The following is a 72089-nucleotide window of genomic DNA, read 5'->3' as shown; positions in this document are numbered from 1 at the left end:
CTCTCTGTGTTTCTCTGATTTCTGTGGGAGTTGAGACACTTAGCTCTACACACACGTTTAGATGTCTGCCTCTGGAGCTGCATCTTATTTCTGCATGTTACATTTCCCTGAGTATAGATAAGGACAGTAATTGCTGCAGTTTATCAGTGGCACTGGGGAATACGCTCATTACAACGTGAGAAATATTGGTGTCACAGTACCATGAGTGCTATGAGCATCTGAAGAACACAATTTAGGCACCCTGTATTCAGTAAGATCACTGTTCAAGAGAGCTCATATCTTTCATAGGATGAGATAATCAGCAAGCGTCCGTGACACACACAGATCTCTGAAATTCCTTTTTTCTGAATGAATTAGATTAGGGATGGATCAGATAGTCTGTCAGAGAGTCAAGTCTTCCAGTTCTTCTCCAGTTTCCTGCATCTCCAGGTCTCAGCCACTCGCACTGTGTCATATTCATTTGTGACACCACTATAAGTTGTGCTCGGTTGGATGACGCTTCCCATACAATCAGAGCACACAGCTTGGGAGAACTTACCCTGATTTTCACAGATGTGAAGTATAATTTATTTTGTTTTCATTCAGGACATATGAATAAAAAATTCAGTATGATTCTTTGTTGAGAGATTCTCTACTTTTATCCCCATATCATAGTTCAGTCCCTTATACTAAAGGAGGAGATAGAACATAAAAATTTGATATAACGATGGGATTAAGCATTTTCCATCCTAATTGTGCTTCAATCATCTTCTATCGAAACTCTTGTTATTTCCTCATATTATTAAAATAACATGATAATTTTGGTAGACCAGTTATCAGGCAATCTACTTCTGATTTTCATAGCTCTTCCTGTGCCTGGGTAGGATAAGAGAAAAATAACAGAAAGAATGATACAATCTAAAATTTTTAAATTATTATTCAATGGGGTCAAAACTTTTCCCTGTGTACTATGTCCAGATGTGGAGCCCTCAGTACAGGGGAGACATGGAACTGTTCAGCGTGGCCAAAGGAGGACTACAAAAGTGCTGCAAGGAATGGAACACCTCTCCTATGAGGACAGACAGAGAGCCTGGCACAAGTTGCCCAGAGAGGTGGTGGATGCCCCATCCTTGTAGACATTCAAGGTCAGGCTGGATGCGGCTCTGAGCACCTGATTGAATTGTAGATGTCCCTAGATAACCTTTAGAGGTCCCTTCCAGCCCCAGTGATTACATGATTCCTAGTTAGATTGCAGTCATATTGCTTCTTACTACTTGTTCTTTTCAGATTTAAGCTTGCTGGCTTGCAATAAGAATATTGCAGTTGGCAGAAATTTTATGTGAAATGGAGTCCACTTAAGAAAGTGGAAGAATGAAATCCAATGAAAAATGAAACAGGTCAAGAACAAGGAGATCTGAAAATTTCTACCCATCTCCTTTATAATTGTAGGCAGGGAGATAGCAAAAGAAAATCCAGAGACCATAGACATGACCAAGTATTTCCTTATCTGAGAGGATTACTGACCCAGTGTTTTCAGCATTAAAATAAAATGAATCTCCCCTGGATTGTGTAATGCTGACAAATAATGTCTAATACTAATTAATGACTCAGAGGTCCTGATTCCAGATCTGACCCCGCACAACATCTAATTGCCTTCGCAGAAATCCCTCCCAGCTAGATACCCACATCTCAGCTGGACAATGGAGAGATATGCATTTTTCCAGGAAACAATTCATGCAACCTGCTTAAGAGATGAAACCAGAATGAGGTGAATCATGATCTTGATGGAACTCAGCGTTGACTGTGGGGTAAAGTCACAGTCGTGACTATCTACTCTTGCAGATAGTCAGAAGAATCCTGCCTCCGATGACCAAGAGTGTGCAATCTAAGCACACAGGCAAAAGAGAATACAAAAAAGTGCTGAAATGTAATTAGTCATCCTTTTATATAGAAGTATAATGGAAAATTGATCAATCCTTAATTACCCCCACCCTTCAGTTATGGAATTGAATTTCCTAGACTTTGGAGACTCCTAGACTCGTGCATTGTTTTCTTGTCAAGTTGTATCAATCAGAGGTATAATTTTCCATGGAATTAGTGGGGCCTAGACCGCCCTATCAAAATTTTGGTAATAGTAGCCACAAACCTAAGCATTTTGTCTCATAAAAAATTGGGTACTGACTCCAGTCATCTTGAGTATCCTAAGATGAGAGTAGAATTAGAACAAAGACAAAAAGCTAGGGAAAAAAAATTCATATCAATAGTAAAATTTTAAAGGCAGCTATCTTATAGCCTATCAGGACATATTAATTAAGCACATCAATTAATTCAGAAACAAAAACAGGGATTCTTACTCATTTCCATTGGACCAAGTGCATTTTTTTACTTATGCATAAACTTTGGATGTCAGTAATGGATTCTTCATGCTCAGAATTTACTAGACAAAAATAAGATGTCTCAAGCAGTGTTTTCTTTCCTCAGACTCAACAGAAACTTTGTGGGACTTCTGTTTTGTTTCAGAGGGTACGTGGAAGACACTTGATGGTCACCATGGATGACACCACATGCTTCGGTCCATGCTCCAGTCAGTGAAAGGAAGGTGCAGAAGGGAGATTTTACCTTCCATATTCCTGGGAAGCATCACACTGCAACAGAGAAGAGATGTATTGCTTTTCTAATGCAAGATTGACCTAACAGTTTTGCAGTCCACAGTTCACTCCATGTGGGCCTACAGCAGGACTCAGACTGTACTGAGAGCATGACAAGAGTTGAAAGGATGCCTGAGCCCTGGGATGACTGCATGCAGTCTGAGAAGGAGCCTGCCAAATAGGGAAGGTAGGAAGTAGGCCATTGTGGAAGGGCAAAAAACAACGGATCTTTGCCACTGAGTGCATGATCCCTAGGCTGGAATGGAAAGGGACTCACAGAATTACAGGGATTGAAAAGGACCTCAAGAGACCACCAAGTCCAACCCCCTGATAAAGCAGGTTCCCTATAATAGCTGACACAGGTAGGTGCTCATCAGGTCCTGATTATCTCCGTAGAAGAGACTCCACAACCTCTCTGGGCAGCCTGTTCTAACAGCGTCACCCTTATCATAAAGAAGTTCTTCCGCATGATAGTCAGGAACTTCCTATGTTGAAGTTTTAGGCCATTACTTCTTGTTCTGTTGCTACACACCACCAAGAGGCTGGCCTCATCCACTTGCCACCCACCTCTATTCAGATATTTATGAACATTTACCAGGTGCCCTCTCAGTCTTCTTTTCTCAAGGCTGAGCAGACCCAGGTCTCTCAGCCTTTCCTCATACAGGAGATGCTGCAGGCTCTATCATCTTTGTGGCTCTCCACTGGACTCCTTCTAGGAGATCCCAGTATTTTTTGAACTGGGGAGCCCAGAACTGGACATAGTAGCCTAGAAGTGGCCTCAATAGTGCAGAATAGAGGGGGAAAAATCACCCCCTCAGCCTACTGGCCATGCTCTTTTCAATGCACCCCAGGATACTATTGACGTTCTTGGCCACAAGGGCACACTGCTGGCTCATGGCCAACCTGTTGTCAGCTTTGTATTTCTCTCCCCCATTATTACAAGCACTCCATGTTTAATTCCTAAGACTTGCTAGATAGGGTGTTCTATTCCATTCCAAAATGCAGGTTCTGTTTATAGAAGTTTGCTCTGAGGTCATTTCTCCTAAAATCCTGCTTCCTACTGCAGCATGTGTATTCCTAGCTCATGCTGCAGGGTTGTCTATGAGGACTGACTGCTCCAAGAAGGTACTCAATGTTGATTTTAATATGACTACAGACCAATAGCTGTACAGAAATTTTTTTCCCCCTGCTTCCCATTCTGAACAATCTGGTACAAAGACAGGAAAAATAACTCTCCCATTCTCCTGTCTCTATTTTCCTCTTTCAACACAGAAAGCTGGGCATGTGTTTCAAATGAAAGCCCTGGAAGACAACCACAGAAGTGGCAGATAATGTTTATGCACACCTGTTAATGAATAATAGAGTACATTTTCTATTGCAATAGAGTATTTCAAGGTATAAAAAAAAGAAAATGCACAATTCATGTTCTGGAAAAATAAGTTCATCATCATTATTGATGGACTGCTATAGTGAAATGGTTGACCTAATTAAGATCAATGTCTTAAATTTTATGTGGCACACACTGCAATACTACACTGCTTTTGTACTTGGGAAGCTCACGTCATTTACTCATGGAAAACATGAAACCATAGAAGAATAACTTTACTAAAATAGCCACATGTCCTTCAAGTATTTCTTCTTCCTGCATTATCTAAAATACTGAAACTTGGAGAAATTTTTTGTTCTGTGCCTTAAGTGATATTCATACTGTTAATGATTGATTTCCTCCAAAAGCAATTATTTGTGTGTGTACACGTGATTTTTATTTTTCTTTGTAGGCTGAAGAGTATGCTGGGCACTTTACAGTGACAGTTCTTTTGAATTTTCAGCTGTAACCATATTACTAAAAATCACACAAGTCTGCAGCTCTTTTGCACGTGTGACACATCATTAATAGAATATCTGTAAGTATATTACTTCCTTCCATGTTCTCCAATGTGTTATTCTATATATATTCATTGCTTGCCTTCATACAAGATGCTTAATCTTTTATAGATGACATCTATACAATCAGTGAATATACAGATACTATAATTTAGAAATATACAGGAAAGTTAGGCTAACCAAGTCATCACGCTAAAGAAGAATGGATGGATGGAAAACTTACCCTTGTCCTGGGTTGCTGAGAAGACTCCAAGAGGAACAATCTCCAAAAGAGATCCTTCCCTAGTGGTACTCAGCTCTTAAATGGGGTCTAGGAGAGATGGAGCAAGGCTCCACCCTTTCCGATACCACAGGAGAATTGCCTTCACCTGTGCTCCCAGGACTGACTCATTGCTCACCTCAGGTGATCAATCAGAGGATCAGGCAGTGATTCAGCAGTTCCCATACAACATCAAACAGCAGTTATCTGGTATGTTTAGTATTTTAACTCATAACAACTTAATAAATCCATTCACATTAATCATATAATAAAAATGATGGTTTTATCTTAGCAAAGCTAAAAATGCTCAGACCATTTCTAGTGGCATTTTTCCTAGGAGGTCATAGATACAACAACATTCTTTAAAATTAATCACACAAACTGATTTCTTGGCCTTTTAACATGCTAGTGACTCTCCTGCATCCTGGATAGTGATTCCCATAAGAAAAAGGCGAAAGCCCCAGATTGATTTGCCATCTTCCCCCTCAAGGACTGTATTTGGTGAAGGACTGTTAAGGAACACAAAGTGGGTCACATTCCAGTGGTTTCCTAATAGACTCAGGGATCTCAATAATGTGATACTGAGGAAAACCATTAACAAAATACTAACTTCAGACATAAAGGATCTTAAGTGTTTGGTCACCAAGTTAACAGCATTGGTCATGTTTTCACACTAACTGAAGTATGAAAGTTGTGCCCTATATGTAAATAAGATTAGTCCACGTTTTGGCAGTATGCATGCTTTCATACAAGCATTTAATGTTGATTGTTTCACCTTTTGCATTTTCTTGGCATAGTTTCCTACATCAGCATCTCAAGAGAATCATAAAGATTGCTGTCCAGCTCTTCATTGTCATGTTCCTCTTCGACGGTGCTGTAATAATACTGAACTATAGCAAATCAAGATAAAAGAGAAAGTCACAATGAAATTTGTGTGCCAACTTGGATGAACTGTCTTTTCCAGTATTCAGTAGGTTCTCATCTATTCTGACACTGTCTCTTTGGAGTATATAATTGTTAATGAAGTCTAGGGGATTATTTGTTTTGTTGCGTCAGCTGATCATGTCCTGTGACTCCATAAGAAGAAATGAAACCCACAGACAGTTCTGTCCTACACACTCTGACCTCTCAAAGGACACAGATGAGTCACAAGCTTATGATGTCTTGCTTCTGAACTGTCTGTTGTTCTAGCAATTGCATGGTGGAATTTGGATATTTTCCATAAGAATCAATATGTACTGGCATTCATTTCTCTGAAACCTTTTTTTCTGACAAGATAATTACTGTTGTTAGCTATTCTTCTGGAACATGTAATATTTCCACTGGTAATATATGGAACTTTAAGAGAACTATTTATTTTAATTGTAGAAAGGCCAAGATAGGCTAAGATCCTCATTGATCCTGTAATTAATACCCACACATTGTGAAGCTATATTTATTGACTTTGGAGTACACATATCAGTTCTCATCTCTGGTTTCACTGGGCCTCATGAATGTCCTGTCCTATATCTTCTTTGAGGGGACAACTATAATTTATTTTATTCCTTATCAAGTATTGGACATGTCCCAGATCCAGTACTTTGCAACTCTAAGACAAATAACTATGCATATAATGCGAGGTGACTTTTCTAAAGTGTTCTATGGATTTTCTTGTACACCCTTATGTTCTGTATATGCCTTTATTTTTGGGAAGTATCTTCATTATATAGAATGTCTATCCTATTGTTAATTCTCTTGGAGCAGAGTCAGACTTGTTTTCACTATATCCATTCACTCAATAGAGTAGCTCACAGAGCTCCTTTTACATCATGTTGTGTCCATCATAATGTAGGTGTCATAGACGAAGTTCCTTGTCCAAAAATAACAAGGGAGGGAATAACAAAAGGAAAACAAAATGCAAGGGTAGTGTGCTCTCTTTTTTACTTCTCCAAATAATCAATTACTGGACAATACTGTAGGTAGATCTAAGATAAAGAATAAGCACTATTTCATAAACATAATAAACACACAGAGGAAGCTAATATACATTATAAAACTTTACACAAATGAATTTTATAGTCAAATGGATAATATCTTGAAACTATTATTTATTGGTTCTAAACTTTATAGGTAATGAATGAGCATTTATCTGTCATTTTCTATTATGTCTTTTAATAAGGTTAAGATAATACAAAAATAATACTTGGTGATGTTCTTCATGTATTTGCCATCCTCCCACAACACCCTGAGGCTGCGATGAAAAGAACTCTGAATTGCCTACAATATCCAGAGAACAAGGAAACAGTGGAAAAGTCCAGAGCAGATATCATGCAGATGCCATCCTGAGCAGCAATACACGTACCTCAGTGTTTTGCTTAGGACATTCAGCAGCAGATCATTTTTCACTTCTTTTAGCTACAACCCTACTTTGATAAAGACTTTGTGAATGTCAAATGTGCTACAGTTGTTTCTCCCAGGGCTGCCAAACGTTCCATCAACAAATACTGGAAACGGAGTGGCTCTGCTAGGGATAAAATATAGAATCAAATGCTGCAGAAATCTGGCAGTCCTTTTCTGAATAGAGTCCTTCATCTTTTGACAGAACTGATGACTTGGCACTGCACTAGACAATGTGCCATATCCCATGTGATGAAAGGACGCCAAGGTTCATCCATCTCGGTGACACCAGACCTCATCCCACTGCTTCTACCCAGCTCACAGAAACTGGAGAGCCAACCAATGGCTATATTTTGATGGAAGTAAACGTGAGAATATTACATATAATTTGGACAACTGCAGGGTACGTGCTTACGTAAGAGAAATAAAAAGATTTGCACAACCGAATGTCTCAATAATCTCAGAGTTAATTTATAATCAGTTATTGCTTCTCAAAATAATTTACATGCAAACCTGTCTGACGTCAGATGTAACAGAGCATAGAGGTCACCCTGGGGTACTTCTGTGGGTGGGTTCCGCTGGAGCAGGACCTGCATGTTCTGCAGAATGGTCCTGCCTTTGCTTTCAGGACCCTATTATGAAATAAGTCTGTAGAGTTCAACACCAAAATTGGTCTGTTTTGGGAGACTTGGAAAAGTCATCAGCTAAGCAGACTGGTATTAACATGTCTTTCACACATTTGTAACTTCTTAAATATTATGCAGTATTAATGGCATTTTATCTGTTATAGCTGGAACAGAAAAGAGAGATCAAAAGATCAGACTCCTGATTACAACAGAGGCTTCAGAATCACGTCTGCTATGTATCTGTCCCTCTATTTATGTATTTTTTGATCTAGATAAACAAAAATTCATTCCACTTACATCAGAGTAAGACATTTTGGGTATTGTAACAAGAGTCACAGTAGGAATTGCCTAAGTAAGTCTTTTAGAATTGCCCATTCTTGAAGGAATCTCTTATAAAGTACGCTAAGGCAAATTCTACACCATAAAACCAAAGACTACGTGATTCTGCAACAGAGACAGGAAGATGAGAATCCAAGAAATTAATGACTAATGGCTTATCCATACAGCATGACAGACTGAAGGGCAGCAGATTATATCATGTCCACTTACATCTGCCTTATACATGTCAAGGGAGCATTACTCACCCTAATTCTGATAGATGCAGTATATGCTATCATTTTCTGAGAGCAAACAGAAGCAAAATACCAAATGTATGAATACTGTAAAATAAAACACTTATAGACACTCCCATTTATTTTCTTTGTTTGGTTTACATGGAATTAATGATTACTACCTGTGCTTGAATGATTTATTATCTAGATTTATAAAGGCTGTAACCTAAGATGCTCTCACTCTTCTGATAAGGCACTACTACTTGTGGCTACTGCTGCAGTGAGTTCTGCCGTCATCAGGTGCCAGTAAGGAGGTTAACTGTAAGAAACTTTAAGTTTCTCTAAGAAATTACATTGTTTAGCTTCTTAGACTTTTTCATCAATAATTTTGCAGAGCTCTGTAAAACCCATTTCCTCTTTCTTCTACCAAAAAATCACAGAATCACAGAATGAACATGTCTAAAAGAACGTCTATAATGTCAATTCATTCCAACACACCAATGAAGCCCTGTAATCTTAATCTCAAACCTTTAAATTACATGTAAAAGTGATGGGTTACCAAAATTACTACATGTAAGAGTAATAATCTTTTTTTTTTTTTTTCCCCTGCTAATATTACTGTACGTCAAAACTCAGCAGAAGTCATTACTTCTGCTTTGGTGAAAATGCCACTAAATGATTTAGAGTGTCTTCTTGCTTGCCAGAGGGTCTATGTTCATGGAAGAATTTACTGAATGCTTCCGCATCTCAAACAGATTTGAGACTTCACAGAATCACAGGATAACAGAGGTTGGAAAGGACCTCAAGAGATCATCAAGTCCAGACCTGCTAAAGCAGGTTCCCTACAGCAGGTCACACAGGTAGGCATCCAGACAGGTTTTGAATATTTCCATAGAAGGAGACTCCACAACTTCTCTGGGCAACCTGTTCCTGTGATCTGTCACCCTTGCTATTGCCCCAATGCACTGCAACTGCACAAATGTGTTTCCCGTTGCAAGAAGGGAGTGGGCATATCTGCAGGGGTAATGCAGGAAGAAGGTGAGATCTGTCTCCTTCAGCAGCAGATTCTAAACTTACTTTTTGGATAATGCACTTAACAATATGCTCTAATCTCTGCTTACCCTGAAGCAGTCCAGTGGTTGGACTCAAGTGATTGTAGGTCCCTTCCAACTGAAACATTCTATTCTAATATAATTAAAACATTCGTCTAAGTTTGTTTGCTTTGTTTTTCAATTTCTTCTTTGATATTGGAGCAGTATAAAAGTGCCTTGGGGAGCCATACAGCATCCAAACCCAGAGCCTTCTACCTGGGTGCCTCTGTACAGCTCTGATTTAAATATGCAGATATAAACATTTATTGTGTGTACCAATGTAGATGGTGCTTATATACATAAATGCAGATGCAGAAATATAAGGAGATAAGGCCAATAAGGAAAACTCCCCAAAGGTTCCCAATAAAGATGGCACAAGATGGAAGAAACAGCCAAAGATCTAAGGAAAAATAAACTTTATTTTGAAGGGTTATTTATTTATTTCTTTATTTTACTTCTGCGATGAGTTTCAAGCACAGCTACAAGGCAAATGGTGTGCAGCTGTTTTTGTCTGTTGACAACCTCCAGCTGCCTGTAGGTCCGCAGTGGGGTACGTAGATGGTAGGTGACGGGAGCTCCCTTCATCCATGGTCCTTGGGCTGCCTGCAGCATCACAGTGCAGTACAGACTGGGTGGTTTCCTCATCCTTAGCTCAGTGCCTTGTACAAGTTCAGACACTGGCTGGTTAGTGGAGGCTGTGGTGTTCTGGTTCCATGTGTGCCTGTGTGTCCAGCTGCGAGGCAGGGGGGAAGCAACAAAGCAGCAGCCACCTGCCCTACTTCCCTGTCCTGCCCTACCTGTGTGGTTCTGCTCACTGGGTTGCTTTTCTGACAGCTCTAAACTCTGTGAAGTGGAGGAAAAACTGGAATAATATAAGTATTGTGTTTTAGTGCCTGTTCTAAGATGTTAAACTTCATCAGGATTGCCTGGTAACTTAAACTTCACAACATTAGTGTCTGCATTGATTAAATAAGGCATGTTGTTTATATCCTGTCACAACACTGAAGGCAGGAAAGGGTATTGCTCTGCTGTGTTTATATGTTCCAGCAATTACACATGACCAAGTTCTAGGAAAAAATATTTTTTATATATGTTCAAAATTAGTCTGACTTGAAACTACATGTCAGATGTAGACACCCAGATTTAAGAATGCTTGCTAATGTAGATCTGTTTACTGCAGTGTATGTGAAGTACACAGCTCCCAGACTGTGTTTATTCATTTGGGAACCTCAAAATGGAAGTTTCATCATTGGTTTCAAAAGCTACACTATCTTCATTTTTCTTATAAACTCTCTCCCATTATCTCCCCAAAATTTTATATTCTCAGTGAGAGGGATATGTGAGCAAATGTAAGAAAATGTATACATCCCAGTTCTACCTTCACATTCCTTATTCACAGAGCTGCTTTCTTCCCAACATCCCTTAGTGAATACTATACCTGATTGTTTTCTCAATCTTCCTATTATTCTCCCAACGATGTGTCTTCTAGCATCAGCTACACAAAGGGAACTGGAGACACTCAAGGTCAGGCTGGATGGGGTTCTGAACACCTGATGGAGCTGTATGTGTCCCTGTTCATTGCAGAGGAGTTTGATTAGATGACTTTTAAGAATCCCTTCCAACTCAAACCATTCTATGATTCTACATATTATGCAAGAATCTATAGAGCTGTTTTAAAGTCCCACACAGTGTGGTTTGACTTAGGAGAAATGGGGTCTTTTGGGGCCTAAACTTGATTTCTATCCATTACAGTGCATCCCAGCAGTCTGCATTAAGGTTTGTTTCATTTTTAATTCTTGCTTCTTCAGCCTTTAATGGCTCTGTCCATCAATTAAACCTTGCTGGAAATCGTCTCCATTTTTGGCGTGTCTAAGTCTTACATCTAAAGCAGCTGTAAAAGAAGGAACATCAGAGATTACACAAGATGCCTTTCTAGTTTCCATCCCTCCCATCCTGGATGTATCTGGATTGCAATAATATAGTTCTTATAGCTATTTTTGAAAAGTGATGTTTGTGGTGTGGACATGACTCCATCAGGCAACAGATCACCTTAAATCCTTGGTGGCTTTTCAGTGCTGTTCTCCTGAAGCTCCCAGATATACTCTTTCAGTACGGGGCTCAATATATTTTTATGCTGAAAATTTACACTATCTGAAGGTTGCATAATTTCCCAGGCTTCAGTAGGTAGGTGTCCATCTAGAACTGTTTATGAAGCTGCATCTGGGTGTGCCACTATCTTTCAAGTCTTTCCTACCATTCCTGTATTCTTTTCCTACTTTTTGCAGTATCTGCAGCTTTCCTGTGAAGCTTTTGCTTCTGACTTGCTTGGGAGCTACTCCCTCTTTTGCTCTCATGCTGCAGTGTATTTCCTCCTCTGTTAAATATTTGGATTTTTTTTTTCCCTTTATTTCAGCTTCTGATAAAGGAATTTGAGTCAGTGAGATCTGATGGAGTTCACACCAGAAATTTTAAGGAGCACATCGACTCTGAACCGATTTTTCCTAAGGAATGGAGAGCAAAGAACATTGTACATATGTTACAAAAAGGAAAACATTATTCACATAAATAAAAGATCCACTGTCTAGAAAATCATTCTGAAAATGCTGAGAGCCTCAACCACAGTTACATAAATTGACAGTGTCTGACTTTGACAGAACCACAGAAGTAAAGAATCTGCTGTGCGGTATTACTCATAATTTCAGGCTTGATTAAAAGCAATCTTTGGGGAAAAAAAATCATTGAATTCACCTTTCTAATAAGCCAGTCCAATTTCCTTTAAATTTAAATCGAAAGGCGGTTTATGAAAATATATTAAATTGTCAATTATGAAAGCTAGTTAATGTATTTTTTTTATTGAACCGCAGGTTCAATATACTTCAGATATACTTCAGTTTTAAGAAGAATGAGCTAAAATGAAGTATCTGTATTTTTCTATCCCTCAAGTTCAGAAAAGTTCTGCATCAGGTGCATAGGGTTTACATGGCATGGTATGGCAGTGGATGGGGCTGATAGAAGCACAGCCCATGGATACCCCAGCAGGAGCAGCCCAGGCTGGAGCTGCAGCACGTGGAGAGGAGCCCACGGTGGAGTAGGAGGGCTGGGGGAGCTGCCACCCGTGGGGCTGTGCTGGAGCAGCGCCTGAAGGTGGGCCACACAATGCAGAGTTGTGTTGGAGCAGTGCTGGGAGAGCTGCAGCTTGTGGGAAGTCCATGCAGGTTCACTTCAGGAAGGTTTGCATCCCATGGGAAGGAGCCACATGGAGCAGAGCGACCGTGGAGGAGAGAGGATTCATTATGGACTGAGAGCAGCCCCCATTGCCTATTCCTCTGAGTTCCATGGTGGGAGGAGGTAAGAAGCAGTGGGTGGGATAAGGATGTTTGTACTTTGCCTTTAGTTCTCACTGCTCTATCTCTTAGTGATAGGCAGTAAATTACATTCATATCTAAGTGCTGAGTCTGTTTTGCCCATGGTGGTAATAGATGAGTGATTTCCTAATCATTATCTCAACCCATGAGCTTTATCATCAATTCTCTTTATCATCATTCTCTTCCCCTGTTCGTCTGAGGAGGGGTAATTAAAGACCAGCACAGTGACTATTAGCTGCCCAACAATGCTAAACCACAATGGAGGTTCATTTACAAAAAAAAAAAAAAAATCAAGTTCTATTTCATAGAATCACAGAATGGTCCAGGTTGGAAGGGACCTCAAAGATCTTCAAGTTCCACCCCCTTGCCATAGGCAGGACCACCAACCTTCTGATCTGGTACACTAGACTAGGTTGGCTGGGGCCCCATACAACCCGGTCTTGAACACCGCCAGGGATGGAGCAGCCTCTCTGGGCAGCCCGTTCCAGCACCTCACCACTCTCTCTGTAAAGAACTTCTCCCCAGCATCCAATCTAAACCTTCCCTTTTTAAGCCTAAAACCATTCCCCCTTGTCCTATCACTGCCTACCCTTGTAAAAAGTTGATTCCCCTCCTTTTTATAATCCCCTTTTAAATACTGGAAGGTTGCAATGAGATCTCCTCACAGCCTCTTCTCCAGGCTGAACAAGACCAGCTCCCTCAAACTATTTCAAACCTGATCTCATACATGCTAATCTTTTCCTGTAGAGCCTAGGTTAAAGATTCTATTAACTTGTATGCATTCTACTCCCAGCTGATTTTGCATGGCCCAGAGAACACTGCTGTGGGGAATGAGCATTTAATGATCTCATAACTGGTTACGTGATGGGACTGAAAGGCCAACCTGCTCTTTCCTTTAGAACAGTCAAGAGCACAGGGCACCTGGTCGCCCTCTGGTGCTTAGGCATGCTAGTGATGTCACTGAATCCCTCAAGTCATTCACACATTCAGCTTCCTTGATAAATTATTGAGTTAAAGGAAAGATTTTGGTATAATCTAGTATAGAAAGGACACCTAGAATACAAAACTGCTTTTTTAAACACTGGGGCTTGAATCCAGACATTTTTTATTTCATTTTCACTGCAATTTCATTCTAGAATTAATCTTTTAAGTCCTTCAAGGCTAAGCTGTTTCCTCTAGTTCTAGAAAAATAAGCAGAATTTGTAAGGTTATGCTATAATTCTTGTTACTTCAAGTTGTCCAGGACAGCAACATAGAATCATAGAATTACTCAGGTTGGAAAAGACCTTAAAGATCATCAAGTTCAACCTCAACCTAAGCACTACCAAACCAAAAATCAGGTGAATCACCAGCTGGTACATAAGTCAATTAGGCTGTGACAGTTTGTGCCAGCAGAGAATCTAGCCTTCCTCCTAACAAAAATTGAGTGGGATCATTTCATAGCTCTAAATATGATACTGAGATTACAGCAGCTCCTGTTGTTTCATGCCTTTTAAAATCCCCACAAAACTGTGGATTTTCTTAATGCCAAGAAGTCTAGAGACATGCACTGGCTGTGTACCAAGACATAGTTTGTCAGATAAGTATTATTTACCTGTTAAATGGTAATTGCCATTTTAGGTGATTGTTGGTGGATTCAATGCTAGGTCTCCTCTTTATTCAATCATATTTCCACACTTTATTTTGGGGAAAAGTGTCCATTGTGATTTATTACATTTTAAACTTCATGGACAAATCATTTAGTTGTAGCTACAAATAAACATAATGAATTTCAAGCAGGACTGAAATATTTGGCAACCTATGAAGATTCTATATGGCTTACTGCCGTTTTCAGTTTCTGGAGTTTTAATCACTTTTTGTGTTACAGGAAACAATAACAAAAATGTCATTATGACGTCAAAGCTCTTAGAAAGCCTAATTAAATCAACATTAAAAACAATTCCAGTGACTAATTCTGGTAAGCATCCAATGAGTTTCATTGATTTTAACTGGCACCAGAATATTTTAAAAGTTAGGAGTTTCAAAAGTAAGGCAGTATTTTTAACTCATTTATCTTACCAACCTTTGAACAGTGCATTATTAGACAATCATTAGACACATTAGAGAAAAAAAAATAATAAAAGACTGCACTGAAAAAGATAAAATTCTGTTTTATTTTCCTTGTATGAACGGATCTAATGATTAGCCAAACGTCCAACACTGCTGTGTTGGAGAGGGAAGACTGAAGGTATGTTAGACCAGGCAAAGCTGATGAACGGCATTCCTGTGTGGAGTGGGGCTGAATTCCCAATGATGTGGGAGATAGAAGAGGGTATTCAAAGCTGGTATGCAATGCTCAGAGCTCACAAACCAATCCAGCAGTTTTATCACTGCCTTGAGAGATGTGAGGCATGTTTCCAGCTAGCTGGCTGGCTGGCCGGTCTCTCTGTGCCCCGGCATGGGAGTTCCACACAGCCCCCATTCTCCTCTTGATACCACTGAGGGATTCCAGGACTGACAAATGCTGAGGCTGTCTCCAGGATCTGGTTTGAGACTCCTGGTGTGCCCAGGAGCTGCACCAAGACCTGTCCTCCATTGTCAACTCTTAGAAGAGCCTGCATTTGGCTGCCTCAGCTGGGTGGGGTTCATCCTTAGGATAATGGGCTGGTCATGCTCTCTCAACCATCCCGTGGTAATAGCCTGTTTGGAGGAGTCCCTTTCTCTGGGTAGGCTGCTAGGTTTCCTCTGCCTATCATAGATCCTCCTAGGAGGCTCATGTCTGTTGTGATAGGACAAGGGGAAATGGTTTCCAGCTAAAACAGGGGAGGTTTAGATTGGATATAAGGAAACAGTTTTTCACAATAAGCATGGTGAGGCACTGGCACAGGTTACCCAGAGAGGTGGTGACTGCCCCATACTTGGAGACACTCAAGGTCAGACTGGACAGGGCTCTGAGCACCTGACAGAACTGTAGGTGTCCCTGTCCACTGCAGGGGAGTTGGGCTAGATGGACTTTAAGGGTACCTTCCAACTCAGACAATTCTGTGCTTTTATATTCACTCTTGACTGCTCTATCATCACGTAACCTAAACATAGGGGAACCCGCACTCATAGAAAAGGAACTTTTGCTTGTAACTCAGGCTGCCTGTCAACGTGTGTTTCTGGAGGAGTTTACAGCTTTTTAGGATTAATTCTGGAAGTGCATTTAGAAATGGAAGTCATCAACTGGTTAAAACAGCAACAGATCGGAGATTTTGAAGATGAATAATAAAGTGGATAAACTTTCTATTGCCACTTGAGATTTCCATGTGTATCCTGCCTGCTCTTCTGTTGTAATATTTTCCAGTCCCAGGTACATCTATTGCCTCTCAAATGACACTCAATGCTTATATTTACAGACTCCCTAAGTGCTGAATTTTGTTTCTTAATAGAAAACTCAGTATTTGAGGGTTTAGTTGAGTGAGAGCAATTACAAACTGACTTCTAGTCTTAGACACTTCTGTGCATGTGTCTGCATACCTTTGGACTCCAGCTAAAGTTGTTTTTCTAAACGTAAAGCTCTAGCACTGCTGTAGAACACCTTGGATACCCAATGCAGGTGAGCAGTCTTCCAGCAATCAAATTTCCATGCTTGTCAATGCCATTGGTAGAGCCTGAATGACCACTGGGTGACTGCCTCAGGATGAAATGCCCTGCTCAGGTTCCCTTGACTATAGTGAAACGGGGCTTTGAACAGGTGTTTGATGTCATTTATGTGCTATAAGTGTGCTATTTGGAGGTGCAAACCCAAGGGAGTTTGCTGTAGAACCACTGTCAAATCTGCCAGCCCTGATCCGAGATTTTGGACATCCTCAAGAATTTCAAATAATTCTGTGTTCTGAAACACAAGAGCTGCAGACCTCTGCAAACAATAACTGAAGTATAGACACACAGTTCATATGTATATACATCTGTATCAAAACACTATAATTTATTACATGCAGACAACATGAATTTAAAGATCACTTTAAAGATTTTACTTTCAAACTGAATCCTTCTCAGTTTTACTGTAACTCTGGTGTGTAGCTTTGTGAACTCTAATGCAACAGATGAGATCAGCTGACTTTAGAAAACTGTAGAACCTAAAACAGTTCATGATGCTTAAAGTAAAAGAAAGTATTAACAGTATGGAGGATACAATGAGATTAAATTTGTGTCCATTATATTGGTATAATGAGAAGTAATGACAGCCAGTGTAATGAGCGGTGGTGACTGCACTTCATGATCACACTCTTACTAAGAGTCTGAGCAAGACAGTGAGGAATAAACCCAGTGAACTAGTGATCTTGCTTTAAGAGTCATGTCTCACTCATTATTAACACCTGTATGATTCATTAGACCTTAGTGAAGACAGTTTGTGAGCTTTTATTCACTGTATGAGGCAAATTGTATTGTTTAGCTGTTGTTCTGTCTAGAAAACTCATTTCTACTAAAAAATATGAAAATGGTAAGGAAAAAAAAAAAGAGGAAGAAGTGAAAAACATTTCTATTTGACAAAAATAAACTGCGAGTCAGACACCCTCTTCACTATGGTACATATCTGTCAGCTTAGTTAATTAGTAAGTCATGAAAGAAACTGTGCCACTCACACAAAACTTGAATTATAATTAGCATTTGACAGGATGGACTTCAGTTCATGCACGTTTCTGATAAAGCAACTTAACGTTGTGTGAGAAGTTTTTCTCATTACGTTTTCCAGTAGTAGATGTTACTGAAGCTCTAGTTGCCAAATCACATGGACAGCAGTGAAAAAGCCTACTGACTTGTGTCAGGTGTGTATTGACAAACTTCTGCTCTGATGAACCATCCTGGACATGCAGTATTCATTGTGGGCATTTTATCTACTGTAGGATTTTTGCACAGAGAGAGAGGAATGCACAGAGAGAGGGGAATGCTGTGGACTAAATGGATGTTGTGGTTTCTTTTGTGTTTGACTTACTGTGTTTGACATACTGCCCTAAGTTACAGAGAACAGGATTTGATGACCTTATTTCTGTGCTCCTAAATGATGGCAGAGCCTGAGCATAGGTACTGATCAATGTTTGGGCACTAGCCATAATCTCTTTTAAAGCTTCTGCTCTGTATCTATAATGTAGAGCACAAAAAAAGAGAGTTGGAAAATATAAGCAGCCCCTGTGTGAGCATTCGTGATGGCAAGAGCACACACCATCAGTCTGACTAAAATACTTCGGGTTGAGAAATAGCTACCTCCAGAGCATGGCTGTAGCCTTTAAAGAAAGATTAACTATGCAGAGTTGTGTGTGTTGAGATGCATTTCTCTTGAGCTATTTAAAAATCAGTTTCATGGAATCACATGGAAAAGACCTCCAAGTCCAACTGTCTGCTTGTCACCAATATTTCCCACTAAACAATGTCCCTTAGTACAACATCTCAAAGTTTCTTGAACACCTCCAGGGACGGTGAATCCACCACCTCCCTGGACATCCCAATCGAGCGCCTCAGCACTTATTCAGAGAATAAATTTTTGCTAATACCCAACCTGAACCTCCCCTGAATCAACTTGAAGCCATTTCCTCTAGTCCTATTGCTAATAACAAGGGAGAAAAGGCAGATCCCCACCTTGCCACAACCACCTGTGAAAAATGGTAGTTGAATCCTTTTTTTTCCCGTTGGGTCACTTTGGCAGGGGGCAGAAGGAGGAAAGCTAATCCAAACTGGCCAAAGGAATATTCCATACCATATGGCATCAAGCTGAATAATAAAAACTATGAGGAGTTGACAAGCAGGGTGCCACTGTTTGGCATCAGTCAGTGGGTGGTGATCTACTGAGTTGTGCATTGCTTGTTTTGTATACTCCTTTATCATTATTACTATTATTTTTCCATTTCTTTTCTGCCCTATTAAACTGTCTTTATCTCAGGGCACAAGTTTTACCTTTTTTCTGACTCTCTCCCCTATCCCACTGGAGCAAAGTGAATGAGTGAACAGCTGTGTGTGCTAAGTTGCCTGACAACTTTTTGTTGTTAAAGCACAACAAAGTGTCTTTCAACCTGACCTTGCTAATGCATCACAGAACTTACATTTCTGGAAACAGAATTCACACTGCACTGTGACTCAGTTTCCCTGACAACCTGCCTATTTTCTGCAGTTCTTTTTTTATATATTAGTACCTTTGATTTTTTCTTCATAATGGTCATTCTCCACACTTGTCTCTATTGAATTTCATCTTGTTGATTTAAAATTTTGCTCTGTACAGTCTGCTCAGATCTCTTCACTTATGGAAATTCTCAGAGGTAATTTTTAATGGTTAAGTTCTTAATGACTTCAGAATGAATATCAGCAGATCTCAACAAGCTGAATCCATCTAACTTATCTAAATGGTCTTTAATGTCTATGTGCTCTAGCTTCTTCTGTACCTCTATTTTGTCATTAAAATTCATCTAAGTGTCTGGTCACAGTTGATGTACCTTTTCTTTATTTTGCATTGAGTCAAAGCACTGCATACTTAAGTCATTTCTGCAGTATCAATCACACGTGCCTCTTCAATGGTTCTTTATTATTATCTTATCTGTGATTCTGTGATTCTGTGATCTTATTGTTGGTTCTTCATTGTCTCTCCACTGAAAATACCAACACAGGTAAAACGGAAGCACTCAGAGAATCATTCCAATGCTTTTAAATCTAGCTCTGACACCAAATGAGACACCAACTAAAACATATTTCTCATCTCTAGTATGCTTTAAACGTAACCAAGGTCAGGTGTACAGATATATAATTATGTCTCTTTGTTTCTCAGCAGAGCTGTTCCCCATGCATTTCTGAGACGGCTGAGTACTTACTGGGCAAAACAAGTTCCTTTTCTAATTGTTACATTGGTTCTGGTGTACTAAGGAACAGGGAGCCACACTCAACTCTCAGACTGTTGATCACTGTAATCTTCTGTTCACAGAAAAATGTTATCCTCTAACACTTCCATCACTTTATTACATAAGGTGTCTTTCTTTTATTAAGGATGCTTCACTCTTCCCAATCAGCCTATGTGCATTGCAATGATCAGCAGTGGTCTCTCAATTTCTGTCTTGCAGTACCTGCATTGCACTTGTCTCCAGCTGTGCATTCCTTTCTGCAATTATATTGAGCTCTTGCCAAATGCTGGAGTTGGAGGTAAAGACATGGCATGAAAGTTGTATTGTAGGCAAGTGTAACACTGCATGTTGGCAAAGGGATGAGTGACAACAAATACTGTTGAAATAAGACAAACTGGAAGGTTCAAGTGGATTAATACACTGACACAAACACAAATTCAGCTCATATTAGTAGCGTGGAAGATAATGAGCTACAGGTGAAGAAACAGGTGACTATGAATAACCAAAATAGTATAAGTATGGAATGGTACTGAATAAAAGTCTAGGGACCTATCAACTAATGAGAATTTTGATTGAAAGCTGACAGGCTATCATTGGAAGCTAATGAAGGAGATGAAGCTCTATAAACATAGAGGATAAACATAAACCACCAAAGTGGAGGAGGTTATCCTACAGTAAATCAGAATATGATTTTCTCATATATACCATGAAGCCTTGCATGAGATATGGCTCACTTTGAATGCTTTACATACTTGCTATTCACGTTCAAATACAAATATACATTTAAAGAGTTGTAGTGAAAACTGGGATAACTGGAGAAATATCAGGTCTCTAAAAATAAGTACAGCATGTAATATAAGATATTGAAATGTAATTGCAGTGATATAAAAATGAGATTATTTTTGTTTCACTTCATCTTTTTCCTACTTTTTTTTCACTATTAAGATATTCCCAGTGTTATCAGTTATTAGCATGTTTAATATTCTGACAGCCTCTTGACAATTATTTAGGAAGGACATCTCTGGAAAGAGTTGATAGTGACTACTATGCTGAAGAGACAAAAGCACAATAAGAAAAGAGGAAGGACTGTATATTCTGGGGGGAAAATTGCCTACACAATTTCTAGCTCATTCAAATATTTTTGTTGTGAGAGTGACTCTTGTGTGTCCACCACTCACTGTAAGTTGGTAGGTTTTCTGTAAGAATGAGAATATCTTTCAGGGAAGTATTTGAAAGCGAATAGACTATAGATCAATGGATAATTTCGGAAAAGCATTCATAAGGCAGGAGAAGTAAAACTTTCTAACTTGTTCTTCTCTGTTAACACAAAAGATAAAGCTTTACAAATGAGAAGAGGAAATACAGAGTGACATTATGACGCAAGATGCTGGTATAAATAGGAAAGGCCTTCATGTAATAAAAAAAGAAGATAAAACAGGATTTCGCAGATAATAATTTTAGAAGAAAGAATATTTCTCATATATCAACAACTACATATCTGGAATCTGAAAATTATGCGTGCTTTTTATTCTTCTTCTCTTTTGAAGATTCAACAATAAAAATCCCATTGTTTCTTCATTGACAAAGAAGCTGATGAGAATCCATCTCAGACATAGAAAGCGCCAATGACCCAATACAAATTAACTGGAGGGAAAGTAGTTGATTTGCTGCCAGTTAAGAAGAAAACTGACCAAAAAAGTATATACAGTGGGTGATGAAAAGAACACTTGTAAAGTCATTTGTTGTGTCTTGCTGCTGTCTTGAATTATTTTGTTTATACTTTCCTGTTGGTTAATTTTCCTGCTTTAAAATCCTCTCATCAGTCTTGCTTTGATTTATTGATTTATCAATTTACTGTATTCCAGTTCTCTGGCATATGAAGAAGCTCACTACACTGCATAACATCTCTGAATCTAGCTCTGTCTCTGACAGTGTCAAAGGCATATCACTCATGTTGGATCCAATAAAAATATATGGCTGTAACTGTGTGATATATCACATGATTACAAAGCAGAGCTAACGGTTCAAATTCTTCACAATGAAAGCAGAGCTATAACCTACCAATCTTCATATGATCTCAGGAGCAGTTTTATAGTCCATAATCTGTAATCCTACAGAGAATTTCCTATCAATTTGGATTCTCCCATTTCTTTTAAAACCTTGAAGCTGTAGAGTGTAGACTAAGCAAACCTGCAAAACTGTGTTAAACAGTACACTTTATGGACCTGCTGTATGCTGGGAACTCACAAGAAAGTCTGACACGTCCTCTGAGCTAGGAGCTTCACAACCGTGACTGCAGGATACTCTAACAGGTCACTCTAATGGAATCTACACACCATCTTCACAACATTCATAACAGTTTCTGTGATCTTTGTTTGACGCACCTAAACGTATGATTGATTAAAAGTTTCTTTCTTTTTTTAAATGTTCTTTTTAGATGAGGAAGAATTTTTAAAATCCTGAAAAAGTGCTGCTTGTGGCACTTAATGACTTAACTATTGTCTGGTGAAGTTACTGCAATAACAAAATGTTTTATCAAGGTGAGCTGGTTGCATACAATAACAATGAATCTGTTTGAGAACACCTCGCTGGAGCAATTTTTTCTGTATCATAACTACATGCAGATTAGAAAATTCTAATAACAGAACCACAAGCAAAAAAGACTTATTCCCCTGCTCACAGACAATTAACACAATCCCTACCAGAGCTTTGTGATCTTTCTGCTCTATTTGGGGAAAATGAAAACTGGAAAAGAATCCACCTGCAGTAGAAAACTCTACCACTCCTTAGTGCCCTGTCCAAACCTTTCTTTCTTTTAATCATTGCCTTTTAGAATCCAGCCTCCTAACTCTTTTGTGGAAAGGAAGTTTCTGAAGCAGTGGTAACTGAAAAGCTGTTTTCCTCTGACCCAGCTGTTACTCAGCTACTATATAATCTCTGTAGCTAGTAGACGGGCAATACGTTTTACTAAACAAATTGTATGTAGTTGTTTCCTTGTGTGAAAAACAGTAAGATTAAGTAGAGGTGTTGAAAGCATTCTGCTATTAACAAACTGATCTCTCGTCTAAAAGTAATTAGCCTATTAAAAACAAACCATCATTTTAACTTATTGAAGTATATGAAAGAAATCAATTCCAGATATATGATTTGGAGCTCAGCATGAAACAAGCTCAGGAATTGAGAGCTCACTGGAGTTTCTGCTCCAAGGCATTCAGATCACTTAGTAAGATTACTGCTTGCCTCAAGGTAGTCAGTCACTTTAGACAAACTAAAGCACATTCAAACTCAGAATACTCTTCTGGATCAGAATTGGTGCAAAAATGAAAGTATAATACACAAATACACAAAGTGATCGGACTTATCCATTTACTTTTTCTCTGATTTTAGTACTAAAAGCAGTTAGTTACTAGTTTTAAAAGGCGTAATTTTCTGTTTGCTTGTTTTTAACTGCAAATCTTGTTTATCCTGGGTTCTGGGTTTCTGGGATCTGGAAATAAAGGTGAAGTTTGTCTCTCATTGTCAGAAGACATAATCAGATCAGAATATCATCACAGAAAAGACAGGAGGCTGTCTGAACAGATTCATAGGTGACAAAAAAAAAAAAAAAAAAACATTCAAAACTTCAAAAAGTTTTCTTTACTAATAATGGAGACAAAGGGAACTCAAAAACCCATTTGACCATCACAATTGACATTTCAAGAATAAAAAATTAGATTTTTTTTCCTGTGAACTCAGTACATTCATTGCTGAGTCACTGAGACATATAAGTATGGCACCTCTTTATTTTTTTCTGATTAAGTCAGTTTTTTAACCCATCCACTTGATTTCATGTAATGGCACTGAAAAGGGAATAAAGAACACAATTGTATTGTGACCAATCATAATGTTATCAAAATAAGTTTTGCTGCCTTTAAAATAATAAAGAAGTAAAACATTAGAGTAATGGTAGCGTGCAACAAGACAGGTGAGACTATTATTAGCACAGTCAAAAATGAAGCTAAAGCATTTTTGGTGACGTGGCTCAATAGCCCATTAGGGCTAATATGGTCTCATTTAATAATTAATAGTACAGTAACCAATTTCACTAAAATCTGTCTGCAGCAGGCTGTGAAACTGATGAAGGAATGTACCTTCAGCCATTCAAGAAAACCTATAGGCAGAATAAAACAAAGCTTCCTGGCCTACTGGTCAGATAAAAAAAATATTCAATTTTTCCTATGTGTTGTGCTGCTGAAGCCACACCACAACTCTTCAGATTTGCATTCCACTGAAATGAGACTTAGAGTCATCTAAAATTAACCTTCCTTTGCCATTTGCAGGCACACTGCATAAATATTAATGTGTGAAAGCATTCCATTTATAATCAGTTGCCAAAACTTGGCACTCGCACCCCCACTCATATCCTCTCTTGACAGTCCACTGCTAACCTCACTGGCAGGAAAGAAGCAAATCAGAAACCTGATGAAGACAGAAATGGCGCTTTGCTCACATCCACATCGCTTTTCTTAATTCAAATGCTCTCTTTGTGCATCTTCTGCTTCCCAGTACGGCTGATTCTGTTGGGATGTGTATTCCAGAGGCTAAACTAAAGTCTAAATGTCTTTGAGGACACAAATGCGAAAAAGCAGCATATGGTTGTTATGAATGTGAAACAAAATGCAGACAAGACTGAATGGCTGTCGGAAGCTTATCAACATGTCAGTGTTGGACATTTGTCCTTGCTTCTAGGATTGAGAATGCTTATGTAACACTGTGTGGTGGTCTCGTACCAATGGACAGCTAAGAGTCACCACACTACTTTCTCACTCACTATTCTCAAAACAATGGGAGGATGAAAATATGGTGAAAAAACTCACTGGTTGAGATAATGATTGGGAGATAGCTCGCTAATTATCATTGCAAGCAAAACACACTCAGCACTGGGAGATTAATGTATTTTATTGCCTATTGCTAAAAGATGAAATAAGTGAGAACTAAAAGCAAACTACAAACACCTTTCCCTCCAACCATCCTCTCTTTCCTTCTCCCCACAGCTGCACTCAGTCCATAACACTTTGTTTCTGCCACTCCTCCATGGTCACTCTCTACTCCATGTGGATGTCGGGATGTCGATCTTTCCCAGATGATATCGCATGGCCTTCCAACAGGCTGCAGCTCTCCCAGCTCTGCTCCAACATGGCTCTGCACCATGGGGCCCACGCTCCAGGCATTGCTCCAGCACAGCCCCACGGGTGGCAGCTCCCTCAGCTCCCCTGCTTCACCATGGGCTCCTCTCCATGCACTGCAGCTCCGGCCCAGGGCTGCTCCTGCAGGGGTACCCATGGGTTGTGCTTCTATCAGCCCTCATCCACTGCTGAGCTGTGGGCTCCTTCATGGCTGCACATGGAGATGCGTTCTGTGTGGTGCCCATGGGCTGCAGGGGGCATCTCCTGGGCTGCAGGGAACTGCTGCTCCTTGCCTGGAGCACCTCCTGCTCTCCTCTTGCTCTGACCTTGGGGGCTGCAGGGACACTTCTCCCCCATCTCTCACCCCTCTCTCCCAGCTGCAGTTGCACAGCACTGTTTCCCTCCCTTCAATCTGCCCAGTGTCACTAACAGCTCAGCTCTGCCCAGCAGCAGGTCCCTGTTGGAGCAGCTGGAGCTGCTCTGCTCTGCCATGGGGCACTGCACACCTGGGCCCTGCAGCCCCTCTGCTGCCACAGCCGTGACACATGAACCTAATACATACTGATGGATTACTAAATACAGTAAGGTAACTGATTAAATTTTCTAGAATTTCAATGAGAAGGAGCAAAATGAAAGAAAAGGGAAAAAATATTTTCACAGGATCAGACTGTAAGCATAAAACACAGTAAGCAATTACTGAACACCAAAGGAGTGAAGCCTTGTGAGTGGGGAAAAAAATGAAAACGCCTTAAGGTATGAAAAAAAAAAAAAAGTTGATTTGGTAACAAATAAGGGAAATAGGGAAATGTCACAGGCTGAATGGATGTATTGCACTGGGAAAGTGGGCTCTGTATCCTCTCCATCCCAGTCATAATTTTGTGAGTCCTGTTCCTCTTGTTCCCATAGCTCATGGTTAAATCATGCATAGAACTGAGCCACTGGAGAATGCCCACCATTCCAGTAGAGTTAACAAGCGATCAGGAAACAAACTGCTGGATACTAACACATCCAAAAATGTAATATAGAAACCTTCAATAACCAGAGCAGGCTGTGCACAGTGCAATCAAGAAAGCTATGCTGATGGAGTAAATGCAATAATTGAATTAAGTTTGTTGGCTTATTTACTTGTTTGTTTATTAGTTTTAAAAAGAAGGAGCATACAGAAGAGAGGTTGAATATTCCATCAGAATGAGCCAGGAGTTTGGAGTTGAACACAGGATAGGAGAAACGCACTATGGGCCTGAAAGGATAGTTCCAAAGTCATAAAAGGATGACTACAACTCTTTAATAAAGAGACCTGGGAAAAGGGGATAGAAAGATCGAGCCCATCCATGCCAGAGGCTGACAACAATGATTATGCTGGGGAATCAGGAGCAAAGCAGTTACTCATCACAATAAGCAGTATTGCAAAACCAGCTCTGTAATATAGACAGCCATGCAGAGAAAACCAATAGCTTGGCCAAACATTTAATTGTAAGACTGTAGTAAAAATGGAAGGGCTAGAGATGTAAATGCAAATTGTTATCACAAAAAACTGAAGTCCCAGACAGATTGAAGCAATAACGAAAATGACAGTGCTCTTAAACAGCAATATCTCTGCCAAATCAAAAGTAAATGGAAAGAAAAAAGATAATAACGAACACCAATGAAGTGATACTAGTATTTAAGTAAGAGTTGGTGTTTGTACATATGTATTTGCGTGTAAGAGTTGACAGAGCAGTGGTTTAGATGTGATCCTATGAAGGAAGAGAGAGAAGAGGGATGAGAGGAAGTTGAAATAATCAGATATTTTGCTGAACTCAGAGTCACCTAACCAAGTCATCCACATTGCTACCACAATTCAAAATGGCAGGAATCCCTTATGGTGACCTGCCACAGCTGCAAGAACCTGAAAATTCCCTTTACATCCTATAGTTACCATTTTAATCATCTGAGAGACCAGTGATTGTACAAACTGTACAGGCTATAAAAATTCAAAGCTAAGCAGGTTAATATGTAACCAGTACTTAAAGATATCAACAGGCTGTCCTCCAACTTTCACAAGTTATCACATCCCAAGAACAGCTAGATAAAAGTGAATGCCTCATAGAAAACCCATTGCTCTGTCTGGATTCCATGTACTATAGTTTAGAGTCTTAATATTAAAAGCTATTAGTGTAAATATCCTCTCAATTAAATATTTGTTTTATATAAACATGATTTTTAGAAAGGCTTTGCTGACACAAACATCTATTTTAGACATACATATATCCAGCCTAACATTTCATTTTTTCCAGATAGCAAAAGCTTGTTACAATCCAATTTTAACTGTGTTATGTGATGTGGGATAGAAATACCAAATGTACATGTAGGCAGCACACAATATTTAAGTTAAGGTTTATAGGCACTATTAATGTGTGCTGAAAACTCATTGCAACAAAGTAGTAAGGATGAATTGAACTTTCAAAACACTCATATTTAAAAGAGTCAAGAAGAGGACATAGGGAACTGTATATCCATCAAATTCACTTCTGTACTTAATAAGATCAAAGAGAAGATCCTCATGGAAACCATGTTAAGGCATGTGAAAACTAGGAGATGACTGGGGACAGCCAACATCGCTTCACTGAGAGCAAATGCCTGACTGACTTGGTGGCCTGCTACAGCAAAGGGACAGCATTGGTGGATGTACCAAGGTCATATACCTTGATTTGTGCAAATTCACAGTCACAGTCTCACAGAACATCCTTTTTACTAAATTTGAGAAACATGGATTTGATTGATGGACTGTTCAGTGGACAAGGAATTGGCTGGATGGCCACATCCAAAGAGTTGTAGTCAATGACTCACTGTCCAGGTAGAGACCAGTGATGAGTGATGTCAGGGATATGTATTTAGGTGTGACGGTTTAATATCTTCATTGGTTACACAGACAGTAGGACTGACTGTACCCTCAGGAAATTTGAAGATGACACCAAGCTGAGTGGTGCAGCTGATACTCTACAGAGGGAAGGGATGTCATTCACAGGGACCCTCACAGGCTTGAGAGGTGAGCCTGTGCAAATCTCATGAAGTTCAACAAGCCCCAGTGCAAGGTCATGCACCTGATTCAAGGCAATATCAAAGATCAGTACAGCCTGGAGAATGAATGGATTGAGAGCAGCCTTGTAGAAAAAGCCCTGGGAGTACTGGTGGGTAAAAAACTCAACATGAGCCAGCAATCTCCATTTGCAGTCCCAAAAGGCTACCATATCCTGGGCTACATCGAAAGAAGCATGGCCAGCAGGTGAAGGGAGATGATTATCCCACCTGAGACCCTGTGTGGAGCACTCCACAGCCCTGGGTCCCCCAGTATAAGAATGACATGGACTTGTTGGAGTGGGTCCAGAGAAGGTCCACAAAAATTCTTAGAGAACTGGAGCACCTATCCTTTGAACAAACGCTATGAGAATTGGAGTTGTTCAGCCTGGAGAAGAGAAGACTTGGGGGAGAATTTAATGCAGCCTTCCAATACTTAAAGGGAGCTCACAGGAAAGATGAGGAGAAAATCTTTATCAAGGATTATAATGATAAGGGGCAGTGGTTTTAAACTAAAAGATTTAAATTAGATACCAGGAAGAAATTATTTCCTATAAGAGTGGTTAGATGTTGTAACATGTTGCCCAGAGCAGCTGTGGATGCCCCATCCCCAGAAGTGTTCAAGGCCAGATTGGATGAAGCCCTGGGCAACCTCGTCTAGTGGAGGGGGGGGCTGGAATTTGATGGTCTTCAAGGTCTCTGCCAACCCATACCATTTTATGATTCTATGTTTTTTCAAGTACCCTATTTTCAGTAACGTACCAGTCAAATTTTAAACTAGAAGTAGTTCTTTCATTTGTTCCCTTCCTAACATTCATCCATATCTTGTACCATTTCTCTGTAATGCATGCAGTCCTCACCTACTGCCAGCCAAGTTTCCCTTTATATGGCTAACTGTTCTGACCTTTTCCTTTTTTGCTAGTTTTAAACATAGTGCTACTACAGCACATTCCAAATTGGCTCCTTAGTGCTTCATTTGATGTTCTACTTTCAGTCATATCCTCCATGTCAGCAATACAAGTCTGGAAGTACTTCATTTCTTATTGAATTAATAATCATACTGAGTTAAAAAACAATTTTGAACCACTTCCACAAACATACCTCCAGGCCTTTTGTCCAGTTAATGAATTCCAGTCAATGCATGAATAGTTAGCATCTACCATAAAGATAACTTTGCCCTCTAATGTGATTTTGTCCTTTGTGCTATGTGAGTGCCAGAAGAAAAGCATGATTATTATTAAACCCTAGATGAAAAAAGTTTGAGATTTCATTCAAACCTTTCTGAAACTGACACACTAAAATACTAAACTAGGTGAATAATTTCAAATCTAAATAGAATTATGGTGCAGATGATTTAATAAACCACATTCCATCTCAAAGTTTTTCACAGATGAAACTCACCTAGAATGAAGACCATCACAAGAGCATTACACCACTTCAGGAATTATAATAGTGTATTTCACTCTTGAACATTATTGTAGTAACTGAAATGGTGTTTAGACCATTGGAGAGTCATCAGAGAGTGTCACATGGCTCTAAATGCATTTTCCCTAAACAGCAACTGTATTTAGAATGGCAGATAATTTAATGGGTTAGATATTGTTATTCAAGCAAGGCAATTTATCAGTGACATAGACAGTGGGATTGAATGCACCCTCAGCAAGTGTGCAGATCACACCAAGCTGTGTGTTGTGGTTGACATGTTTGAGGGGCGGGATGCCATTCAGAAAGACCTAGACAGGCTTAAGCAATGGCTCAGATGAACCTCATGAGATTCAATAAATCCAAATGCAACATCTTGCACTTGGCTTGTGGCAGGTCCTGCTATCAGCACAAGTTGGGGGGATATAAGGAAAGAGCACAGCCCTGCTGAAAAGGATCTGCGGGTACTGGTGGATGAACGTGAGACAGCATTGTGCCCTTGCAGCCCAGAAAGTCAACTGTATCTGGGGCTACATCAAAACATGTGGTCAATAGGTTGAGGGTGATCCTGCTCCTCTACTCAGCGCCACTGAGACCACACCTGGAGTACTATGTCCAGATATGGAGTCCTCAGAACAGGAGAGACATGGACCTATTGGAGCACATCCAGAGGATGGCCACAAAAATGACCGCAGGGATGGAACACCTCCTTTACGAGTACAGGCTGAGAGAGTTGGGGCTGTTCAGCCTGGAGAAGAGAAGGATTCAGGGTGATCTGAGAGCGGCTTTTCAGCATTTAAAGGCAGGCTATAAAAAGGAAGGGGACAGACTCTAGCAGAGTCTGCTGTGGAAGCACAAGGAAAAGTGGTTTCCAACTTAAAAACAGAAAATTTAGATTGAATATAAGGAAGTTTTTTACAATAAGAGTGGTGAGGCACTGAAACAGGTTGCCCAGAGAGGTGGTGGATGCCATTCTCAGAGGCATTCAAGGACCTGCTGCCCCAGGCTCTGGGCACCTGATCTAGCTCTAGCTGTAGATGGCCCTGTTCATTGTAGGGGAGTTGGACTAGATGACCTTTAAGGGTCTTTTCCAACTCAAAAGATTCTATGATTCTATGAATTAATCCAAACAATAGTTTTCAATTTACATAATAATCTGTTGTTCTGTCTCTAAAGCCTGAGAGATCTATCTTATGCTGCAACTGAACAGTACCACATCACCATCTATTACTGACTGTGAAAGGGCAGACTGTTGCCTCTGAATCATACGGTAACAGTGAAAAAACAAATCCAGTTAAGTATATTATTTGAACAATGTGAAGCTGTTTGTCAGATAATGAATGATTTTAATCCATCACCAAGTCTGGCTTGGTTTGTATTCCTACCAGTCCATCATGTTCCCGTTCCAATTCCACTCTTTGTTTCTCTGGCTGGAGGAACAAAATGGATACAGCACCTGGTAGCCTAGATGGAATTACCCTAAGCAATAGCCCACATGTAACCTGAACTCCCTAAGCAAATGGGTTTTATGATAATCAAGCCTCCTATTAACACACCTGTCCTTTTGTTAGTATTTCTCAATCACTTTCAAACCTCTGCTAAATTACAATAGATTTGAGCTGTGGTTTAAAGTCTCGAGGTTATTGTACTCAAAGAGGTTTTGTGAATATCAGTAACTGGTTAGAAGAGTCAGAATTCCACTCCTTTGAGGAAGAGGCAGTTATAACTCAGTGCCTTGTACATGTTGTGTCAGCCACCTGCTCAGTCTGCACACACACTGCCAAACCAATCTGAATGTCTGAAAGCCACGGGAAGTCCTGTTTGCCATGACAAATGGAAAGAGAACAGGAAAAGGATCTGTTGACATAAGAGCCATCCTCAGAAGTTCATGGAATATGAAACAGTTAACTACAGGAAAGATAGTAAAAAAGCAGAGTTAGAAACAGCCTTGGAGTTTTGCATTAAAATTTAGGAGACAGATTGGTAATCCCATTCTTGTATCTCACTATTTATTTTTATCTGTAATTTTAACAACATAAAATGTGACATGGATGATTTTCTCAATGGAAACAGCAGTTAATCTCCTGCTGATGCTTCACCCTGCATAGCAGTTCCACTTAAAAATACTGGCGGATGATACTAAAGGTATTGACAAGAAAATTAACAGGATGTGAGTTCCATAGAAACTCTCCATATTCTTCAAATGGTAGAAATTTGCACCCATTGCTTTCTGACAAAGATAAAAACCCAACATCATGGTTGTTGTTGTTTTTTTAATGTGTGTGGCATTTTTTTTTTTTTTTTACATTTTATCCTTGAGAATGAAGATAAAACTTTCAGCTAGCATGTTAAAAAAATCAATAAGGAATTATGGATAGATTATTTCCTAGCGATTAAGAAGTCTTTGAAATCAATGGCTCTAATCTGCAACTGAGACCCTTAATCCTCAGGAAATATCCTGCACCTCAGTACACATTTCTGACATCAGCATACAATTCAAATTCTTACTCATTGTTCTAAACAATACATCTTTATTGTTAAATAAAATCTTGAATACAAATACTGTTGCTTTCCCCAATTCTGTACCTGATTAAAATGTTGCAGGAAATTTATCTTCTTATTATTTATTCTTGTAGTTTGGGAGTTCTGGATCAAACAACTGACTGAAACTTCATTCAGCTGGATTACAGCATGAATTGAAGGGGTAAACTCATTGTCCAGTAGCCAAAAAGGAGTCTCTCACACACCAAGAAAGACCAGTGTTATATTTCATTCTCTCAGCTGATACGTTGACATCATGACAGAGCTCAAAGCAGCAGAATTCATCCTGCTTTTGGGATAACATTGTTGGAAAGAGGTTGTGAAAAATGAAACGTGTCTTTTTCCTTACGCACACACACACACACACACACTCAAAAAAACAAACAAACAAACAAACAAACAAACAAACAAAAAAACCACTGTGTTTAAGTTGTGACCTAGTTTGATTCACCAAACACAATTCTGCCTTCGTTGGAAATTTCAGTTCTTCTCATGGTCAACCTTGTGAAGCAAATCATCTGTTACTGCTTGTATTGGCAGAGAACTACAGCCTATTTTTAAAGCAGCTCTGGTCATCCATGACTGCTCTGCATTAACTTATGCAGAATACAATAAGCTGCGTAGCAAAATTAAATACATTTTAAATCATTAACCAAGTAATTCTCAATTCCCTCCTGAGACATACATAACAGTGTTTTGTTAGCCCCATTTCAATGTGAAAAAAAAGGAGAAATAATGAAATTAGTAAGTCCCAGCACTGTGGCAAATCTGTGGGACGCTCACCACTAAGACTTCAGAATCTCCTGATTGCCAAGGCAAAGCTCTCTTCCCAGCCCATCTTGGTCTTCAAGCCAACAAAAGTAGCAGTTGCTTGCAAAACAAGCTGAAGGATAGAGATAACTTTTGAATGCTACATGAGCAAGGGATTGTGGTAGCTCCTTTAGTAATATAAGCCAATTGTTTTCTTCTGGCTCTGTTTGTCACCTTAAATGGGATTAGTCAAAGGGTTATGTGGGATTGTGGAATTAGCCTTTCACCCCCAAAAGATATAAGTTCAAATATAGGAACGGGTCAGGAATGAAAGTCAGTTTCTTCCATGCCAGCCTAGTACTTTCATGTTAGAAATGCACCAAACAAATTGGCAGAAGACTCCCAGAAGTGGAATAGTAACAGTTGCTTGTATGGAAGTATACAGAAAAAGTATATATATGCTTACACTAAACAATACAGAAAATGGAATAGGTGGCATGTTTAGAGATCAGATGGCTTTGAAATGTTGAAACTGAATCAGAATCAAGAGAACAAGGTTTTGTTTCAGCCCTGCTAAAGCTAAAACTCCTCAGAGTAATCTTCAGCAAGAAGGACTTAAATCTTTAAACACCTTGCAGTGAAGTAGCTAGTCTAAGCTGGTCATAAAAGCTTGTCTACAGTTTCTGCAGAAAGACAGGCACAAGGTAATGCATTCCAGATATTCAATGATACCAGAACATGCACTGTCCCTTGGAAGCACATTTCTTTCTCTCTAACTCTCTCTCTCCTTCTCTCTCCCCACTCTGCTTCAGCTCTCTCCACAACTCTCTGAACTGACATACAGACAGGACAGATGACAACCTTACTACTAAATAGCTAAAGAGAAATAAGATGTATCCTTCACTCTCCACTTCTTTGTTTTGCCCAATTTATTTAGATTGAAGTTTCGAAACCAGAAAACTCTTTCTATTGACAGCTCATGACATAAGGATTCTATTATGGGCCATGGAAGATCTGTCTGAAAGAAATATCAATAAATTATTGAAAATTAGATGACACCTCATTTTATGAGCAATTTCTGGCAGGTATAAAAAATGGGTTGGAAAATTATGAACAACAAAATGAACCTTTCCCCACTATTAGATTTGTGTCTAAAAATATTAACATTGTGCATTGAAAAAATGAAATTTGCACTGAAAATACAAGTAAATCGCTGTTTCTGCAAAGACAGACTCTCTTAAAGAGATACAAACTTTTCTGTACGGGCTCACAGTAAATCAGCAGTGAAAGAAAACAGAGATTCATTTAACCACTGGTATTGGGACTTGAAGTAGTTCAAACATATATAGACAAATATTTAAATTAAAAAAAAAAAAAAAAAAGGATAGTAATGGAAGTGGTGCAGGAGCCCAAACTCCAATATCAGCCATGGTGTACACTGTGAAAACAGTCAACTCAAGCTGATATAATTAATAGTAGGAACTGGGCATTTTAGCTCTAAGTGCCCTTTGGTCTTGTTGAAATGTGTGATAACATAACAAGCATAGCAGACACAATTTCTTCTGCTACTCAAAATTCAAGAGATGTTGCCCGCAGGAAAGTCTGTCTTCTGAAATTTCATTCCTGTTCATGAAGAGTTTTTATTTCTGCAACCAATTAGAGATAAGTCCCTTCAAAAAATCAAATCAACAAAACACAGAAAACAAAAAGCACAAAGGTATCTCTAGGAAGCAGCCACTTGTTTTCAGAAAGGAGAAAAAAAAGGCAAACAAGAGAGCACAGTCTCTGGCTGCAGAATGATTCATGGAATATTTTGACTGTTCCACCATCCAGGCAATTCCCAGTCTTAGCCCGCGGCTCAAATACAGTTTGATTTAGGAAATTTTTAGGATTGCTTTCAGAAATAAACACAAAACATAATTACTTTTCCTAGACTAAGAATTAGAAGAGAAAATCCCCAAATTTACTTTGACATGGAGTGCTTTCTTCCATTAGTCATTCCATATTAACTGGAACAATCACTATGTTTAAAGATGTATTACACTTTAGGAGATAATTTAGTTAATTTGATATGAGGTTACTAAAATGCTAAATAGAAATATCCACCGTGTATTTAAGGCAGTTTTAGTAACCATTCGAAAAGGCACATCAGACTTGTTATAACTTATCCTTGTATAGGTAACTCTAAATAAGAATTCCAACTTATGCTGCTGATAAAAATGAAGAGAGTGAGACTTCAGATCAGATGAAGAACCTGCTTTTCAGAGACTGCCGAGGCATTTGATTTCTACCTACCTGTTTTCTCACTGTCAAATGCCAGGGCAACCACAAAGGACAGACTGTTATTACAAAGCCAGCAACACTTATTTTATTTCACATTTTGCAACTGGTTCATATTTGAAGCCAAATTCAGATGATAGCTTTCTAATTATTCTCTCAATCACTTGGCAAACTGTGAGGAACTATAAAACAAAATGAGCAATGATATATAACAATGCTGTGTGGCAGGGAAAAATACATAGAACTATTCTTGGGTGGACAAACTCAATACCTGGAGAATGCCAGGAGTAAAGTCCATCTATAAAAGTCACATTTATGCCCAGGGACAATTTAAGCATTTAACAGTTAAAGATAAATTCTGTAGTAGTAACACAGATAACAAAATGGTACATTTCTCCTAAAAGCACTTATATAGAACCTGGAAAGATGCCCAGAAAGAGCCCGAGGCATGTAAACCAATGATAATATTTGTATGTTCTCCAAAATAAGACAGTACCTGTACTGCCTCATCAATAAGACTAGAGTGGTGCATAGACAATGGGCACTGACGATAACAACTTTCTGAAAAAGTAAATTGGAATAGAGGTAAAAAGGGAGATACTATAATGCAACAATTCCTTTTACGGGAAGACTACTACTCACTGGAGAAAAAAAATTTTGCTCTGATGAATACAGAAAATAGGCATTTCCTTGGATAAATTTCCTTTTACATTTCAGAAGGAAGGAAAAGAAAAATCAAGTAAACTGCTGCTTACTCGAGAAAGTCTGTTCTGTCAAGTGTGCAATTACTTTCCTCTAGCAATGATGGAACTGCAAAATAACTATTCAGAAGTGATACTTCTCAGCAGATAGTCCTTCTCTGGTTCAAGCTATGAAGCCGTGATAACTCCATCTGTATTTTAAAAAGGATCATGATGCTTTATGTAGTGTATCCTGCCTACATTAAGTAGAAAATATCTGAGATATTTATTTTTTAAAATCACTGCAAATAAAACTGGTGTAAAAATCTATATGAGCACTCTTATCTTGGTTCCAACCAAGACTACATTTAGCAATACAGTTAATCAAACAACAAAAGACTATTTTAAATTGGAAAAAGAAGTCTCCAGAATAATTTATAGTATTTATAATTTATAGTATATAGTATAATTTATAGTATAATTTATAGTATTTTAAAGCAGGGCACACTTGTGTAGAGGTAAGTCTCAAAGAAGCAATGTGCCATAATACATTATGTGCTGTTAGAATATACAGAAGCTTGCCCCCTGGTTTTTGCAAATAAACAGAGGCTGGTTATCTCAATTCCTGCAAAAATGATAGGGCATACCTCTCTCTGTGTGATGACTGAACACAAAAAGGCAGAATGCAGTTACCCAGTAGCTTCTTCTGCAGATGTAGCTTCAACATCATTCTCAAAAGTGGGGCAAAACCTGGAAGCAGAAGGATCCAATTGCCCTGAAAATGATATAAAGTAGGACACAAGATGCTTCTCAGTTATGTTTGCTGTGAACAGCCCTAATTGCCAGCACATGCTGATAGCAACCAGTGATACACTGTCAGTATCTGCGCCTGGTATCTGTGTCAGCCATGCTGGAAGCCAGGCATGAAGGCATGCAGGTCTGCCCTCCTTTGTACCACATACACCTGATTTTTACTGTTTATTTGATGCAAATGAGCACATGGCATCTGCCACTGGGGGACCTCAAATCAAACTATACATTTCAAACTTGATCTCCAATAGAAGTCCATCCGTGCCCCACTGAATACTCCTGGAGCTTGAAAGGAGATATATCTGAAATGCATGTTTTCCAAAGTTTTCATTGGTTTGGAGACGTCACATTGCATGTGCCACCTGTAACTTTTGCAGGCATTGCCACCTGCAGGCATTGTCCTTAGTTTTAATCTGCTAGACTTTTGTTCAAATGCAAAGAACAAGGCCTCTACAAAGTGGTTTTTGTGTTGTTTCTTTTTTTCACATCTGTAACCCAGATGCATCACCTTTATTAATTATAGGCAAAGCTAGTCCTGTAAGTTAAACAGGACTGCTTTATCTTCATGATGTGAATTTCCCAGGCCATGGTGCACGTCATTAATCATATATGCACCAATTTCTTTCATGGCGGGAGGGGCAGGAGTCTCACACAGCACCCTCAAAACAAGATGGCCTCATATTGACAAACAGAGGAGTGAAGATTATAAATCAAGAGAGTTGCGAGCCCAGCATCACCAGTTCTCATGCTTTAATGCTTGAGTAAGTTTCAGTGTTCCTACTGCACATCAGCGAGTACAGGAATATATAAGAAAAGTCTCAGTCAAATTTGACATTTTAGTATTAAATGTAGAGAAATCATATTCAGCAATGCCTGGACAGTCTGGAGAGTTGTGCACAGAGAAATCTGATGAGCTTCAACAAGAGAAAGCGTAGAGTCCTACACCTGGGGAGGAATAACCACATGTACAGGTGTAGGTTATGGGCTCACCTACTGGAGAGGAGCTTTCAGAGAAGGACCTGGGTGTCCTGATGGACCACAGGTTGGCCATGAGCCAGCAGTGTGCCCTGATGGCCAAGGCCAGTGTATCTTTAGGTGCACCAAGAAGAGTGAAGCGAGCAAGTTGGGGGAGGTGATCCTTCCCCTCTGTTCTGCCCTGGTGAGGCCACATCTGCAGCGCTGTATCCAGTTCTGGGCTCCCAAACTCAAGAAAAACAGGGAACTTCCTAGAGGGAGTCCAATGAAGGGCCACAAGGATGATGATAGGCCTGGAGCATCTCCTGTATGAAGAAAGGCTGAGCGATCTGGGGCTGTTCTGCCTGAAGAAGGCAGATGTCATTATATTTATATTGAAAGCACAGGAGTCAAGTGAATGGGGCCAGGCTGTTCAGTGCTGTGCAGCAACAGAGCAAGGGGCAACAGGCACAAACTGGAACACAGAAAGTTTCATATAAAAACGAGGAAGAATTTACTGTGAGGATGACAGCACAGGTACAGGCAGCCCAGAGAGATTGTGGAGTTTCTTACTTTGCAGATATTCCATACCCATCTGGACACTTTCCTGTACAACCTGCTGTAGGGAACCTGCTTTAGCAGGGGGTTGGACTCGATGATCTCCAGAAGTCACTTCCAACCCCTGTGGTTCTGCGATTCTGTATCCTTACATTGCGCGTAGCAATGGAGCACGGAAATCATAGGCACCGGGGGAAACCCCGCCTGGGAGCGCTGAGCCCAGAGGCCAGACGGGTCGGTGAGGGGAACGGGGCTCCCGAGCCTTGAGCTGACAGCCTCACACGGCACGGGGTAAAACCCGCCGCGGAGAGCGGAGATTCACTACAGCGGAGGCTGAGGGAACCGGGGCTGGGCGAAGCGCGAGGAGCTGTCAGCCTTTCAGCAGCGTTAATAAGCGCGGCCACCCGCCTCGCTGCCGCCTCACAGCCCCCCGTCCGGAGCGCTGCCCGCTCTCCCCTCTCACCCCGGGGCGCCGCCCGCGCTCTCAGCGGCCGCCGGGCGCCGTGGGCGTGCCCCAGGTGAAGCACCCGCCCCCGGGCCGTGCCCGGCCCCCTCGGGGCTCCGCTTAGCCCCGCCCCGGCCCCTCCCAGGCAGCTCCGTGAGGGGCAACGCGCGCGGCGGGGCCGTTAAAAGCCTTCCCGCCCGCCCGCGCGTTCAGTCGGCGGAGCCGCCGCGCGGCCGGCGGGCGTCAGCGATGCTGGAGAATGGATCTCTGAGGAACTGCTGCGACCCGGGCGGGAGGGGTCACTTCGGCTCGGCGGAGCGGGAGGCGGCGGCTGGAGGCGCCCCGCGGCCCGCCTGGGTGGTGACGGCTCTCTCCAGCGTGCTGATCTTCACCACCGTGGTGGATATTTTAGGCAACCTGCTGGTCATCGTGTCCGTCTTCAAGAACCGCAAGCTCAGGAACTCAGGTAAGGCAGAAGCGGGAACCCGGAGCCGAGCGGGCGCCCCGCTCTGAGGGGAAGAGCCCGTCTGTGGGGCTCAGAAAGTCCCCTTCAGACAGGGATGTGCGCGGGACCTCCGGGCGCCCAGTGCTCTGTGGGTCCCTCCGCGCTGCGCGCTGCTCTAGCGAGTGCGGGTCATTGCGAGGCTCTTAATGAGGCGCTGTGCGCTCCTTGTGGAGCTGCTGCTGTTGGGGGGATCGATGTCACGTTTTAAACAGTGCTTAAAAGTACGGGATGAAGAAGGAACTTGCCCGGAGCACTGAGGTGAGGTGTGTGGGAAGTGGAGCTCCGGCTCTGGACTGCTCGTTGGAGTTTGCTGCAGTCCTTCACGACGTTGTTGTTCTCTGCTCATGTGTCCTCCGACCAAAATAAAGTATTTTCCTTCTTTTTGAGTCACGTCTATAGTTGTTTTCTTTTTTCCTTTATGTGCTAGAAAGTGGCTTTGTGTGCTTTGTGAAACTTCTCATCTCTGCTGGGCAGGTTACACCTGCCTCCAACCACATCACTGCCAATCGCACCCCTCGGGTTTCCCTTTCCCCCCTCAGACTTGTTCTATCAGATCCACACACAGGGCTGTGACCCCGGGGTGCCCGCAGCTCCCTGAGCGGGCTCTGAGGCATTCTGATACCACTCTCTGCTTCAGGTCCTGGGAAGATGACCTCGTTCTGTGTTGTCTGCCCCGTGTTCCGGGCAGCAAAACCTTGCTTGAGAGCTGTGAAATCATATGCACAACTGTATGATCTTGCATCTATCCGACCTCATGCCTAACAGCGTGATGCTGCCTTACGAAGGGGAGGAGGAACTGGGTAACTGGGTGCTTGAATTTCCCGGTTGTTTTTTTGTTTTTTTTTTTCTTTGTGGATCACAGTTCCTCCTGAATTCCACGTGCAGTGTTTCAGCATCTCCTACTACCTGGGACAGTGCACTCATTCGCCCTTATTTTTAATTAAATAAATTTTTAAGAATATCATTGCAAAGAAACGAGACGTCTCCCAGGGGAAGAAATGGAGAAGGAGCTGCTATATGCACTGGGTTCGGCGTTTAACTGGTACTTAAACTGCGTGTTCTAGAGAACTGAACAGTTATCGAGAGCAGCAGAGCAGTACCGAGGTGAGGACAGCGATGCCCGGTGCTGAACCGGGAAAGGGAGCACCGCCAGAGCTTCCCTTCCCCCGGTCCGGGCTTCGGGAGGCTTGCGATGGAACGCGGAGCCGGTCCCAGCCATCAACTCCCGGCCGAAAGGGGAGCAAGAGGGGGATTTCCTCCGGACTGCTTCCTTCACTCAATGACAGCAGAGGGAGGAGTTGGACTGGAAGAGTTTGCTGCTTGGAAGAATAAGCTTTAAGATGCTGATTAAAGTGCTCCATGGTGTCTGAAGGCTGATGAAACAAGACAGTCTTCTTATCTAATCTGAATATATACTAATTTATTTCCTTTTAGTGTCATCCTTTATGTGCTATCACTGACCCTGTTTCATTGATCTGTTAATCTTTGATAAGTATCCTGAAGAACAGCAGGGAGTTCCTTCAGTGTAGTCTTCATAAAGTTAAATACCTTAAAATTGCCAGTCTCCAGCTTGCCATCAGGGAGGGATGTGTCTTGGGGATAAAGCTGAAAGGAGATAGGTTGATAAATGTACTCAGAAAATTTTGTAAGTAGTGAGCAGAGGCAGGGAACAGTGCTGTTGGTGAAGTGGTGGAGAGAATGGGGAAGTGATGGAGAGCTGAGGCATTGCTCAGGAGCCTTCAGACAAGGAAAGATGTATCAATAAGTGGACCTAGGGCTGCTCCTTTCTGAGCCAACTAGAAACATGCCAGTACTAGCAGGATACAGGGATGTGTGGAAAAAATGGAATGGTGAGGTGAAAAAGACATGATGAATTACTCTTGTCTCTCTACGACATTGCTTATTACAACATGAAACCAGTAGAAAGCCTGTGGGCAGCAGAGAGAAGGTCTAGATGACTGAAAGAAAAAGGAGTGATAGCACTGTGAATGCTTGATTCTCCCTTGAAGTAGCTAATGATAGTGATTCTTCCGGAGGAGTGAGAGTAGGGATCTTTCAAATAAACCACTGGTTTATAAGAAATAAATTAAGCAGCTCTAACAATTTCTACAGTACAAATAGTAATCCTCTATTCAGAGAGCAAACCAAGGCTTTATCATATTTTCAGGACTTACCAATGTTCTGTTCAGTGATTTACAAAGAAATCTGATTATTGCAAACAATTTAATTACACATCACTCTCCTGAAAGCCTGGTCAAAAGCAAATCTGTTTTTCATGCTGATATATAGTATGAGACACAGAATGGAGTTGAATAAGATGACCCATTAACCTTTAGGTTGGTAAGTGTTATGCTTAGCAGAAGAGAAATAGAGAATGGTTAGGACTGATGTTCTTAGAGTTTGTTCATTCAGTTCTTAAACAGTGGGAATGTTGCCAGCCATACAATGGAAAGACTGCTTCATGGCACACAGAATCTTCTTTCCTACATTTAGATTTGTTTTTGGAGGAGGAGGGGGAGAATTTGTGCAGGCTCTTCCAAGTAGTGCATAGTATAATTGGTATGAATCAACATGCTTGTCTTCTTACATAACTGCACCCAGCCTTTCTGTGAGAGGCTGAGCAATTTCTGATCTCTAAAAGTGACTGAATTTACAGAAATTAATGCTTTTATAATTTCTAATTTTAGAGAGGAAGTAACTTAGTCCAACACACTAGAAAATGAAAGAAAATTTTGTATGTCAGAATGAAATAAATTAGCCTGTCTTTCTATTTGACACTGTGTACTGAATTTTCAAAAGTGACTATTGATCTTGTGTCTTCATTTAAGTGCGCCCAGTTGGAGGCAGCTTTTAAAGCACTAAACTTTTCCAGTGCTAAAATTCATGTACGCTAAATAGTCACTGCTGAGTGGTCAAGTGTCCTGAGGGTGTATCCAGTCACTGAAAATCACTAGATGCTTTTAAGAATTTTGGCATACTTTTGTATAGGCATAGCTCTAACCATAACATTACAGCTGGTGTAAGATCCCAAGATGATAGAATTCAGAAGGTAGGAAAAGACAAGACATCTCTCTTGGGAGGGAGATAGAGCAACCCATTTGTATTTCACTGGCCTTAAAACTGCAAAATCAGTGGGAAATGAGAATTAGACGCATTAACTCAAATATCATTTCAAATAGTAGAGAAGATTTTGAGACCCTTTTGGTTCAGCAGAAGACTTAATATTAACCTTGGTGCACTGCCAAAGAACGCATTAGCAGAAAGTGATATTTCTAGTATGTTTTGTCAACCCACTTTAATCTCTTCCTTTACTACTTTCCTTTTTATATATAACAACTAGCACAGCACAGTAATACTAATACCCTTTCAAATAAAAATTCATGGTATTTTCCCCACATGTGATCATAGCTGCACTTGCATGTTAATTAAATCCAATGAGTGAGTTTGTGTGTGTGGCTGTAGAGATGGACATGCTACTCAGATGCATAGGCATTGGTACAAAGTAAAACATTCCTGCACATAGAATTGTAATTTTGGAACTCATCTTTCTACTAAATAAAAATATCCAATAATATAATCAAATCTTGTACTCTTTTTTTCCTTGCTATTTTCCTTTCTGTAGACTTCATATTTCTATCTGTGATATAGTTTTCCCCAGTGTTATATGCTGTTTTCAATTATTCTTCATATCTTTGGATACAGCAATTCAAGTTCCATGGGACAGAGAACAGCCATCTCCTCAGGTGGAATTTATATCTTCTGATTTTAGAAGACTACAATGGAGATACCCATTTCTGAGCTTCTTCCTTTGGGCTCCCTTTAGAATTTAAGTAGAGAAGTAAACATTTTTGGGGCACAATTCAGCCAACTTATTTTTTGGCGTCTACATTAGTTCGGCACGATTCAGAGCACAAAAGTGTTTATTTCTTTCTATTTAAAAAGAGAAAGAATCTGGAGGAACTATCTCAGTGTAGACATTTACCTTGTGGTGGGATGAAATAAACATGAGAATTCAAAGTCATCATGTAATTCTTCTAGTAGCTTGCTTAGCTACATTTTTAAATTTGCACATTTTTCTTCTCCTCACTGTCAGTCCTCCAAAAGTTCCCATTGATCCAAATAAGACTGATACAACTTAAATCTTTCCTGGGTCCTGAAACCACTTGGAAAATTTGGCTTTGAATGTCAACACTGATGCTGAAAAGAATATATTTTGATGAGCAGAACATGGGTGCTTACTATTTTTGGTTTCAGATAGGACCCTGCCTAACAGAACTACTGTACTCCGACTTCTTGAAAGCTGGATCTTAGCTCTGGAAAGTGGATCTTGGCTCTGTGAGCGTGTGTGGCCAGCAAGCCCTCATGTTCTCTCATGTCCAAGACCTTTAGCCTTGAAGCTGCTTGGTACTGAGCAATCCATGGGGACATGATTTCAACATTCACACAAGTTCATTGAACGCAATACTCTGAGCAGCTTGGTCTGGTGGTTGGCAACTCTGCACAAAGCAGGGGAGTTGAAACTAGATGAATGTTGTCGTCCCTTTCAACCCAGGCTATTCTATGATTTTCAGTATAATAATTCTGTAGTTCAAACTTCTTTTAAAATTCAAGTTTTTGCTAATTTATAGTGTGTACAGTCATAGTATAAATGACTCTTCTTGGTACAGTAACTCACTAATACAGCTCATCTTTTTCTTCTGTATGTTCAGTCCCTGCAGTTACTTTTCTTTCAGCACCTGGCCTCATGCCTTATGCTATTATAATTCATTCACTTTCTACTCTTTTAGTCCTCAAGAAAAAACAGATCTTGACATTTCCCTATATTAATACAGGGTCTCAACTTTGCGTTGTCACAGTACATTATTTCTCTCTGTGTTCTGTGACCTAATATTTCTGAATCAGACAAAGTTATTCCAATGAAGGATATCTCTGGTACAACAGTTTTCTTTCATCACTGTCCAGGCAACTGTAGTAGCAGACTGTGTGATACCATGGCAAATAGGCTTCCAAAGCTAGATCAGTTTAGAGCAACTTTCCAGGTGCACAAACTCTAGCTTTTATTAAGTAATGCTTAATTAAGTAATAAGATTCGTACAGCCTCTTTAAATTAGCTCATATTGAATTTTATTCCATTTTCCTTTACTTGCATCTTTGTCTCTTCTTTCCTACCAAATGTTGCTTCTGTAGTTTTTCCTACAGGTGAGATTAAAAAGCGCAGAGATTTCTTGATCCATTCTTCCTCTCCAGCTTACTCCCTGCCTTAATTTCAGGTGCCATGTTAGCACCTAGTCTGTGATAGACAGATGGATCTTCCAGAGGTGAATTGGTAGTATTTTATTTTTTGTCATTATTCTCTGACTAATTGTTAAAGTTATGGCAAAGTTCATGCAAAAGTTACTGCTGTTCATGCAAAATGAAACAGCAGTTGTACTCCATTGCAGCAAGGAAGGGGGAAGTGGGTACTAGAGGTGGGACCAGCACAGGTGCTAGGGAATCATAGCAAAGCTGCTCATCTGAGTGCAGCTCTTCCCTCCTCGAAAGAGTAGTCAGCTCTTTCTTCCTGAGAGAAGAACGAGAGGCCACATTCAGTCCCTTCTTAAACGTTCCATCTGTAAATTGAAACAACTACCAGCTATTCTGTGAATATTTGCTTTTATCTCCCTGAAATATCCAGCGCAAACACACCGTCAGAGACAAGAAATTAGAAGGACCTCTCTCTGCAGCTGTATATGCAAATTCCTATGTGTCTTAGTAGCATTTCCTTTACAGCCGGCTCTCTTCTGGACTCTGGACATTCTTTTCCTTTTCAATACTTGCTGATTGCATGAGGCGTGACCTCTCTGCAGTAAAGCTCTATTCTTGGGTCAACCAGCAGAATCTCTTCAAGGATTCATGATGCTCTTTGACACAATCAGCCAATGAGCTAGAAGACCAAATCTACTCACAGGGAACCAGCACAGCTCATTTTAAAAGGCTGTAATGTTTTCAGCTACTCTTAGTAGATAGATATTTACTCAGTGGCTTAAACCATTCTATTGAGGATATTATAGAAGACTGTTTTCAACTCACTGAATCAGTAACAACCTATTCTCTGTTTCTAGGAGTAAATCCTATTCCTATTCCAACTCAAACTTCATCTGAGTAACAGAATACGTTCAGTTGTGCTCCAAATTTTAGCTTCTTTTAAAATATCCTTTACAAGCAAATACTGCTGTTAAATACACTGCCTGGTTCTCAAGAATACATATGAGAATAGCTACATTATGCTGGGCTAATAAAACTAAAAGACTTTTTTTTTTTTTTCCTTTGTGGAAAGGAAGAAAGATTATGGTAGTGCATTCTGAGCAGTTGCTCTGGTCTTTACATTTCCACTTTGACAGGGGCATGAAGTTGATTTCCAGCAAAAGCTGATGAAAGTATGGGTGCAACTTTGTTGTTCTTCTTAACTGCTCTTGTAGATCTAAAATACTCTTGTTAACAATACTGATAAACAGTGAGCTGTATCAGAGTCAGTGTTTTCCTGACATACACCTGAGTACTGATCTTGACATAACAGGAGATAATATTAGCCTAAACACATTCATTGAACAAGGTTATTGATTTCTAGAAGCTACATTACTGGCATTCTCTTTTAATTATTTATTAATTATAGATATATTTGATTATGCTGTTTAATACATGATGCTTAAATTAGGTCTAGAGAAAAAAAATTATTCTTCTCACAATGTTACTAATTTTATTTGGCTGCTGTTTATGGACTTTAACTGAATTTAACTTCAATTTTCAGTATTTAAATACATACACGAAGACTATACCAATATTGCATCACTTCCACAAACATCATCTTCCTTCTGCCATTTCTATCACATCTTTCATGTCACATCTGTCATCTGTTTTCTTAGATTGTCAAATTTGCACAATGAGGGCAACAACAGCTGTCAGGAAATATCACATGCAACCACTGGATTTTGCAGTCTGACTAATAAGATAGGGAAAATATCTGCTTAATGCATCAACCTTGTAAATATAATTATGTTAACAAATTATAAGTTCAGAGCTAACATTGAAGGGGAAAATATATCCCTGCATAAAAGACAGGTACCTATAAAGAAAATCCTCTTATCTCTAAGGTTTGCTTATACACTGCCTGAAATTCTCAGCATCCTCTTGTACTAAAAGCAATTAATTTTTTCCAATTATCTCAGTATACACAACATTTAATTTGAGTTCAAATAATGAAAAAGACCTTACGTCAAATGGCTATCAACTACGAATATTTTTTAACTAATCAGTCTAGGTATTTTTATTTCCTTCTGCCTCATAGCTCAGACTGTCTTTATTAGAGTAAAAATAATCTACTTTACTGAGTATTAACTGCATAATGAAAAACCTGTGGGTATATAACGACTCACACTGTACAGATCCTGGCTGTGGTGATGTCTTTGGGATCATTATAGTCTTTGGGACTCTTTCTTCTGATGTTCTTAGAAGTAGACAATTCTATTCAGTTTTCCTACTGACAAGGATTTAACTAATCCTAGAAACCATTTCTAAACACATGAAGGACAAGAAAGTAATTGGTAGTAATGAGATTGGGTTTATAAGAAGCTAATTATGCTTATCCAATCCTGATAGCCTTCTACAAATACATGATTAGCTTGATGGATCAGGAGAGAACAATAGCTGTTGTCTACCTTGACCTCATTTGGAATTTTGACACTCTCCCATAGCACCCTCTTAAGACTATCTGATAAGGTAGGGCTAATTCAAGTGAACAGTGAGCTAAATTGAAAACTGGTTGAATGACTGAGTCCAGAGGGTTGTGATCAGTTGCACAAAACTCAGATGGAACAAGTCACTAGTGGTGTCCTCCAGGGTTTTTTTGGGGATCAACACTGTTTAATATCTTCATTAATGGCCTGGATGATGAGACAGACTGTACCCTCACCAAGTTTACAGTTCAAGAAGATCAGCAAAGTAGCATATGGAAGAGGGTTCTGCAAACTGGGTAAGTTGAACCTATCTTTGAATATCTAGATAAGGAGGGAAATTCTGACCCTGTTCAAGCCAATGGGAATTGTTTTTCAAAACTCTTTTTGTTAGAATCTGGTGCTACTTCCTGCTTTCTGTGCAGCTGTCTCAACACTGTTCCCTGCCTCCCAGATTGGCCCAAATTCTCTGGCTCAGACCATTATGTCTAGATAGAGATTGTCCAGACTCTGCTACCATGTGGAATATGAAGACAGAATCGTAGTCAAAACAAAGAAACAAACTCCCACCTGCTCTAATCTAACCAAGGAACTCTCTCTCTTTGTTAGTGACCATCTTTTTTCTACCTACTTGTTGGCAGATATAATTTTAAATGCCCCCTGTTATATCAAGTATAGAATCAAGTACCATATATCAAGTAGAATCCTCATCCACATGCCAAATGAACATAATCTTTCCCCTATTCCCTAGCAAAAAAAGTAAATCTGCTGTATATCTCTGCCTTATTGGAACAAGTTGCCCTAAGAGCCCGTTGAGTATCCACAGTTGGAAATAGTCAGAATCCAATGGACAGAGCCCTGAATGACATGCTGTCATTGACCCTTCTTTGGGGTGACTTGGACTAGATAATCTTCAGATATCTCTTCCAACTTCAACAATCCTGTTGATATTCCTATCTCTACCACCCTTCGCTTAACTTGCTCACCAAATCACAATTCAGGCTGAACTGAGCTTTTTCCAGTCTTTTTGCAAGACTTACTGGAGGGAAGAGCTAAATTTAGGAAATCATCATGACACATTTTGTTTAGATTAAGTTGAAACACAGACCAGACAATGCGTTAGCAGAGTATACATGATCACTTTCTTTGAAACACTTTATTTATTAATCTATTTAAGTGTTGTTTACAAACCTATGAGTATCATTATAAGATGAATCATGCAAGTGTACTTTACTTTAAGACTCTGTTTCCAAAAGAAGCAGATGGCACAGACTGACAACAGCTTCTGAAGACATTCAACTCTATACGCATGTGCAGTGATGAGGTCTTCTAAAAGCTAAGAACAAAAGGGGTAAGACTTTTCCTGACTGAAAGATTCATAATGGCCATGCTCACCAAGTGTCATCTACTTACTTATTCCACAAAATAGGAAACAGGAAGGAAAAAACAGATTAAAAAAAAAAAAAAAAAAAAAGACTCCAGAGAATGTTACAAGCATTGGCAGCTTTTCAACCTGCACAATCCCAATATTAGATGTTCCCAGGTGCTGTATACCTGGGAACATTTTAAATAATTGCAAGTCTTTGGATCCCCCAACATATCTGGGAGGAATCCCATACTGTAGGGAGCAGCAAAACTGGTTTATATGTACATGCTTCACTGCTGCTCATTATTGGTTGTATGTCTCCCACATGCTGAAAATCCTTCACTGGAAGTCCTACAGAATAGTTTAATTCATGATGTCTTCATTTCCATAAGGAGAAATCCCAACATTTTTACTGGTTAAAATGCCTTGTTCTGTTTAAAGGATTTGCTAGACTCAAAAATGCACCTTATCATGGCTAACTAAATTTCTTGACTAGGTAGTGCTCAATATCTCCCTTAGTCAGCAATAATCTCAATTTTATTCATTCGAAATATCTGATGAATTGTCTAAGCAACTGTGATATTTTCAAATTATTTTAATTATATTTCAAATTAGTATTTTTATAGTTTTTTTCTTTTAAATTTAATTAATTTCCTAATGAATATTAGCCAAAAACACAAGTCAATCAGCTAGACAAAACTAAATATTATTTTTTTTCACATTACCTACACATGCATAATTCAAATTTCCGTCCTCCTTTCTAAAAGAATGTAGAAGATAAGTTATCCTAAGAACCTGAACAATTTTTGTTGCTTTAAGAGAGAGAGAAAAAAACATTTTTATGTTTGCATGAATTTGACACAAATTCAGGCTAAAAACAGTAGCAAAGGCAGTTATGTGTTTACTGAGCCTAAGAGTTTTTGGGAAGGTAACAGAAGATGAAGTAGTCTTTCATAGAATTGTAGAATGGCTTGAGTTGGAAGGGAACCTAAAGACCATCCCTGCTGAGGGCAGAGACACCTCTCATTATCTCAGGATGCCCAGGGCCCCATCCAACCTGGCTTTGAATGCCTCCAAAGATAAGGTCTCCACAACTTCCCTGGCAACACATTCCAGTGCCTCACAAGCTCATACAACACCTGCCAGAACGGAATTAAATTTTGTCCAGTTTTCAATAGTGAAATTCCCTTTCTTTGTTTCCATACTCCAGCCCTTCATAATCTGAATAAAAATTTAATTTTAAGAGAGTTGTATTTTTTTGTTTTTTAACAAAATAACAGACTACAAAATGCTACATATTTTTCTTTTTGTATGTGGAATGCAATAGAGTGTTGAGAGACTGAAAAAAAAAAAAAAAAGTATGTTATTAGCAAAAAGGTTATCTAGCAATTTACAGGATCCAACTAGATTGCAACCTTACTGTCCACAACTTTTCATATTGGCCCCTTTGTCAGCAGCAAGTGAGTTTTTATACTTGCTGCTTTTCCTGTAGGTTTCCTATTCTCCCTCACTTGAAGCAGTCAACAGTTGTGATTACTTCAAGTGAGAAAAATTAAGCTGATGCTGTGTGCTGATAGATAGAGGAAACACAGCTCCTTTACTTTATTAGTGAAAAAGCAAGAGTATTTTGTTTTTATTCAGTGATTGTATTCAGCATTTGGAGGTTTTTAAGCTAATTCATCAGTGGTGCCCACAGTGGGAAGCACTCAGAATGAGTCTGTCCTCTGTCTGAAAACCGATGGTCACCTTTGGCAATGACATTCTCTTGATAACTATGGGGGCCTTTCCCCTTCCCTGACCACCCTGAAGACAACATCTTTCATTGTAAGAGCAGTGGTGTAACAGAACTTCACCACTGATTGCTGCAAAATGCAGCTCAGTTGTGGGTGGATAGAAATAAAGAAAAAGGTTATTCACCCTTCACACCTTCTGTCAACAAAAATGGTCTGGTTGTCTAGAGCAGTGGCTGGTAAGAATCTGAGTGAGGATGTTGCACCATACCACCTCAGATCAGTACAACGCAGGAGATGTAGAGGAAGTTTTGCTTCCATCTAGTGTCACTGAAACTTAAAGACCTCATCATGAAAGCAGCTGTGTTGGTACGGACCAAGGACGTGGGTAGCCTCATATTTTTTCTTTACCTGTAGATGTAAGCAGACACTCATGGAAAAAAACTGTGAACAGAACAAGCACATATGATATTTCCTGTGTTCTCTCTTTTTTTTATTGCTTTCAGCTCAGAGCATTTACTGAATCTCATGCATCGTCTTTTTAGTGAATTTCCATTTTCCTTCAACTATTTTTTCAATCTTTCCTTTAAGACAGGTAAACCTTTTTGCACATTCAAGATCCTCCTCGAATAAGAAGTTCTTCAGGTTTACTACCTGTTGCAACAACCACCACTTTTGTCTGATTTGAATCCTATTATCTTTGCTTAATAACTCTAGCTCATCTGTTGCCCCATCCCTCAATACCAGAACCCCATATTGTGTCATTTTGGAGCAGTGTGCTGGACAGGCTCTCATTTTTTGCAAGGTATGCCTTACAGAAATGGCATTATCCAGTAAAGAACAGTAAGGCCTATGAACCTTGCGCTTTCTTCCCAAATAGTTTTCTGGGGAGATCTTCTGCATCTGTCTCAATTTCAGACCTGTTAAATCAAAATATTTTTTTACTTTAAGACAGACTTATGAGGAGCACTTTACAATATGAGTGATAACCTGTGCGTTCTGTTTCAGGGTGAAATTCTTGACCACAACCTAGAGACACGCATGAGCTTAGACACGCAGAGAAACCCAAGAAGACCAGCAGGGCTGGTGAGTAGGGCACTCTGCTGGGACCATGAAAGACATAGGCTCAACTCCTTTTACAAATAAAAGGTCTTCTACCATGTCAGTGTCTCAACTACTAGGCAACAGCAGATTCTCTAGAAAAGACCATTGTGCACCTTCAACTTCCCCTTTTCTCTTGGAAAAACTCAAAGTACCAGGAAAGTTCATCCTGTCTCAGAAATTATCAGAAACCCACAAAAATATTTATAACCCCATGAACATACTATCTGAGTAGCCATCAGACTTTTGCTTTGGAAGAACGAGCCACTTGCTTTTGCCTTCTGCCGTTAGACGGTGCGATTTATTGTCTCTGGTTTGGCTAGTGCACTAGGTGGCAATAGAGAGTCACCACCGTCTGTGTTCAGCATGAATACTTGCACCAGAGGAAACCACAGTTTAGCACAATTATAAACCTAGAGGTAACAAATCTGAAGGCTTTACAAAGTTCTTAACGGCACAGCATTAAAAAGGTTTTTTGAACCTGGGATTCATGACAGCAAACTTAGAACAGATACGAACTGTTCCATGTTTAACAAAACAGAAAAATCTGAAGCTTTGCTCTCTAAGGTATGCACATATCAAGCTGCCAAGCACACCAAAGTCACAATATCAAAAACATATTAAAAAACAGCCCTTTTCAGCAACATTATGTTGAATGGATGTCAGGGGGAAGTTCTTTAGTTTGAGACTGGTGAGGTGCTGGAACAGGCTGCCCAGAGATGTTGTGGATGGGGCCCTGGGCCACCTGGTCTACTACCAGATCTGGAGGTTGGTGGCCCTGCCATGGTAGAGGGGATGGAACTTGACACCTGAGACCCACAGCCTAAAAATCATCTCCTGAAAATGTAGCTTCCAGCTTCAACTCCTTGTTATAGTCCAGAAGACCAGGATCTGTCCCAGTCCAGCAGTCTGCTGGTCACTAAGCTTCAGTCTCAAGCTCCCTTTTACAGTCTCAAGCTCCCTTTTACATTCTGAGCTTCTAGTCCTGTGAAACCTGTATACTTTGCATTGGAGTTTAAGAAAGTTTGAAAAAGGGGTGTACAAAGCATTCTCCACTAAAATATCTCAAAGTGAGGTATTTGTATCATTTTTTCTTAAAATGAAATATGTTTCTCTGCATAATTTCATGGTGCTTTCATCCAGAAAGTGGATGAGTAGGGTTTAAGCCCTATGTAGTCTGTACTCCAGACTTTGAAAACTGACAGGAACTGAGACTTCTGATTTTCAAGGGTGCCTGAATTTCTTCTGAACAGAAAGCTTTCTCAAAGCCAATAGAGAGCTTCACAAGAAAAGGGTAACTCCTACACTAAATATTCCCTTTATGCTCTGTGTGTAGTATTTCCAGTGACTGTAGATAATTTCCCTTAAACATAGCATAAAATAACTCAGATTCACCAAACACCAAATATTTTGTACAATTTCATAGAACATACATTCCTAAAAAGAAATAATCTGAATGTTTAATAGGCCAAAGATTCAGCATCAACTCATTGTTTACGGTACTTTTTTTTTCCCAGAGTCTCCAAAATACCTCCTTTCTAGCAAAAACTTATCACCTGTCTCTTTCCATTACATCTGTCTGCTATATATCCCAGAATTTCTGAAATTATGAAACAAAATAGCAAAGGAGTTTGTAACTGCTTTTAAACAGCTATATTCAATGAAAACCAAAATCCATCTGGCATTCTCTTATGCCAGATTACGTGAAACTTTCTGTTAGTAACAGATTGCTGAACATTAGATTACATTAGTATTTTTTATCAAAGAATACCCAAGGTTATTGCTTGTAGTGTCACAGGGAATCAAAATGTAAAAGATATAATTCTCTGCTCCACCTACTATTAGTGTCCACTTGTGCTGGCTTCATTCCCACTGACACTGAGTGGATTTACATCTGAATTGGGCTGCCAGGACATGTTCAGTTCAGTGGATGAAGATCTGTCTGGATGGCTGGGCCCAAAGGGTAGTTGTGAATGGCTTTCAATTGGGGGCTGCTCACCCATGGAGTTCCCCAGGCCTCAAGTTTTATTTTACATTTTTGTAAATGTTATGGATGAGGGGGATCAAGTGCACCCTTCTTAAGTTTGTGGATGATATCTCATTATTCCAGAGTGTTGATCTGCTTGAGGGTAGGAAGATTTTGGAGAGAAATATGTATAAGCTGTAGCCATGGGCTGTGTCCAGATGTGTAGGCTTCAGCAAGTCTTCAAGAAAGAGTGATGTAGCTACTAAAGGAACTAAAAAACAAAAGTTATGAGGAGCAACTGAGGGAAGCGGGTTTGTTTAGGCTGGAGAAGAGAAGGCTGAGGGGACACCTCATTGCTCCCTACAGCTACCTGAAGGGAGGTTGCAGTGAGGAGGGTGCACAATTATAGGTGCAATTATAGGATGCAAGGAAATGGTCTCAAGTTGTGCCAGAAGAGAGAAGAGGTTTAGACTGGATATCTAGAAAAATTTCTTAATGGAAAGGGTGATTAGGCATTGGAACAGGTTTTTCAGAAAGGTGGACATTCCCTGGAGATTTTAAGAGATGTGTGGATGTGGAACTAAGGGGCATAGTTTAGTGATGGGACTTGGTAGGGCAGGCTCATTGTTGGATTTGAACTTGAATGTCTTTTCTAACTTGAATTATTCTATGGTTCTGTGATTTATTCTTCCTAATGGATTATGAGAAAAAATAGAGTGGACACAGGTGCTTTTAATCAGATTAAAAGGATCTCTATTTAAACCAACAGTGAAAAACTGCAGGAGTTTAAATGCTTTAAAAAAATAATAATCAAAGAATCCTAAAGTAAAGAAGAAAAAAAAAAAACAGACAGTGAGGAATGTGAGACATCCACATGCTATTAATATACTCCAGTTTTATTTGCTTTACACTGACCATGTGATTCTCCCACTTCTGTGGTTTCTTATGTCCCAGATCAGCACCTGGCATTCCAAGATTATTACATAGCAGTATCCCATGAACAACAGAGAATTAAATCATGGTGCACAGTTAACACTCAATTCCACTTCCATTTTTCTTCAGCAGGGAAAGCATCAGCCTTTCTCCAGGGGCAGGTAATAACTCACTGCCTGCTCTTTGAGCCAAATAAGCTGGGGCACTCTGGAAATAGAAACAGAAACCTACCCAATCCTAAATTCTGGCTACCTGCCTGGTACCAGTTCTTCAGTGTCCCCACAGTCATGTTTTACTTTCCACATTAAAAAGCAAACTTTGGGAGGACTGCCCTCAAGCCAACCCTCAAATGAGCTGCAAGAAATATCGAAATTACAACTCTCTGGGAAATTCTGATTGGTCAGAAAAAGGTAAGTATCACTGGCAGCATCGAGAACCAGCAATCAAGGCCAGAACATCCATTTAAAAGCCACAACCTGGACATTCAACAGAAGTTCTGACTATCTCATTTATACAATCCTTCCAGAAAATGTGCCAAAAATAAATGAATTTTCTGTAAGGATTGTCAGCTAAAGATATAGTAAAGATCCACATGTACTCACATTTAACAAAAAAGCTCCAGGAGTGGTAACAGCTACACAGTTCCATCACAGTAGTAATCTGTTTTGCAAAAATCCTGAACTCTGAACTGGAAAACTTATAATTCACACCTTAATTCATCACTTTGAATGGTCTTTAGAAGAATCTGTGCCATAAAAGATTTGCCTGAGCAGTTTGGCCCTTAGTTTTAGTCTCAGAGCTATTCTCATACATTTGTGACTGGAGACATAGACTCGTGAAGTCATTTTTATACCAATTTGTTCTTAGTTGAGTATGTTTCTTTTTTTATCTGGTCCAGACCTTGAGACTCCTCTTCTGGAGCTCAGAAATGACTTAGACTTGGACCTAAAAAGATGCACTACAGAAGTTCCACGCAACAAAGTTGCATAGTTTTTATTACAAATCACTAATTGTGATCAAGTGGAATTTGAGAAGGGATAGTCATCTTGGCTGGGAGATTGACTGTTTTCTTCTTTTGAATATGCCTTTTTGATCTCCATCCATGTTGATTTAGACTCAAACAGCAGATCAAACCAGACATTTGATGTAATGAATCCTGGCTTAACATGTCTGGGGATTACCATACTGCTATTTCTCTTTGTCTGAAGGTAAGATCAGTTCATTGAAAATTTGTAGGAGCTATGAAAGTTCAGACTTGGTTGTTTTTTTTTAATATATCCAGATATAATTCTAGTGTTTGCTTTTTTATTGTTATTGTTATATGTACCAAATTATTTTCAGTATTTCACATTCTTATTAATAAGAGGTTTTTATTTATTATATCTCTAATGGTCTGGTTAATGGATCCTTTAAATCTACAGCAATTCTCCCATTTACTTCATTGTTCATTAAAAAGGTCTAAATGGCAGATAAGTTATACAAACATAATTTAAATAAAGACAATAACATTAACATAAAAATTATATTTGATTTCTATTTCTGGTAGCCAGAAACAAATACTGAGCTTCATATTAGGATTTTTATCAGAAAGGGATGTCTTCACAGCTGAAGAGGGATGTTGTATGCATATGACTTGAAGAAATATCACTTGCAGAAATTTGAAGCTGTAATTGAGACAGTAAAACATATTTTTCCCCTTTAATGTGTTACACTAATGAACTAAAGGATTAGACTCACTTGAGTATTTTGCTATCATTTTAAAAATCAGAGGAAATAAAAGTGTTCTATATGCATTTATGTTTAATGTTTATATGTAAGTAGCTTACAGAATGAATGAAACCACACATCCTGAAGTAATACCTTTGACTAGATGGCTGTCTAGAAACTGAGCACAGATTCTGTTTTTATATGTCTATCACAACAAAAAAGCCATCTGAAGCCTTCCAGAACCTTTTTTTTTTTAAGGTTATTTTAATACAGGAGCAAGTGCCTGGCAGAGGAACGAACTATTTTTCTATGTGGTCATCACCATTATCTATGCATTTTTGCCAGCGATGAACAAGAGCCTGCATGCTGCTCTCATAAAAATCTGCATGGCCGTCTGGAACATGGCTTGTCTTTCATGTCACTGTTGCCATTGCTTATATGCACCACCCACCACCTCACTGTGCTCACATCCACTATTTGGGCCTCCAGAAATGTTCAGCATGCATCAATGAATGTCAATGGGTGCCTTTTTTTCCACGAGGAGAATTTAATAAAGCACCTTTACTTCTTATGTACTTCCATGTCAGGCACCATTTTGTCAGACTGCTCCTCTGCTCCCATGTGTCAAATGGCAACAAAATGTAATGGAATATTGGTGGGAAGGGTGAGCCTCTATTGCCAATACCACCAACATCCACCTCTGACATCATGAGCCAACGTAACAAAATAGCATTACTTTCAGAGCATTCCTTGTGTGTTCCACAAGAAGACAAAATGAAGTAAGAAATCTGCAAGAGTAATTCTAAATTTTCCATAGAGGTCTGAACATGAAACTGGAAGAATAGAAGAAATATCCATAGTCATCAATTCTTGGTATTTCAAAAAATCTGCCACATTCATTCACTATTCATTCACCATCTCCATGTCTCTGTTTTCGGCTTATATTGTTGCTAAACTGTTTCCCTAGTTTGATAGTAGCAGAGAAAGAGGCATTGTGGCATTTGTACACCCTGATGAACAGAACACCAGTGGATTATTCAATTAGGTTATTTAGAAATTAAAGAGGATTACAAAGCATTCAGACAGATTAGCTATCAAAATTTAAAACAGTACAGATATGTAACTTTTGAGTCCTTGGCTAGATGTTTGGTGTCTGGTAGGTATTTCTTGTAATTGAGTGGGCTTTCCATTCCAGTGAGCAAATGCACTTCTTATAAATGAATATAATATTCAATCTCATGAAATTGAAATCTACTGGCTTATCTATTGGGTAAATTATCAAGACAATCATTACAACTAGAGGAGCTTTCTGTGGTTTCTGTTTTGTCAGATAGCCCAAAGTTTCCTCTTTGATTACTCTGTGAATGTTATTAAGGTCATTCAAAATGCTGTTTCTTAGTTGTATCAAGGAACACTTACTTTCTCAAAACACTTAAAAAACATCTAAGAACTTTGATTTTCCAAAATGTTGATTACATACTTTTTATGAATTAGAGAAGTTTCTCTCTATTTTTGTAGGTTGCACTTATATAATATTAAACTTCATTCTATAGTCAGCCACATAGAAAGACAAAAACTTTGGATCTTACCTTGTGACACAGTGTTAACACCCAAACCTTTAAATAGCCATAACAGTAAAAAACTGCTTGAGGCCTCTAGAGATAATGTACTGTCTTTCTCCTACATAGTAAAATGGTATGTTATCTTTTTGACAGATTCATTGCTAGCTGTCCTTGTTCAGTGCAAGAATTCCTAAACTACATATGCAGTTTTGATATTCAGTTGCCAAATATACCTTCCAGTTAATTTCCAAAAATGGTTGAAGGAGCTGAGTGCTCAGTTGATTTTAACCAAATAATTACATTTTAAGTATAAGCTGATGCTAGGAGGCCCTGTGACTAGATTTTAGCACGCATCCTCATGAAAACATAGATGTTTTCTAACCTTCTTCTGAATATGAGGAAAAATGATTAGAGAAATTCTTGTTGCTGTGATGTAAACATGTTCTGATAAAGATGCCCTTGTTGCTTTTTCAGTCTTGTCTTTTATCATAGTTATACCTAGAAGAGACCTTTGAAGTTCCTTCATCTTCCTGTGCTCCAACCAGGGCCAGCAGATCAGTACTGACAAATGTTTATTTAGTTTTTTCTTACTATCTCCAATGCCAGGCACAAAGCAAGATGTTCCACCACCTCCTTCCTCATGCCATTAACATCTTTTTCTCCACATCTAGTCTGAATCTTTCCTGTTGTAACTAAAGTTTTTTTTGTGTTCAAGTTCAAGTTCAAGTAAAGTTTTTTTGTGTTGTGTTCTGGGAAAGAATTATATCCTTCCTGTCCCACTTACCTGAAGATTGTTACAAACTACCTTCCAATTTTCTCCCTAATTTATTTATTCTTTCTTCACAGATCATAAAGCTAATAAATATACATTAGAATAGTATAATCAGGGTTTACGAAGTCAGTTATCCATAGCTGTGAAAACACTTGTATACTTTACAAGTACATAAAGAGTGAAAAAAAAGATGCTAAACTTATTACAAGGAAACATCCAAAATAAGTTGTTCACCTGTCTTGAGATGAGCCAAGTTTCTATGGCTATGCATTGGTAATTCAGCTCTATTAAGTTCCCTAGCCGGTGTGCAAATTCTGATGCTCGTGGCCTTTTCTTAAAATAGTTGAAAGAGTTCACCATTCCTTTGTTCTAATTAAGAAAGGTAGACTTGTAGGAGCAGGTGGAGAAAATAATGTACAGGTGAAATTCTGCCATTTTTTAAAAAGTAATCCTACAAGGTTCTGTGTTTTCTGTCCCCCAACTAACGGCATCCTTATCCATAGCAGTATTTCTGTGTTTAAAATTAAATGTTTTGAGAACTACTTTGCTAGATGAGGACAAGAAATCTCAGAATTTTTTAAGATGAATCAGCTAATTGCTCTTTTCAAAAAATAGTTATACCCACACAATTTTAAAAGGTGTTGTGTCTTTTGCTCTTCAGTTCAAGAATGCTACCAAGAATCTAAAGTTCATAGCTCTCCTGGGAAGTCTCTAGAGAATTATTTCCTAAAAATCAAGGGAGCCACTACATGTCATGGCAAGGCTCTCATTTTTCATGAATATAGTTTAATATGTCACAGTTTTATTATAGTTTCCTTCTGTACAACATTTTGAAATTTCATTGTTTAAAGACAGCACATCTCGAGCATATCACTAAAATTTCTTTGAACATAATCAGAAAAAAAGGCCTAGAGGCTTCTTCCATACATTTAAATGCTTTCTTTCTCTTGCAATTGCACCTTTTTACTATGTGCACATAATTAAATATACCTTTTGATAGAAAGTAGTGAAGGAAGTTCACTCTTTCTTAGTCAGTGCAGTGACAAAATAACTCCAGTACAGCTATTCATGCAGAAAATTTCTGTTAGTCTATTGTGCATCCATTCAGATTATGTACAAAACAGCACATCCTTCTAATTCCAGTAGATATTGTTTCTATATATCCTTCCCCCTGATAAATTTCAAGCCTGTTAGTATTCTAGTCATAGATTAGAGTGACGTAGTAGCCTGCCTACCTAGTGCAATTTAGACTTTTTCTTTCCTTTTATTCTTGTTCTCCAGCTGTGGAGTTAGCTATGCTGAAACAACTCAACACAAGCTTATGTAATGTCTTGCTATGTTTATTAAAGTACAAAATGGAAAGGAGGGTATAATCCATTCACCAAACAATTTGAAGCATCATGTTGCTGCAGCTATTTCTATGGTGGCCTAAGCTGAATGATAGAATTATTTACTCTACAGACCCAGTTGATCTTACATAGTTGCTGCTTGCCGACATAACCAATAATTTAATGTTGCAGATATCCAAAATAATATGGTTCATTTTCTTCATGTTCACAACTATGCTTGCTTTCAGACTTATGTCTATGTATCTTTCTTTTTCCTCAGGTAATGCATTTGTGGTGAGCCTGGCTTTGGCTGATCTGGTGGTGGCCTTGTATCCATACCCACTGGTGCTCTTAGCTATTTTCCACAATGGATGGACTTTGGGTGAAATGCACTGTAAAGTGAGTGGCTTTGTGATGGGACTAAGTGTGATAGGCTCTATTTTCAACATCACTGCAATTGCAATTAACCGATATTGCTATATATGTCATAGCTTTGCCTATGACAAAGTATATAGCTGTTGGAACACAATGCTCTATGTCTCTTTAATCTGGGTATTAACAGTAATTGCAACTGTGCCAAATTTTTTTGTCGGCTCCTTGAAGTATGATCCACGCATCTATTCATGCACATTTGTTCAGACTGCAAGCTCCTACTATACAATTGCAGTTGTGGTAATTCATTTCATCGTCCCTATCACGGTTGTGAGCTTCTGCTACCTTCGAATTTGGGTCTTAGTGCTTCAAGTTAGAAGACGAGTCAAGTCAGAAACAAAACCAAGACTGAAACCGAGTGACTTCAGAAACTTTCTTACCATGTTTGTGGTTTTTGTGATTTTTGCCTTTTGCTGGGCACCTCTAAACTTCATAGGACTGGCTGTAGCCATTAATCCTTCAGAAATGGCACCAAAAGTTCCTGAGTGGTTATTCATTATAAGCTACTTCATGGCCTATTTCAACAGCTGCCTTAATGCAATAATATATGGACTTCTTAACCAGAATTTTCGGAATGAATACAAACGTATTTTAATGTCACTGTGGATGCCAAGGCTTTTCTTCCAGGACACATCCAAAGGAGGAACTGATGGACAGAAGAGCAAGCCCTCTCCTGCTTTAAACAACAATGACCAAATGAAAACTGATACCTTGTAGAGGGGTGATGGTTAATGCAAAAGTTTGTCGCAGAAAACTCCAATGATAGAATTGCAATGTTCTAGTCATTCTTGCTGACTCTGGGGGACCTTCCACTTGGATGGTACTTTGTGACTGGAATACTGTCTTCTTGGTAAAGCACATTGCTCATAATTCATAATTTATACAAGATATCAATTGAAAATACATTTCAAAATTAAAGCAGCAGATGAGTGCAAACTATTTTGTTTTTGAGAGTTGAATTCAACTTCAAGGCACTTGAGGCATGTTTTTATTCCTGTAGGAACCTGGCATACTTTCTCCAAGGTCAGGATTTGGTTCTCAAAAGATGCAGCAAGGGTACTTGTCTATGGGCACAGCAGCTCATCATGGCTGCAGAGTGATATTTTATGTTCAGTGATACAGAGCCAAAATCTCGTCAGTGGTGCCCAGTGCCAGGACAAGAGACAATGGGCACACACTGGAACACAGAGGTTTGCTCTAAACATCAGGATGCACTTCTGTAGTGTGCAGACAATGAAGCACTGGCACAGGTTTCCCACAGAGGCTGTGGGGTTTCCTCCTTGGAGATTTTCCAGAGCTGCTTGGAGATGGTCCTGGGTACCCGGCTCTGTGTGTCCCTGCTTGAGATGTGGTTGCATCAGGTGGACCCAGAGGTCCTTTTCCACTTCCACCATTCTGTGATTCTAAAAGAAGGTGCATCAGATACTCTGTTTTCCATACATAAGAAAAATATCAGATTTCTGTGCAAGTACTGGTGGCAGTAGTAGTTTCTATGAATCATGAATTGGAATCATACTTATTCATATCAATTGGAACTTGATATGAAAGTAAATATTAGCATCAAAGCCTTTTCTGGCATGCATACACTTCTTCTTACATGCATACACTGTATTTCTATTTCCCTATTTCATGATAACGTAATGTATTTTTTTCTTACATATGTACTTCAGGCAAAATTCTTTTAGAGAAAACTGAATTTTCATTGTGCTCCATTTATTTACCTCAAAATGTACAACTAAAGTAACTTGATGCACTTTAACATAATTGCCACATTTTCAACAGGCTGGAAATTGTGGCATATGTCCTGTAGTAATCTGGAATAGCAATTGGACACCAGGCATGATAGCTCAGATTGCCTCAAGTGACAGTAGACACTAGTGAGCGACTGAATGAAAAAACCCTTTTAACTGTAACGGCAGCTGAGATACTTGCCTCATATGTAGACATCTAGTCTTGAATAAAATTTACCTTTGGTGTCTAATCTAATGTAAGCTTCAACCTTCCCTATGTAGAGAATATCTATCAGCAGAGATAGGATCTCTTTCATCTATGATAATCATGCATCCAAAGATGTCATGAATTGCTCCATGGTGGTGCTGGTCTCACTGACTGTGGAATATTTATTTACTAGTTCAAACTAGTAAAGTTTGGGTAGTTATATCAGGATTTATTTTACCTAATTTGGGATTTCTCCTGTGTAGGTGTTGGTACACATTCAAGTTTCTAAATTCCCACTGCAGCCCATGGAGGCCTAGGAAATAGTTAATTTTATCTTGGAATAGCCTTCCTTACTGTTTAGAGGAACTGACTGGGAGACCTCACAATGTCTTCATTAATTGTAACTGAGATCAGGTAGCTCATATGTAAACACATTTCAGACAAAGGTAGGTAATCTCAATCCCATCATTAGTGTACCGACAGTTCATATTTACACAGTTCATATAATGAAATTATGATTTTGAACTTTCTTTCCAAACTTAGCTCAAATTTATACTGGCTTTCACCTTTTTTAGGTAACAGTGACCGTACAGGTCAGGTTACACAGTGCATTATACCTCACATCATCGCAGTCACTCACACAGTGTGATTTGCATTATCTCAAAATCAGATTTGGGGTCTGTGTGCAAGCACACAGTGAATAAAGTTATCTTATCATTAGTTCTGAAATGCACATTACTCTTAGTAGCACTCACAGAGAAAAAGCAAAAAGCCAATCAGCTTTTATTTCTATTTCAGGTATTGAAATAGGAATGAAGGCTGCTGTCACACTCCAGTTTGTGTGAAAAATATTTCTGTTGTAGTTTGTGCAACAAATACACTGCTATCAAAGATGTAAAGATCTTAAACAAAGTCCTTTTTTTTTACACATCCAGAAAAACTTCAATGAAGCATCATATTTTAACTGTTTTACTTGCTTGCCATGTAAGTTGTGGCAATATAACAAATGTGATGATTCTTCTAGTTTCATTCATGTTAACCAGCTAATTCCTGATGATTTCTGAAGTTCAGTACCCTAGGCCTTGTAAACTAGTAGCCTGATGAACACTGAAAAGTCTAAACAGGTATATGAGAGATGTAAATATTTTTTCTACATTGCAGATCTAGGGGTTTACTTAATTCACTACCAGTAGCAGTTAAACAATTAGGACCTGTGATTATTTTACAGGTAAATTCAGAATCTTCAGTGGAACAACTTTAGCCTGGTCATAAAAATGGCTATTATCAGTCACTAAAATGTAGGTTCTTTGAATACATGCTTACAGTTACAGCAGTATGATTTTTGTATGTACTGTTTTTGCTTATAACCTCCGAATTATTGTCCTGAAGAAAGAACTAATATACCTGATATACCTATATAATATAAAATAATATACGTAATATACATGAAACTTGTCCCAGAGGGCATAGGAGGTTTCAAGAGTCTTGAAAACTTGTAGGAACAGACATCAAGTTTTCTTTGTTGAAAATATGGCTTTTTCTGATTTCTCTGAGTACTCAGAATTTGTTGTCTGACTTGCACATAAATTAGTCTTAGAAGTGAATTGATCAATCTTGGTTTATCACTTGTTAACTCAAATCAAAGTAGTTCAAAATTTTTATCAAATTCCTAATGTTGTTTTAGCTCAATAAAACATCATAACCAATTGCTTAACCACAGAAGTGAGCAGCTATCATTCTGCATATCCATAGGAAGCAAATCTGAAGTCTTTGTGAAGTTATTTTACAAATTATCACTGTATATTAAAAATGAAAGATCACTTTCAAGAGTCCCTGTGCAGATACTTCCTCAATTATCCTAAAAGAAGCTTATGCTAATAATAATTGAATCATAGAATGGCTTGAGTTGGAAGGGACATTAAAGCCAATCCAGTTCCAATCTCGGCCATGGGATGGTTGCCCCCCACCTCTTCAGGCTGCCTTGGACCCCATCCAGCTTGGTCTTGGACACTTCCAGGAATGGTGTACCACAGCTTCTCTGGGCAGCCTGTGCCAGTGCCTCACCACACTCAGTAAAAAACTTCTTCCTAATGCCTAACACAAGTCTCCCCTCTTTCAGATTAAAACCTTTCCCCCTTGTCCTATCACATCTGCTTGTGTAAAAAGATTTCTCTTCTGTTTGTAATCTCTGTTTAAATACTCAAAGGCCACAATGAAGTCTCCCTGAAGCTACCTCTTTGCTGAGCTTAACAAGCCCATCTCCATTAGCCTTTCTTCATAAGAGAGGTGCTCCAGCCCCCTGAGCAGTTTCTTGGCCTCCTCTGGGCCGTCTCCAAAAGCTCCACATCTTTCCTATGTTGGGGGCCCCAGACCTGGATGCACAAGGGCAGAGCAGAGGGGGACAATCACCTCCTGTAACCTACTGGCCATCCCTGTTTTGATGTAGCCCAGGTTACTGTGGCTTTCCAGGCTGCTAGAGCATGCTATTGGCTTGTGTCCAGCTTGTCATCCACCAGAATTCCCAAATTCGTCTCCACAGGGCTGCTCTCAGTGAATTCTTCTTTCAGTCTGCACTCACATCTGGGATTGCCTTGATCCAAATGCAACATCCTGCAGTTGGCCTTGTTGAACCTCGTTTGGTTCACGTGAGACCACTTTTCAAGTGTGTTCAGATCCCTTTCTATGGCATCCCTTCTTCTGTCATATCAACTGCATCATACAACTTGGTGTCATTTGCAAACTTGCTGAAGGTGTACTTGATCCCATCATCTATGTCCATTGATAAAGATGCTGAAGAGCACTGGTCCCAAGACAAATCTCTGGAGGACACTTTTCATCATTGCTGTCCACCTGAATGTAGAGCCGTTGACAACAATCTTCTTGTTGCTATCACCCAACCAATTCCTTATCCACTGAATAGTCCACCCATCAAATTAATATCTCTCTAACTTAGGGAAAAGGACAGTACATTGTTCAGAGAAGGACATGTTTCCATATTTAATATTTTATCACAAGTGATAGGAATTCGTTGAAACAATACTTATTATTAGTGGATTCTACTACCTTGACTTTTCCTGAAGGGGATCCTGCTCTGCATGGTGTCCACAATAAATTTAATGTGCCAGACACTGCTACTGAATGAGTCCTGACATGTGAACAATAATTCATGTCTGTTAAAGTAAGCTTTTGTACCAGGCATTACTCCACAGAATTGAATCTGAAAATCAATCCAGTGCATAAAATTTAAATTAAAGTAGATGGATGCCGAAACCTCTATAGGTGGCAATGTTTTATTTTTCTCTATAGCAATGTATCCACTTACATAAAATTCTTGAAATTAATTTTCTCTCTTTACTTATTGCAATTCAAAACCCATTTTCCCTCAATTTATATTTGAAGGAGAAATATAAATGTAGTTTAAAATAACTCATCACCCATATAGGTTATATACTTATAACACAATATGAAAGTATACTGAAGAAAAACATACTTGTCAACATGACGTCTATCTACAAGAAGAGTTATAAGGAAGATCTGGATAGCTGTGGGCCCATCAACCTAACCTCAGTGCCAGAAAAAGTTATGCAGCAGATAATCTTGAGTGAGCTCACACAGCATGAGCAGGACAACGGGCGGATCAGGCCCAGTCAGCACGAGTCCAAGAAAGGCAGGTCCTGATTGACCAACCTGATCTCCTATAATTGAGTGACCTGCCTGGTGGATGACAGAAAGGCTGCTGATATATTCTATCTAGAATTCACCAAACCTTTGACATTGTCTCCCGCAGTATTCTCTTAGAGAAGCTGGCAGCCCGTGGCTTGGACAGATACACTCTTTGCTGGGTAAAAATCTGGCTGGAGGACCGGGTGGTGAATGGAGTTAAATCCAGTTGCTGACTGGTCACAAGTGGTGCTCCCCAGGGGTGGGTACTGGGGCCTGTCCTGTTCAGTATCTTTATTCATGACCTGGCTGAAGACATTGAGTGCACCCTCGGTAAGTTTGCAGATGGCATCAAGATGGGAGGAAGTGTCAGTCTGCCTGAGTGTAGGAAGGCCCTGCAGAGGGATCTGGGCTGAGGTCAGTGGGATGAGGTTTAACAAGACCAAGGACCAGGTCCTACGCTTTGGATGCAACAATGTCAGGCAAACCTACAGGCTTGGGGCAGAGTAGCTGGCAGACTGTGTAGAGGAAACAAACCTGGGGATATTGGTTGACACTTGGCTGAACATGAGCCTCCCCCAGACTAAACAGTCCCGGTTCCTTCAGTCTCCCCTCGTAAGGCACATTCTCCAAGCCTTTCATAAGTCTGGCTGCCCTTCTTTGGGCCTGCTTTAGCATCTCCATTTCTGTACTGAGGTGCCCAAAAACTGAACACAGTACTCGAGACCTTACGAGTGCCGAGTACAGGGGCAGGATGACTTCCTTAGTCCTGCTCACCACAGCATTCCTGATACAAGCCAGGAAGCCAGGATGCCATTGGCCTTCTTGGCCACCTGGGCACACTGCTGGCTCATATTCAGCCTGCTGTCCATCAGTACACCAGGATCCCAGCCACTCTTCCCCAATCCTGTAGGGTTGCCTGGAGTTGTTATGTCCAAAATGCAGGACCCGACACTTGGCCCTATTGAAACTAACACAGTTAACCTTAGTTAACCTTGGCCCATCGATCCAGTCTATCCAGGTCCTTCTGTAGTGCCTTTCTCCCCTCAGGCAGATCAATACTCCCTCCCAACTTGGTGTTGTTTCCAACCTAATGAAAGTATTCTCAATTCCCTCGTCAAGATCATTAATAAAGATGTTAAATAGAAGTGGCCCCAGAACCGAGCCCTGGAGGACACCACTGGTGAACAGGATGCCATCAGCCTGTCTTTGTAGGGAAGGTGCTCCAGCCCTCTGATCATCTTCATGGCCCTCTTCTGGATCCACTCCAACAGCTCCATGTCCTTCTTGTTTTGGGGGCTCCAGAAGTGGATGCAGTACTGCAGGTGGGGGCTCACAAGAGCGGAGCAGAGGGTCAGAATCATCTCCCTTGACCTGCTGGTCACACTTCTCCTGACACAACCAGCTGACACTTGCCAGCTTACCCTGGCACAACTTGAGGCCATTTCCCCTTGTCCTGTCACCTGTCACCAGCGAGAAGAGACCAGCCCCACACAACAGTATCCAGACACAGATTTCACTGCTTTTTATTTTCTCCACAAAACAGAGCTTGCTTGATTACTGTGAACACAAAAGAAGTTCACGGATTTTCCAGGCCAGGAAGCACTCAGGAAGTCCAGGTGATTGCTGCTGCTCAGGATGGTTTCCAGGAGGATAAGACCACTGCAATTGCTAAGAGTTATGCGGCTCATCTAGCAGATATTGTCACTTTCCTCTCCTCATCTTCTGCTGATAGCAAATTTCCAGGTCTGTCTGTAGCTCTTCACTGTATTTATACCTCTTTCTAATACTGCTCCATTTTTCATGTCAGAAGTAGTTTGGTCAAGCCTTGTTTCTCCAGCCTTGAGGAGAGTGATTTGCTTACATGGCTGAGCAGCCTTAAAAGCTGCCTCTACACATGACACAAATAGCTTTCTAGGAAGGACAACCTCTTTCACAGCCTCTTGCTTTCAATGTTAGCACTTTTTCTATGTTTTTGGACAATTGTTACCAAAGGAAAAAAAAATAAGAGACTTCAAAATAAAGACTACATCTGGTTTGAAATATTCACACCTGTGTGGTAATCTGTTTTTGTTAGTAGTTGTAATTTTCCCCTCACAATCTCAATAATATTCTTAGAATCCCCAAATGATGGAGATCATCATCCAGTCCTGAGCTCAAAACACATTAAATAGATCAGGTTCCTCAGGACTATGTTCAGTCAGTTTCAGCACCCCTAAGGATGAAGCTTACACAGCCTTTCTAGACAACCTACCTACAACAGTGTTTGACTGCCCTTATGGTATATTTTCTTCCCAAGTATCTATTTAGAACCTCCCATTTTGCAATTTGTTCCCATTGACTCTCATCCTGTCTCTGTGCACCTTCGGAAGACTCATGTTCATTCACAGGTCAGGTAACTGCAGGTAGTAGTAAGGCCTTTCAGCCTCTTTTCCAAACTGAGCAATCCCAAATTTCTCAGTCTTTCTCCGCCTTATGGTGTATGTTCCAGGTGCTTGACCTACTTGTTGGGCCCAGCTGGACTCACAGCAGTATATCAATATCTATTTTCCTTTCAAAAGCCCGTAACAGAACATAGTACTCCAGATGTAGTCTGACCAGTGGCAAATAAAGTGTCAGGATCACTTCTCTTAACCTGCTGGACACCATTTTCCTAATGCAATGCTCTTTGCTACAATTGCATGTTGCTGGCTCATGGTCAGCTTCTTGTCCATCTGGACCTACAGGCCCTTTCCAGCACAGCTGCTTCATAGATGCTCGAACCCCACCCTGTGGTGTTACATGGTGTTATTCTGTCCTCAGATCTTGCACTTGTTAAACTCCACGATGTTCCTTAAAACCTATTTCTTCAACCTGTCTCGATCTTGAGTAGCAATCCTGCCATTCAAAATATTAACTTCTTTCTCTAATTTGGTATTGTCCACAAACTTCCTAAGGGTGCACTCCATCTCGTCATACAGGTTGGTGGTGAGGACCTGAAGCAGTATTAGTCCCTGATCAATACTGATCCCTGAGGGACTTCCTTAGGGACTTTCTGGCCAACACAGAACTGAACGTCACACCGAAGATCACAACTCTTTGAGCTCACCCATAAAGCTGATCCTCCACGCAAATTTCCACTTATCCAGCCATATCTTACAAATTCAGTGTTAAGGAAACCGGTTATAATATATTAAGTGACTGCAGATACTTTAGCTTGCTTATGATAATACATAATGCCAATAGCTAGTGAACCCAATTCTTTTCAAACAGTAAGCTCTAATATAGTCTTCAATCAACTGCAGCCTTTTTGTCATGCTTCAATCACTGTGTTATCAGAAATCAATGCAAATTTTGTGTTCAGAGAGTGAGACTCCTGCAAAGGTTCATTATGCTTTTTCCACAACTTTACACAATAGCACATCAGTAGATATGAATTTCAAGAAACTTTACATCATTAATCACAGGACATAAAAATATTTTCCCTTTGTTATGAAGTGACACTAATCTAAAACTGTGCCACAGCTACATCCAGAAAGTCTATTCTGCTGCCAAATTTCAAGCAGATATTTACTATTTTGGAGTATTTTGCATAATTACCAGATAGGAAGTATCAAAAAGCTATTGCACTACTAATCCAGATATACTTGGGCCATTGGTTACAGTACCCAGCTTTCAGCTCAAAATACAAAAAGAGAACACAGTGGTTCTAATAGCTCTGTTTTGTGTGTATCGTAAACTGAAATGGCATTCAAGTCATCCGCATTAGAACACATTATGCATGCTTTTTTTCAGATTTGTTTGAGTGGAGAACAATTTTTTTTTTAGACAGTGTTGCATACATAGACACAATCTTCCATTGTGTCTTCCATTGCATTACGTGCAAGGGACCATGTTGTGTCAAGCACCATTTCTTTGAGGAACAATTATACAGATTCTGGAGTTTGATGTTCTGCTTAATTCTTCAGCTATTTTACAAAAAGATACATTTACTCAAAGAAGAATTTATTATTTATTATTTTTTTTTCCCATTGCAGAAAAAGTATTGTTTGAATTGAACTGAAATATGCAAATCAAAAATGGTGATATTTGAAAGAATGTTGTGTGCTACCAATGCATGTAGTTCTGTGTCCCCTCAGTCCACCAAAGAAGAGCCAAGGCTTTGCTGCAACAAACTTTCATCCAGTGCCCTTCTTAGCCTGATATATTCTCCCTTATGTGCTCATTCTCTTGGAACAAGGAAGCGATTTTACTGCAAACTTGAATGTGGATCTCTCGGTTAAATTTAATTAAAAATCAAACCAGAACCAGTGATATTTTTCATCATTTCTTAATGTAAATCATTTATAGTTGCAGAGATCACCAACGAAGTGATTACAAATTATAGCCCTTCTACAGATTCCCAGGATTTTGTTGAAATTTTAAGAATGGGCAAGTCTACTAGGTTTATTCTAGTGAGAGAAGACTACAATTTGAGGTCATCCACTGTGCTCAAAAATACTCTTTCCTCCACTTCTTTGATTCAATCATTTTTTATGTCTTTATTCAGTATGCAAAAGGTAAAGAATATATCTTTTGTTCTTGTTAAGAGATCTGTGTTACTCAGATCTCTTCCAGGAAGGCAGTCTTCAATGAAAAGGGCAGCTAAATGTCAACATTCTATTTATGATTTCCTTAAAAACTGTAAAGGCATTGCATGTTATGGGAACCTCCCAGACACCACGCACCATGCTCATCCTATTACCTGTGCAAATTGAACATTCTCCAGAGCAGTAGGAATCTGTTCATGTAATGAGTACCACGTGGCTGGCTGAAAAACAAACCCAGGTAAGCAGATTTTCAGCCTTTCTTTCCTCTTTTCACTGCTCTCTGCTGACACTACAAATCACACTGCCCTAGGGAGAAGAGAGCTGAGTAAGAGGTCAAATCATACGGCTTATTGGGACAAATTTACTGTGAGCTAAATAGTCACACCAGCAACGTATTTCTGGTCCTCAAGGTGATGAGACTATCATTCTCGTCACAATTACAAATATCAGCACCCCATAGTCTCTGCTGAGCCTCTCACACCCTGCCCTGGGAGGCAGGAGAATACCTAAAAAAAAATGTTCCACACCAGATTGCTCTGAAAATGGCCTCAGAGACCCACGTGGCCACAATGACTATGGAAGTTATATTTGTCCTCCTGCCTTAGTGCTGCCATAACATTTTTAACATGAGACTACATGCTAAAGAAAACACGTAACTATCCTGACAGTAGAGACAAGACCAGACATCTTAGAAGTAAACAGAATAAAACAGAGGAGATTTTGTAATCGGGTTTTCTTTTTTTTTTTTCTTTCTTTCTTTCTTTTTTTTTTTTCCCCAGTTTGAATGGGATACTTTGAACATAATGATGAGCAGCTGAATAATTCAGTATTTTTCTTGACTGGAGGAATTGGAAGGGATCTCCAGAGATCAAGTCCAAACCCCCGCTGAAGCAGGTTTCCTATAGCATGTCACACAGGAAAGCATCCAGAAAGGTCCTGAATATCTCCAGAGAAGAAGACTCAGCCTCTCTGGGCAGCCTGTTCCAGTGCTCTGTCACCCTCACAGTAAAGAATCATAGAATTACAAAGGTTGGGGAAGACCTCCAAACTCATCCAACCCAACCATCCCCCTATCACCAATATTTCCTATTAAATCATGTCCCTCAGAACAACATCTAAATATTTCTTGAACACATCCAGGGGTGATGTCACCAACACCTTCCTGGGCAGCCCATTCCAGTATCTGAGCACACTCTCAGAGAAGAATTTTTTCTTAATGTCCTGCCTGAATCTTCCCTGGTGCAACTTGAGGCCATTCCCTCTCATCCTATCACTGGTTACATGGGAGAAGAGGCTGACCCCCACTTCACCCAAATCTCTTTCGGGCAGTTGTAGAGAGCAGTAAGGTCTCCCCTGAGCCTCCTCTTCTCCAGGCTGAACAGTCCTAGTTCCCCCAGCTGCTCCTCATAAGATTTGTGCTCCAGACCCCTTTCCATCTTCATTGCTCTTTTCTGAACACACTCCAGGGCCTCAATGTCTTCCTCATCAAGAAGTTCTTCCTCATCTTTGAATGAAACTTCCTGTGTTTCAGATTCTGCCCATTGCATTGTTCTGTCACTGGGCCCACTGAAAAGAGCCCAACCCTGTCCATTTAATCCCTGCCCTTCAGATATTTATAAGCGTTGGTGAGATCCTCTCTAAATCTTCTCCAGACATACTCAATCTTCTCATAGGTCTTCCACTTGTCCCAGGTGTGTGGAAATCCCACTTGAAATTTCACCCTTCATCTTGCAATGCAATCTTCTCCATTTTATGGTATAATGGACACTACTCTGTAAAAATGAGTTAAAAGTAGAAATCGTTTTGTAACACAAATGGCACATCTCAATGAATACACATAGAAATACTTTTTTTCACTGCAGACACAGAGACATCAAAGTACATTTGTAGTCATGACAGTAAAAAAATAAACTCTTCATAAATCACTGTTTGTATATACAAATTTGTATAGACAGTACAGGCCTTACATTTTATGCAGCTTTACCTATTAAGAAATCAGTTACTTCTTCAGGAGTTCTGTGTAGAAGAGAAGCATTCTCTTGGAGGTTTAGAATAATTTTCACTCACTAGGCCATAAATAGTTAACACAGTCTTTGTTTCCAAGCGATAGACAAAATGATCTGGCTCTTAGGTTTAGGGAGATACTTAGGAGTGGTAACTGTGTAAATCATAACAGAGAATTTTAAAATTAAGGATTTTTTTCTTTTTTAAATGTCTAACCAGAAAAAAAAACCTGTGAAGCAAGTGGCTTTCTTTGCTCACATTTACCGTGAGGTTCTTTCTGCCTGTACTAGATCTGCCAATAGACATATTCATCAGCAGTGAGATGAACTGGTAAAGAAGCAGGTATCCAAGTTCTCTTCAGGAAAGCAGGATACAATTTTGTTTGCTTGTTTTTCTTTTCTACTGTATGTGATGTAACAGTAATATGGGCTGAATCATTTCATAGAATCATATGTCCCAGGATACTGTTGGCCTTCTGGTTGCAGAAGACACTGCTGGCTCATATCCAGTTTCTCATCCATC

At 39.7% G+C, this 72089-nt stretch overlaps 1 protein-coding gene across 2 annotated transcripts; it reads left to right on the top strand.

Annotated features, from left to right (window-relative positions):
- Positions 1-38512: 38512 nt before the first annotated feature.
- Positions 38513-60731, top strand: MTNR1B (melatonin receptor 1B). 2 transcript variants are annotated; one of them, XM_031616095.2, is made up of 2 exons: positions 38513-38752; positions 59246-60731. In XM_031616095.2, exons 1-2 carry the CDS (start codon positions 38536-38538, stop codon positions 60112-60114), a joined length of 1086 nt encoding a protein of 361 aa, XP_031471955.1. In that variant the 5' UTR covers positions 38513-38535; the 3' UTR covers positions 60115-60731. The 2 variants fall into 2 exon arrangements, with proteins under 2 accessions (XP_031471955.1, XP_089990169.1); XM_090134043.1 differs by lacking the exon at positions 38513-38752 and adding an exon at positions 50608-50682.
- Positions 60732-72089: the final 11358 nt, after the last annotated feature.

The sequence above is a fragment of the Phasianus colchicus genome, chromosome 1, assembly GCF_987193195.1.
Source record: "Phasianus colchicus chromosome 1, bPhaCol1.hap1.1, whole genome shotgun sequence".
Taxonomy (NCBI): Eukaryota; Metazoa; Chordata; class Aves; order Galliformes; family Phasianidae; genus Phasianus; species Phasianus colchicus.
This window is presented reverse-complemented; position numbering and strand designations above follow the sequence as displayed.

Excerpts from the sequence above, each read along its gene's own strand:
- MTNR1B (XM_031616095.2), top strand. The coding sequence starts at position 38,536 with ATGCTGGAGAATGGATCTCTGAGGAACTGCTGCGACCCGGGCGGGAGG. Across the intron at positions 38,753-59,245 it reads CCGCAAGCTCAGGAACTCAG|GTAATGCATTTGTGGTGAGC; the intron begins GTAAGGCAGAAG and ends CTTTTTCCTCAG.